The sequence below is a fragment of the Drosophila elegans genome, unplaced genomic scaffold (assembly GCF_018152505.1).
Source record: "Drosophila elegans isolate 14027-0461.03 unplaced genomic scaffold, ASM1815250v1 contig_208, whole genome shotgun sequence".
Taxonomy (NCBI): Eukaryota; Metazoa; Arthropoda; class Insecta; order Diptera; family Drosophilidae; genus Drosophila; species Drosophila elegans.
Window position 1 is genome coordinate 1,261,409 of NW_024545578.1, and position 60,377 is coordinate 1,321,785.

Below are 60,377 nucleotides of genomic sequence, written 5' to 3' on the forward strand. Positions count from 1 at the left end.
TACAAATTTGTATAAAATCTTTAAATAATTTCTATAAAAATATTGTTTTCTCTGCACCGAAACAAAGATCGCAGTTGCGAGACTTCGGACCTTTTTTCAGCGCAACTCTATTGATAAACACAAATAATTTTGTAGCAGAATGATGATGATTCTACCTCGGCGAGTCACAATCATCATCAATCGGTTAAGAAAATATTTAACAAGTGTTTGAATGATTTTGAAAAATGATGTGCAGCATGTGCAGCAACAGGAACGATTCTGAATACGGATTCTGGATACTGGATACTGGGTACTGGTTAGTGGATTGTGTGGCTAAAAAGCCTTCTCCTTGCCGGCAAAGTCGTCTACAAATTATTGCACGCGATCGCTCATTTCCAGCAGAAATAACACAAACACGGCAGCAACTGTTGGTTGGGGAAACGGAAAAGGGGTAACACTCTTAACTGGCAACCAGAAACCAGCCAACAACCACCAACAACCAACAAGAAACAAGCAGCAACAACGGCACTGGTAAAAAATTATAGTCAATCAAAATATTTCATACTCAATTTATATATTTTGTGTTTTGATTTTCATCCATTGCGATTTTTATATATATGAATAATTCATGTAATGTCCAAACTAATTTAAAAATTTAAAAACATTATTGAAATTTAAACCCCTTTGAACTTAAACATAGTGCATTTAAAAACAAATTAGCAAATTTTAATTCCACGTTAATTAATATATTTTATTATTAACGGATATATTTGGTTTAAATTATATAATATTAAACTAATTTAAATTAAACGCTTTGTACTTAATATTATGATTTTATGTTTAATTTTAATATGTATTATAAAATGTTTAATTCAGTAGCAAGATGTTTACTTTGACTGATCCACTTTTCTGTCTGTGCAGCAACTCGAGTTGCCAGTTTCCAATCTCGCAAGCGATGTAGATATAGCAAATAAGATATGGCCGGGGCATGTCATGAGCCGCGCGACTGTGAAAACATCTCAATGGCAAAAGTATCACATCATTCATAATTTCATTGCCGTGGCGGAGGATGGTGGAGGGGTAAAGGGGGAGGGGTAAAAGGGGCAAAGGGGCCTCTGGGAATTGAGTTGTTGGACCTGGCCACGAAAATCTCTCGACTCAAGTGTTGAATGTTTGCTCAAATAACAACGGCAACAACACGAGATCCGATCCGATCCCATCCAATCCGACCAACAGATCTCGAGATATATATCTCCCGGGGATCTCTTGGGGGCGCGGTGAAATTTGACAAATGAACCGGCCAGTCCGAAAAATAAACACACACAAACACTATAAAATTACACACACAAAATATATGCACACGGAAAAAATTATACCTATTATTTTAAATTTAAATGGCTCTAAGAGTAACCAGAATTTTCTGTAAGCAAGTTTTGAACTAATTAAAACTTCTGTATGCTGTATATAATCTGTTAATCTGGCAATGATATTTAGTTTCTATAAAACTTTTTATAATACATTAATATATTTAAAACAAAATATTTCCATTGTACTACATGTATTTAATTATTAATATTAATATTTTACTCCCTATTTTCGAGGACAAGGCAAGTGTGACTGAATCGTAGGGAAATATTTATTTCCGGTGTAATAGCAACCATAGCCCGAAGTGATCATTATTAATGATGACGATTTGTTGATATTTTTGTAACGTGCTATGGAAAGCCCTTTTCGTCTGCAATGCGATCGCACAATTATAAACCAACAACAGGAATTACAAACAAGTGCAGGGCTCCAGAGCCTGCCAAGTCATGCCCATTCGAAATCCCGAATCCCTCTACCTTTACCTTTACCTCTACATTTTACCCACTTTCGGTCGCAATGAGCATGATCATCGCGGCGATGATCTTCCACACAAATTGCTTCATCCGAACAGCTGGCTGGCAGGAAACCTCTGCATAATCTAGGCTTATAATTCAATTAATGCCTTCGCTGCTTTTTCGATGCACTTAGCTCGGAGAACCTGAAGTGCAACACTAGAATCCAGCCACATGACTGCCAGCTCGAGTGGCCATAAACCCCATACACCATACTGAATACCCCATACCATGTGAATATGACTTTGGCTGGGAATGGAATGGGAATCTCAACATCGATGATTGAGCTCGAAAAGTCGTCGTCACACTGTCTGCGGCAGATGCTTTAAATGATCGCTCAGGTTGGCCACAGGTTGATGATCGAGCATCGGGCTGCACCGGAAATCGATTTCGAGTGTTGCCCAAAGAGATCGTTTGGCATTGGCAAACGTTGCGATTGATAAAAATTAAGACACACGTAAAAGACTTTTTTCAACAGCAGCGGAATAAGTCTCCCAAACACAAAGTATCGCTATTGCAATTGATGGAAATAAGGACATAATTAAAAAATTTAGTTCAAGAGCAGCTGATAACATAAACCTAATTTAAGTGCAGCTAAAAAGTAACCCAAACACAATGTAACCTTAACACAAAGCTTATAGAAATTAAGACATAAATAAAATACTTAATTTAAGAGCAGCGGAATATGTAAATTAAAAACAAAGTAACATTCACAGAACATAATTTTAAAATAAGTGATTCTCGTCATAATACAAATCATCATTTGTATTGTATTTTGTTGTTGGAAATTCTTATTCTTATAAATTCCCTTGTATCTGTGTTTGGCTATAACTTTACAGAAATTTTATTTTGAACGCCTTCCCATAGTCCTTTAAAACCCAATGAATTCACCACTCCAATCCAAATTAATCAACAACACAATTCATTATTGTTTTTGAAAAAGTTTTTTTCTCTTTAATTTGTTTTTTCTTTTTTTAATTGATTTCGGTTCATCTTTAATTGTATTTTTATAATTTCTGTTAACTAAACGTTAGTTTTTAGCTGTATAATTTCATCTCATTTACTGTTTTCTGCGTTGCTTATCAATTTCGGCTATCATTACTATATACAAATTGCCTGGCCAGCTATATGTTTAGGATACATCTATAGATCTAAATATATATGTACTATATTTAAATTGGTTTTTATACATTTAAAAAACAAGAAAATAAACAATAACAACGTTTCTCATGGTAGGTATATACGACAATGATTGGTTAGGCATAGGCATACGCATAAATATATTACAGGAGCCTTGGCAAGCAGTTATCAATTTATCAAGTGAATGATGGGGAAACACTTATTGATTACTGAACATTAAACTAAAATAAATTTAAATTTTATTTAAATTAAATTAACTAAGCTGCAGCTTATTACGCTACAATGCAGGAATGTTTGTTTGTTTGTTGTTTGTTTTTGTTTGCTATGTCTTTTTCGATGAGATTTTAATGTGTGGCGATGGGTTCGCATGGGTTGCTCAAAGCTTAAAAACTGGGACTGCATTTCTCAATTCTGGATCGTTTTCTCTGGATCGTTTTCACGATTTTCTGCTTCATGGACGCTTTACATAAAATTTTGACTAGGAAAGGACGATTTTTTGTTTTTGTTTGTGGGTGGCCAGCTATCGATGGGCTCGAGCTGGCGAGGATTGCTCTAGTCACACCTCGCTGGGCATGCAATGCACACTCGAGTCCTGCGACAATTCATCCATGGAGGATTCTGCAGGAAGATACAAATTGAATCAGTTAGCCAGGTATTAATTCCTTTATAATTTTACTAAAAATACAAATTTTAGTAAATAATACTAATACTTATATAATATATATTATTTCTAGCTTTTAAATAGATAACTTAGCAAAGAAATTGGATTGTGTGTTTACCTTACAGGTAGGTACTAAAAATATAAACTTTCATTGTCTTAACTTAAACAAAATTGTTACAGAAGATCTCACAATTGTGTTTAAAATTGTTTAACAGTTTAACCTAATAAATATTTATTTTTTTTCATTTTTTGGTATGCATTACTGTCAATTGTTATTCCCAAAATGTAATCCTTACCATGAGTCGGGTATAGACCCGCTTTAGAGCCGTTCATATGCATTGGGTTCTGTGCGTTATTCTGAAATGAATACGTTAACTGCAGGTTAATATGACGCGCAAATGAGCTTCCTTCCGGTTCGCGTACTGCAATCAAAAATCGTTTGTTGAAAGTAGAAAAAAAAACAGAAGAAATTGTAAGTACTGTGTTGGCAACTTGTAAGGATGTTTTTTCGGGGGGGATACTGGATAGTCGAGTTCTACTTTGATGGATTTTCTAGGGGGAGGGGGGCTTGGTAGGGCATGCGGCACTAATCCACTACTTACTTTTATTCTTACCAGCATGTATGTGTTTTTTCTGACGCGCCCGCGAATTCTGGAACCACACTTGCGTCACACGCTTGCTGAGACCAGTTACCGAGGCGATCCGCTCCAGATCCTGACCATCCGGATTACTGTCAATCTGGAAGTTGGCCTGCAGCACTTGCAACTGCTCCTCGGTGAAGGTGGTGCGTACCCGTTTCGTCTTGCTCTTGTGATAACCATCGCCATCACAGCCCTCTGAAATTGTAGAAAAATACGAGAAAATAAGTCAGCGATCAGAAAATTAAATCGGAATATAAATCGCAGGGAAGCGACTAGACATGAAGTGCTCTTCCCAGTGGCAGGCTTTAAAATAGAATATCCCAGAACGTAGTAGATTTTTAAATTTTAAAATTTCTTAGATTATTCATATTTAACTTTAAGAATCATAAGTCAAAGAACTTTTCAAAACTTTCATTAAAAACTATTATTATATGGCAGATTATTCTTTTTCTTATTTTCCTTTAAAATAATATATATTTTTTTAAAATTCTTAAAACATTTTAAAGCAAGGAGGTGTCATAATGCTATAATTAATCATTTTATGTTTTTTGTACTTACAAACAATATTTAAAAATATATATTTTTCTAAATCAACACTTGAACTTATACCGTATTAATTTTGAATTTAATACATATTTTTAACCTATTCCAAAATGCACTTTTATAAGTTTATTATTTTTAGGATTGTGTTATAATGAAATAGAAAAGTTTTTAATATAATTACATCCAAAGAAGGGAATTCTATAAAGTCTCATCTGTTTATAAGCCTTAAAGTTCTTTCTCGGTGACTCTAGCTCTGGTCTAAAAGCATTTTGACAGTCGGCTAAATTGAAAACGTCAAAAAGTGTTTATGGTTTATAGAGCTGCTGCTGCTGCTATAATGCTTTATGAGATGTGGCCATTGTGGACCGGACATGGTGGTCTCCTCCAAAGAGGAGGAGATGGGGTCTAGAGGCTCTTCAGATTGCGTTTGGGTTATGGGTTTTGGGCTGGGGGTTAGGCTGCGACATTCACAAGCCGATCACGTCGCCTCCGAACAAAAAAACAAAAAAAAAAACAAACTGGAGAGTTGTTTTTTACGAGTGTGACACGATTTCGTCAGTGGCGACTGACTGGCGCTAAACTTTGGCCCAGCTTCACTGTACCGTTCACAGTGAAGCGTCCCGAATCGGCAACCGTTCTGCCGTTGAAGCGTGCAGCATGTTTCCAACTTGTTTTTATGCCCCCAGTTTTGTTTTCCAATGGGCAATATATGAACAGCTGCGGTCAAAATAGTAGTAGTTTTTTAGATCATAGAAATAGCAATCGAAAATAGTTTGGAAACCATTTATTTATTATTTTCAAGAAGCTAATACTATAAAGTAAAAGGGGTCAATGTATAAAACCATATTTAACATGTGTATAATATTTCAAAATTTTTATGAAATACGTTGATGTTTTAAATTTTAAGTTTTGAATTGAAAGCGCAGATGGACGGCGATTTATGCTGATCGAATTGTTATAAAATCATTTAATTACAATATTTTGAACTGTGAATTTTAAAGAATTATTAACTCTTATAATTTTCCTTGATAAGCTAAATCATTATAAAAGATTCCTTTATTTCTTGGATTTTTGGTAACAAATCAATATGACATTATCCTACTGCTATTAAGTTGACCGCAACTGTATATAAGGTATGGTGGTAAGGTACTTACCGTCGCTGGAAGTGGTGCCACCCTCGACCGTCTCCAGATAATGAGCCTTGCAGAGCACCCGGTCGTCCATGAGGGCGAACTGCTCGCCGGTGGACAACTGGCGGCCACACTGGTCGCAGGCGAAGCAGGCTAGGTGGAAGACCAGCTCCCGCGCCCGACGCACCCAATCCGAGGCGGAGATCCCCCGACAGCACTTTGAGCACTTGGCGCCAAAATTTCTGCAATTAAAAAAGAGAGGAAATCGCAATCAGTTGGGCTATTAAAATATTGTATTCAAGTTAGTATTTAATTTTTATGTTTCTTATTTGGAGTTTTGTTTTGCGCTTTAATGAAATTTTATTCTTTATTTTTGAAATAATAAAATAAAGCTATTGGGAATGCGTTGCTTGTTATGTGTATAAATATTATTTTAATTTCTGCAAATAAAATTTTTAAATGGTGAAATTTAAATTAAACGTATGACTTGTTTAATTGATACCATTTTGATAATACACAAAATCGAAAAGGGAAAACTGATGGGACTTTATCAATCCGATACGGCTAAGTATTTTCCTGTATGCCAGAGCGCTTTCCAAGCGGAAGTGGTTGCCCTGGCAAACGTTTTTCCAAGTGAGTCGGCAACTTTCGGTGGCTTATTGTTAGCTTTTAAGCTTATTTTTACAACAGCCACAACAATGTATGGCATGGAGCATGACTCGGATGTGGATATGGATGTGGATGTAGATGGGTTTTTTCGGGATGGGTTCAGATACGATGCGATGCGATGCCGAGGCTGGATGATGATGTCTCCATCGGGCAATGCACACTTAAAATTCTTAACTTGAAAAATAAATATTTTTACAGCATCTCACGGAGCGTCTGTTTGTTTATTTTCATTTCGTTCGACGTCGACACCGTTTTCCTACGCTTCCCCCTCTTCACTACTTTTTTTTTTGTATCTTCCAGATACTTTGGCTTGCAAGTTGCATTCTCCCCGCAAAGTTTTCATTTCGTTACGTTTTGGCCGCATCTTTGTCGCTGTTGACTTTATGGATTAAGTCGCAAACGCTGTCGAATTGTTACAATTACAATTAACCAGGGGACAGAAGATGTGTGGGAAACTATTCGGAAAACACTTGTGCACATACACAATCGAGTTGGAAAATCAATTGGAATTTTCGAAAGTTAAATAAGGGCCAGTTTTTGGAGCCAAACATTTGGCTAAAAGATAAACTGTAATGGAAAGAATGTAAAACAGTTTTTTACTTAATAACTTACAAATCTTTTGGCTCTTAACCAGAAAAGATATTTCCATGATTGTGTTAAATTTTTATCAAATAACTTATGTTACTTTTGTTACAAAACTCCTAAAATAAGGACTTTTAATCTTTTTTTTAATCAGTACTCACTTGCTGTAGTCGGCCTTGCAGTAGACCTGCCGCTCGCGGATGAAGCAGGACTGCTGGCGGTCCAGAGGACACATGCACATGCAGCAGCGGAGGCAGTGGGCGTGCCAGGAGCAGCCGCCGACCTCCAGGAAAAACCTATCCGAGATTGGTTCCCCACACGCTGCGCAGGAACGCAGCTCAGTCTGGAAAAAATAGAAAACAACATAATTTTAGTACACTGCAAAAAGAAAAATTAAATCCAAATTCCTTTTTTTTTAATTTTTCATTTCATTATTTTTGGAATTGATTTTAATATCTGAAAGTTTATTTTAATATAATCCACATTTAACTTAAATAAAATGCATTTAAATCAAATAGAAAATATTTTAAACTTAATATTTTCCACAGTCATGCAATTTATTATGCCTTGCAATAACTTAAATATTAAATATAAAATTTGGAATTCAATAGTGCTATATTATTATTTACTTTTCCATTTTTTTATAAGTGCAGTTTTTGAAAGTTCTTCTTTAGCCTATTTCTGAATACAAGTTGCCTATGCAAATTCTTGGGACTCTTTTTTATCACACACCTGAGAACCGGATCGGTGTTTCCTATAAGAAAGGCGATCTGATCTGATCTGATCTAAAATCGTAGCGCCCGTCGGATTTGTTTCTTCTTTTGTTGTGCCTTCAAATGAAATCGGTCAATAAATCTGGCAAATGTCCGGGCGGCTTCTGTTTTATTTCTTAGCTGCAGCATTTAACTTATGTATATTAAACAAATTTCAATAGCCCAACACAAAAGACGAGTTTCGATCTTTCGCTTTGGGCATTGTTTTGTTTTGTTTCGATTTTTTCGTTATACCGATTCGCTCTTTTCGAAAATTGAACCATAAATTTTAAAATGTTATGCTAATTGTTGTTGCTGCTGCGACGGCAACTGCTTCACTTCGACTTCGAAGTCCCCGAAATGTGAAATTTATCGACCCATCCGAAGATCGATCTAATGAATATTCAATGGATCGCCAGCATGTTACGCCGTTTTAAAAGTGTGTTTCAAACAAATTTTATTGCGTTTCATAAAGTACAAAAAAGACACCGAAACAAAAAGTAATCCGAAGAGTATTATTTAGAGTGTGGCTTTCTTAATTGATATTTTAGTGCTACCCGAAAATTGTTGATTTCAACAAATATTTTAACAGCGGCAAAATCTGCATCGCATTGCACTCGTTTCCAATTAGAAAGATATCATTAACAAATGTATATTTAAATGGGGAATTTTAGCAGGCTGTTTGAAATAATTTAAATTGAAATATGAAGCTTACATTTTGTTGGAGACAATTAATGTCATTTTTTTGCCTGAAGGTGTTAAAAAAAAATGAAAGTTGTTTTAAAAGAAAACATAAATCACTCTGCATTTACAGTAAAATATTTAAACGTATTTTTAAATCAAATAATTTATTTCAATCAAGTTAATGTAACATGATACACTTAAAGTGTCTTCAAATTTATAAAGAAATAAATAAATCACAAAAAGATAACATACAACGTAAAAATAATTTAATTATTTAATTTTGTAAATCAATAACCATTTAATAAAATCCTTTCAATAATTTTGCATTAAAATATTTAATTTGTAATCTTCTTAATATATTTAACAATTTAAAACTCCATAATTTCACCATCAAAGAACATTTCAGTCCATGTTAATGCCTTCTCATTATCTTTATTTTTGATTGAAAAACAATTTCAATTGCTGGATCTGGTTATTGTTGATTATGATGTGCAATTTCGGGCTGAAATCTGTATTCACGCATATGTATAAAAGGAATTGAGTGCAGTACTTGAAGCATTTAATTAATGGCCGGCATTTCATTAATAAAAAAAGGCGAAGTTTTTCCATTAATCAAAAATGGCAGGGAAAATACGTTCCTATTTTCGTAACTGGCGTTGACAAAACATTTGTAGGCGCAAATAATTGTCATTTAACTTATGGCAACTTGTTGTTAGCTTAGCTGACGAATTCGTTTCTTCTCTTGCCGCCGGAAAATAAATACGAATAAATACGAGATAAAACCTTGGGCCGTGACTTTAAGACGATAACTATAGTGTGTAAACCGATCAAAGGGCCCGCCATTTGCTACTAAGGCAATTAATAAGACAATAGCCCATGGGTAATAGATATCTATGAGAATAATTTATGACTGGCCGCAAAACTGTCGGATACAAATGTATCTAGTATCTTTTTTTAGGGGGGTTGAGGCCGAAATATGCAATATGGCCACCGTCAGAAAGAGCAACATGTGAGTTTGTATCTGTATCTGTACCGAGTATCTTTGTATCTGTGTATCTGTGCGTGTTCCGCGGACATCAAATAACTACATTCTAACATGGCCGTCCAAAACGCGCAGCCGCTGCCATTTAACTTTTCAACTCCGTCGTGTATGTGACACGTTTAATAGCGGTGGTCGACCCACAGATACCCGCAAATACCCCTCGTACCCCTCATACCCCTCACACTCCTCATCCAGGCCGAATTTCCCCGGACGAGCCTGCGCTCTACCATATATACTGAAATACCTCCCATATCCCAAATACCCCCTGTACCTCCTTTGACTCGCCTGTCACTTTCGTTTAACTTTTCACATTGCGCGCCCGAAAAACACAACCAACAACAAGGCCGAATATTAGGGGGCAAGGGGAAAGGGGAAAGGGGAGGGGTAGCGGTACGACGGGGTGTTTTCTGCAGCAATTTGTTTTCCCAACGCCCGTTTTAACACACCAAAACGGAGGCTGAGACAGTGCCTTGAGTGCACTCGCAGAAAAAAAGGTATTCCAGAATTTTAATTTAATGATTAGCTCAACAAAAATATCAACTGAAATTAAACTAAATTGGTTATAAGAATAATGGTAAGGAATATCAACCTTAAACAATAAAACTAAAAAAGTTTTAAGTTTTTTATGTAGTGCCTATTTGAGAAACGTTCTATCAAAGCATTTTTAGTGAGTATATTCTTGTTTCTAGTGTATGGTACCCGAAATCTCACTTGGAATTCCCTGCAGCTTGTTGGTTACACACATGCAATTGCTGTTGTTGTCATGTCTATGCCCACTTTTGAAAATATGTCAGTTGTCAGAAGGACACATAAAAGGGGAGGAAATGAGGAGAGGTGAAGGGAAGTGGAAGGGGAAGGGATTCATACAGAAGGACACATTTGAAGTGGCATTTTTGGCGAGCATGTCATTTGACTGTAATTTACTCGTGAGTGTCGTGAGCCTTTTGCTTTTGCGGTTTGTGTGTGCGATTCAATGCGAGTTGCATAAATCCAGCCATGAATTTAAAATGGGTTTCTGGCGGACTTAGGCTTAGAATTCGTGGAAACTTCACCGACTGGGTGACAGAATGAAGTGCGGAAAATGGCTTTAGTAGGCCAAAAATGGAGAACAGATTAAGATGATGGGAAGATACTTTTATCACATAGTTAATGCAGTAGAAGGAGTCATTGTCGTTGAATAAATTAACCTTGGCAAATATGGGCATTAAAACTAAATAACAAATTGCTTTCCAATTTTTAAAAATACTTAAATATAATAAATACTTAAAAACTATATTACAAAATATAGTTACAAAAATGTTTGTCATATTTTAAAATCATCAAACAGATACTCAAGTAAATCTTATACAAATTCTCAGTTTAAGTTTAACAATACGATGATGGGAAGATACATTTATCAGTTAGTGCAGTTAATGCAGTAAAAGCAGTCAAAAATTCAATACTTAACATGTAGTAAAGTAATCAAATTTAATGAGTTTATGTATAGATAAGTATTTAATTAATTGTAGCTTACTTTTTTAATTTTCAAAAGTATTTAAGTAGTAAAATAATTAAAAAATCTTGTTAAAAATATCAGTTATGTTGAAAACCATCTGACAGATACTCAGGTAATTTTTTTGAGTATACCTAGCTTGCATCCAATAATTAGGATATCAGAAACCAAATAAAAACCCTCATCTTGGCAAGCAAAAAGTGCCGAAGATTTTCAGAACTGATAGAAGATGATGAATTCGCCGGTTCTCTGCGGGTCGCAATGTGCGATAAAATATCTCCCCGGTTATCTGTGGGATCCCGGGGCTAGTTCTGTGCCTTTTATTGTTATTATTTGCTATGAATACTCAGTGTGTTATATAAGCACATTCGCCATGCCAAGCCGAAGAGGCCCTCATAAAAATTCCACAATTTAAAACTTGCACCTTGCAACTTTTGGCTGGAAATGTCGTAAATAACCCCAGGCTGGCACTGCCAGCCCTATAAAAGTGGGGAAAAACAAAAGGCCAAGACAGAACTATAAAAGACACATGAAGAGTATGCAATAAAGTTTATAATCCTGCCCATTCCAAAGGGATATATGTGCTATCTGCGAGGGCAAGGTGCTTAAAACAGTGGAGGAATAAAGAGTGTAGATACTGCAACCGGTAGCCGGGAGTTAAGAACTGTATCATCTTCGAAGGCTAAAGACTGTAGACCGAAAACTGAGAAAAGAAGATCGATTACCCCCGGAATCAGCGGCAATCTTTCACGTCATTGCGCAAATTGAGCGATCATCATAGGGACGACTACCGTACCCAAAACCAAAACCAAACCCAAAACCTATATCGATTGCCATATCAATGGATGGATCGCTGGTTTGATGACAAAAGCCCTTGGCACTCAATTGGTTTCTCCGCTTGTGACTTGTGACTTGTCATCATCTACCAGCCGTGAGAATGTTGTGCTCCCAAAAATAAAACTACGAGTAGAAATAGAAAACCAAAACCAAAACCAAAGCCAAACAAAGCAGTCAAACACAATGGACATATATCTTTCAGCCGATTTCGAAGCTGTTATAACAACAACATTTTTTTCAGGCACTTGTCACTTGAACGGATTTTGGCAAATGTTTTCCTAAGGCCTTTCGATCTCTTGATTTAAGCTGCTTTTCAACAACAAATTGCAGTGAAGGCTGCTGCTCTGCTCGGTTTATTTCCAATATTTTTATTGTGTAAACTCTTTTTTGGCTGATTTATGCGGCTTGAAAATTTTCAACGGGCGTCTGTCAAATAAAAATATACAGAGTATTTTTTCTGGTTTTTCGGTGACTTTCGAAAAAGGCGTATCGCTTTTTAATTAGAGCTACTTTTTTGTGTTTGCGTGGGCCTTTTCGTTTTGTGGCTAATATATTGAATTATGCTAAAATATGACTACCAAAAGGCTTACACGTCGGCGTTTGTTTGGCGTTAAGTTGGGATCATCGTATCTGATTGTTATTTAATGGCCACACGAACTGCTCTTTATGAATGGAAGCGGCCAGCAAACGCCCACGATATGGGACACAACACACACAAATAAAAAGGTGGAAAAAAGTGGAATAAAAGCATCCATATCCATAATACGAGCACGCTCCATAAATTGGCTAAATGTTTACAAATATTTCATCGGGAAGCGGTTAATGGTAATGTCGTCGACCAACTCTTTCACTCCTTTAGTCTATATACTCCTCCATATATCCATATATATATACATATAGTCTATAGCTGTTGCTGTTGTCGCGCCCATTGATCCAATCAAATTAATGGCCTGCTATAACTGGGCGGCCAACAAAAACGGCCAACGAAATGAAAAGGGAATGCATTTCTATGGGATTACAGGGACAACTGGCTAAAGACAACTAAACCATAGATGATGAAGTAAGAAAAAATGCATGTAATTCTAAGTACGATAGTCGGAAATTCATGCCCTATTTTAGTTAAAATGTTTTTAGGACCAACAAAACACAAAAACAATTTTTTAGATTTATGTATGCTTACCCTATTTAGTAAGAATTTTTTTAAATTGTATGTTAAGAACATGATTGAAATGTTATGAAGAACTTTTAGCTAATGATAAGATATACCTCTCAATTCTGTAATTATACATTACACATCATTATAAAAAATTATATATTTAAAAAAAATTCTATTCAAATGTTATTAAAAGGTTATCGACATTCACATATAAAATGATTTGAAATTTATACAAATTCTTATTTAATGATATTCAAGTGCGTTAAATATCATTGAAATCATCGAATAGTTTCCTTGAATTTTTCAAGACCTATATAGATATTTTTTCCCACTTATCGACTATTTACTGTACCTCTGCGATGCATCTACACTCGGCTAAACCTGTCCCACTGTGTGTGCCTTACTGTTGGTTTGTGCATCTCTCCGGCAAACTTAATTACCGCTTTATGTCAATGGTCCAGCGTGTTTTTGCTAAATTTATCAGCGTTATTAAATTTTATCACTGGCGACAAAATGTGCATATGCCATTCAATTTTCAGAACATATTCGCACATCACACGCACACACATTTCCCCCCCTTTCTTCCAGTCTAGGCAAATATTATGATGGTAGACAACTTGTCGGTGGTTCCATCCCATTCGATCCATGGAGAAAAAGGGGGACTTTCGGGGGAGACAGCAAATCGAGTTGTGGACCTAACTTTGGCGTAACATCGTAAAATATTTTACGGCCAAATGACTGCGAGCCAAAGTCGCCAACGTTTTTATGTGGCCAAAACAAAGAGCCAATATTCTCAGCTACATGAAAAATATTCGCAAAAGAAAAGCCCTCCGATTTGCAGCTGTCAGTTTTCAATTTGAGCCGCTAAGTGGCTAATTTACAATTGCCAAAAAGTAACTTAAATACAAATGAAATATCTATTAAAGATAATATACAGCCGGTCATTAAAACGCCAAGACCCGAAACGAAAAATAAAATAGGTACTGTGTTAAAAAATAAACTTTATATATGCATATATAAAAAGTTTTATTTCACTTTATACCTTTGGTTTTTATTTTTGTTTTGCTGGGGTTTCTGGCGATGACAAAGCCTTGGTTCATCTGTTCAGCGAATGATTGGGGGTACAAGGGGATACATTAGGTGTGTAAGATACACTTAAAAAAACCTGTCTATATTAAAATGCATTTTAACTTTATTTTATAATATATATTTTGGATGAAAAACATTTTTGTATATATTTAAATTTTAAGTAGTTGTATTAAGCGATGTTCTTAAATTTATGATTATATATTCTTTTCCTTTTAATATTTGTTTCCCTAGATTACTTTTTTTTTGAGATTTTTTAAGCTAAAGTGCTGTCAAACATTTTAATTCTAAGAAGTAAGTTTAAGCGAGGAGTATTTAATATTCTTCAATTGATTGCTACAAAAATTAAGGCTACTTTAAGGCTTTTTTTACTGTATTTTTCTCAGTGTTGGATACTGAGTATCCCACAATCCCAGTGTTGACAAGTTATTGCCCAAAGAGCGGCTACGACTTAAAATGTCGCACTTTATTACACTACAAAACACAAAACTGAACTCAACGCGAGATGATCTCTCCGGGTTTCAGATCAGATGGGTTGGGATTGGGATCGTTTTGGTTCTGTATTCTGGGTTCTGGGTTCTGGGCTCTTTGGGATCTGAATCTGAACTGGTTGAGTTTTTACAGCCATTTCGTTGGAGGTTGCTGTTGCTGTTGCTGTTGGCAAACACCGGCCTTTTTTTGTGTGTGAGCTCCCAGCCGCGTTTTATTATAACTGTTGACTGCTCGCATACGAGATAAATTTCATTTTAATACTTTCTTCGTTTTAGTTTTCGTATATTTTATTTTGTTCGTGGACAGGGGGGGAGCGGGGCTTTTGAGGTCGGAAAGTGATTTGCATACGGGGCATCGTTCTCACGTTCTCATACCACCGGAGATCATCCAGTCGAGAACGAGAACGCGAATGAGAATCCCCAGATTTAAAGAGCTCTGGATCGAAGTATTAATAGTTGATAGATCGCTTGACTTATGCAGCTAATACCGTTTTCGTTGGCCGGCTTCCAGCTTCTACTATATAGCTGCCATTTCCATCGGCCATAAACATAAACAGGTGGCAATGTTCATTTGCATAGACAACGTTTCGATATTAAATTTCAAAGCGAACGACCAGCGTCAACGACATTCCGAAAACTCTAAACAAAAACAAAAAAAAACACCAAAAATAAAATAAAACCAAGGAGTTGAGTTCAACAACAACAGCAAATAAACTCAATATTCAGATGGGCCAGTGGCAATCTGAAAATGGCTCTTCGATTTGCTTCTGGTCCATGGGTATTTGGGTATTATGTCTGGTATACTTTTTTGGTCAGAGTCAAACAATTTCCTGAACTTGTTTCGTGTTTTAATCATTTGCGGCTTTCGGCAGCTGTCTTCTAATCGAAACGAACTTGTAAATTATACGTGTGGCGACAGATTTTGGGGCTTTTGTCTTCTGAATTGATAAGCTCAAATTATATGGTAATGGGGGCCAGAAGTTTGAAAAAAACTCTTCTCATATCCATAGATTAATAAGCACTTTAATATATTTTATTTTAACTGGCAGTATTAAAGCGTTTAATTTTTAAAAGTAAAAAACTTATATAAGTCAGTTGTTATTAAAAACCTCTCCCCTTGCTAAACATTTATCACGCATGTAATATTTACCATCGTTTTATATTCTCTATTCAAACTTTAGAAATATATTTATTTTTTGATATACACCAATTTGTTATCACTTTAAATCTATATTTATGGCAATAAAACAGAAATTTTAGGAAGTAAACGTTATTATCAAAACTTAAACAAAAAAGTTGTAATTAGTGGTAAGTTATTTTTATTATTTTTATTCTCACAAATCGAATATTTAGCATTGTATTATAATAACAAAAAATTGTAAGTTTTTTTTTAAAACCATCCGCACATCTATTATTTATTATCGTATTATAATAACAACAAATTTCATATGCAAAGTTTAGTAATATTTTTCTCTTTTAATATCCCCAGATCTGTTATCTCTTGAAATATATATTCATGTCAATACAATAGCTTGTAACAATGTCAAATTGTTATGCTTCATCCATGTTTTCATCTTGATCTGTTCGCTAACATTTATTAACTCTTAATTAAAGATAATCTTTATTGAATTTATATCGAATGCATAGTGTACGTAATAGAGCACCCTGTGGCTATGCAATTTGATGGGCAATAAATTTTAATAAAACATTTGCATTTGGCTGGAAATTCAGTCTAAATGGGTGTAGCCACCCTCGCAATTGGAAGTACGGCAAACATTTCGTTTGCCATTTTTTTTTGTTATCATTTAACGTTATTTTGTTTTTGTGTTTATATCTTTTTTTTTTTTGTTTTTTTTTTGCATAAATTTAGCGGGCGGCAGTTGTGCAAACAGAACTCAAAACTCAAAGTCTGGGGAGAGAATATAAATGGCCATGCCAAACTTCTCTTAATAAATCGCTGATAAATCGCCCGCAAGTATCTCAAACGATTTCGACACGCGTTTTTCTTGTTCTCTTGTTTCTGCGCTTTTTTTTATTATTTTTTTTGAGTATATATCGTTTTTTATTCACATTTCTGAGGCATTCATCATAAGGTTTGGGACTCGAGCATCGAGTGAATCCGAAACCGAAAATCCCAAATGCCTTTGTCTTTTCGTCAACATGTCACAGCCACTAAACATCAATAAGTTGGGCTTTTATTGATTTCGCGTTGTCTGCCTTTTTTTACAGCTCATCTTTGTGCGGAGTTTTTAGGGGGATTTCGTGTTTGATTTCTTATTTTTTATTGAGCATTGGCCACAATTAATTAGCTAAATCTGCATTTTGCATAAATTACAAATATAATATTTTCATATTTCAGTTTCCAGCTTTTTCGGCTATTGTATTTTTGTCTCCTCTTTTTTTTGTGGGCCAATAAATCAAGTCTCAGGTTGTTTTTTTTTTTGTGGGCCACCGCCAAAGTTCTTGCCGATAATTTATTTAGGTGACTTTGAATGATTTTAGCGGTGAGTTTCAAACGGAGTTGGCATTCTAAACTAGTTTCGCTTCCCTAAACTAATCACTTTGGCTACTGTTCACAGATGCTATCGATAAGACGGGATAGAAAAGGTCTTTAAAAAACCTTTATTTGATGAGAATCAAAAAATAATGTTTAAAGTTGTACGTTTTTCCATCTCTATTAAAAGAAATAAAATGATATTTAAAAAAAAAATTGTACATACTTCAAAATAAATTTATATGAAAATTGTAAGTCATTTTGTATTTATTCTCAAAACAATGACTTAAAAATGAACTGTTTAAATTAAAAAAAATAGTAACCACTCTTCTTGCAATTTTAATACAATTTTTTTCATAAATATTCAATTTAATAAACTATTTAAAACAGCGAATAAAACATTTTTGGTTGTACGTACTTGGTTGCAAAATGATGCAGCAACATGAATGAATAGCATTTGTAAGGCATTTATTATTTAAACTCAGTGAAATAAAAATAACTGTTTAAATGTTAAAAATTAAATAATTAGAAATAATTCAAAAATTCCTTGCTAAAACGTAGAGAAATTTTTAAAGGTACGAAGCCTCGAAAAATAAGTCATACGAAAACGATTCCATTTGGCCAATTTGCAATTGTCGAGCAATTAAATAGGAATATTCTGGGGCGACAAGCTGGCAAGAGAACATTTATTTTATTTATTGGAATTTTTTGGCAGAAATCAAATCGAATGGTTTGTCGTTAGGGGATGGCTCGTAAATTCGTAAATTCGTAAATTCCAGGGGCGGGTTTGGTTCTCTATATTTCGTTTTCTATTTCTATTTTTTTGTGTGCTGCCGGCAGACAGGAGTTGCAATGATTTGTGGCATTTTACAATTTTACAGGCCCAAGGGCCATGCATCATTTGTAGGCCAACTAAGCGTCCTTTAAGGACTATTTTGTGGATGCACTCGAACGAACAATGGAAAGACACTCGGCTCGACTCGACTTGCCTTCTTTTGTGTGGTTTTTCATGAGGACCTCTTGTGCCTGCTGCCTGCTGCATTCTGCATTCGATTTCCATTTCCATTTGGAAGGGGACTGTTTTCGCATTTACCTGCTAAAAATGCTGCTGCTGGGATTTTGACACGTTTTCCGGCGATCTCTACGCTGCAGTTCGCATGCGCAACCCGAAAAACTGACCAGGATCTATTGTCTGTCTATGGTATATACACTTATTTGAGGCCCAAAACAAAGGTGTGATATTTGTTTCTCTTTTGTGTGTGATCAGGGCAATTGGCCCAAGTCAAGATGCGATTTCTGTCTGCCCATTGTTTTCCCAAGGAGATTTGAGGCGTAGACTTCTTGTCAGCGTTGACAATTAGGCATATTCGCCAGTGGTCACAGGACACTCTCGAAAATGTCCTTTGTTTGGGAATCCAATTATGAGGGGGCTTGCTGAAAAATCTGCTAACCGCTGGTCAAGCAGCTGGTTTTTGTAAGGGAAACATCTTGGCCATCGGCACGCGCTTCTTTTATTTTCTTGTGCGGTATTATGTTACAGTAGATTTAGTCCTGTAATCCACAAAAGGTGTTTTGTTAACCACTCAAAGCTAATAAGTAGATGGAGATATGGAAAGTCAACAGAATTTGTCTTCAAACTATAGATACATAAACGATGTTGTGCGGAGTGATAGCACATAATATCAAGTATAGTATGATTATATTTATTCTATGTGTTTTTACACTCCTTTGAGTAATAAACACATTTTATAATATGATATAATATATTTCTAGAAAAGGGTGTTGCTTACACAAAAAAATGTAAAAAAGATTTAAAAATTCATTAATTGTAGTGGTAACTGCATTCAGTATCGAGATATATAACAATCCTTATAGTTTAGGCACCTTCTACCAGTTTTAAATTCACGAAAATCAATGTAAATTCATATTCAAATTAAAGACCTGATTTTACTAATCCCCCCACTAAGCCCAAGTCAAACCCACTTCACTTCAACTCCAAAAACCTAAATCGCCAATTAAAGAAAACATTTCGAGCCGAAAGAAGAAGGCGTCAACGACTTTATACACAAATACCTATTGGTGTATTTATGGGAGGTTTAGTTTTTTCCAATCTTTCAATTTTCTTGTGAATTATTAATGAAAAATCTTTTATTGAAATATGTATATATGTTTTTTATAGCTGCTTCGCAGGCATAAGACATTTAAACGCTTAAATATTTATGCCTTTTTTATATCTCTTTCTCCGACTACCTAAGAGCAGGGAAAAAAAAGAAAAAAGACTCCATCTCCATATCCATACATTGTTGAATATTCATAAGGCAGCGCCTAGTGGCGTCATTTTCGGATTTGGCTCCGGAAGATATAGTGGAGGGGATATTATTAAGATGGAGAGGGGGCGGGACAAGATCGGTGATGTCAAAAAAAGGTCTCTGGCTTAGAGAATCCCCTTATGTTGGCGGCTCACAATTGTTGACATTTGATTTCTGGACTTATCTCCCACCAATTGATAGTTATCCAAATATTTTCTGGCCAGAGAAATCGAACGATTAAATGTATAACGCAGAGCAATAAGCGTCAGCACCTTGTCCAATTTGCTATGGTAATGAAAATTATACTCGACGAACAAAGCCATGGCAAATCGATCATCGATCGGCGAGCATAAATCATGATCGATTCTCTGCAGACTCATGGCAAATATTTTTCAAAAATCCTGTGGGTGGTTCAAACATACAACGAAAAAAAATATAAAAAAAAAAAACAAAGCAAAAAGCCCTCGCACAGCGGGTGCAAAAATCGATTAAACGTTTTTCAGGGGGGATCAAATAAAATCAAAATGTGTTGTTGAATGAACATGGAATTGAGCAACATCATCTAGGCGACACGATCAATGCAACATCTTGAAGGAAAAATATGTTTTTTGGGGTTTGGTTGCATAGCCTTCATTTCACAGCCAATATTTGAGTATTCGTAGTCCCCAAAAAAGTGTGGGTTTATTTTTCGAGTGTTTTCGAAGGGAACCCCACTGTGCGATTTGTGTGCTTTTCATATTCACCGCTCTGTGTCGTCTCCGTTTTGGAAACTCATCGTTTTCCAGCGGTTATTAGTGTGCTGGCTTTTTTCGAATTGAATTGGAACTGTTTTGCTCTGGTTTTTGTCTTAGCTGCGGCTCACTCTTTATTCCTAATGGTCGCCTGTTGCGTTTTCTGGCCCAAAATGCTCGCAGCGGGCCAAGAAACTCTACACAAAAAGCTGTTTTTGTGGGTCACTCGGGGTCGCAGTCTTACATGTCCAGCAATTAAAAAGGAAAGCAAGTAGGTAATTTCGAGTGGGTGTGCAAACAGGGCTGGCAAACACCTAGAATACGGGTACAGAATGTAGTTCATATACCATCTTAAGTTACTTAAAAAATAAATGTTGCTTTAAAAACAAATTTTTGTATGATTAAAGACTAATGCCTTGTTTACATTCTACAATGTATTTTATGCTTTATGATATTTCAATTATAATTTAATACTATTGAAGAGGCTCTCAAAGATACACTTATTTTTCGTTATGTTTATTTTCTCAAGAGAAATAATGTTTATTTGGATAAAAACGTTCTTGTTAATTTAAATTTACAAATGCTAAAATTTCTTTTATGCAATATTTTTGTAGCATTTTAGTATTACTTAAGAAGATCCCAAAGACACAAATATTGTTTTTACTATATATATAACAATTGTGGAGGTATTTACAGCAGTAAACCTCCCAAATATTTTTTTATGAACCCGTGGGAACTTGACCTCTCATTATATGGCCCTTCCACTTGCTTACAAAAACCTATTATATATTTACTTAAATAAAAAAAGTCCAACTCACCTTCATTTTAATTGCCTCCACAATTTTGGCGGTTTTTAATCCAAGTCTTTTGCACGAAATTCTGTCGCCAGCTTTAGCCTGGGAATCGAACCCGATCGCAGCCAGGTTATATAGATGATATATAATAGAAAACAACGAAGACAGCGACGACGACGACTTGATCAGTTTGTCAAGCGTCCCACAAAAGCCGCCGTCTGCATGCGATATATTATTTGTATTATGTAATATAATTCTTCACCAGCTATTAATAAGCAGTATAAATTCGTATATCCGAGATCGAGATGTTTGATCAATTTGCAAGCGTTTGCAACATTTTTCGCTTTTCAATTAGCACATTCGATGTGCACAGTACACTTTTGGCCGACGGCGAATGTTTCGGTGTAGTATATATCGTAGAACCTTATCAATAAACACGCGATAACACGTTTTCAGTATCGCGATTCTCGGGAGAGTTTCAATATCAGCTTTAGTGGCGGAGCGGACGCGAGATGTTGTTACAGCTTCGAGGCCACTGCGTTGACTGCCGGCTCAGGGATCTGGTGGCTGAAACTGCCTCGGTTCCATATGCTAGTATAGCTTATAGCCTATGGCACCACCACCACCACGCTCTCAGGTAAAGTAAGTAAGCCACAACCACCACCAGTCTCAGCTGAAACTCGACTCGGGAACCCGCTCAACTGGTTTTCTTGTTTGAGCGCAACCAGCTGTCGCCGGCGCAACGGGAATGGTGGTGATTGGCCCGCCTGGCCACGCCCCCTTTGACTGGGAGAACGAGTTCTCGACTGGCGTCCCCCATTTTGAGTGGTTTTTGCGGCCCCTGGTCTTACTTTGCACCAATTGAGTGCGCCGGCGCGTGCCAAGTTGGCCACTTGAAGTGAGTGCGATTTGGAGTGGAATCGCCAGTGGAAATGGGTGGGTGTTGCTCTGGTGACGAAGTGTTGCTGTTGTCGCAGGGAGTTTGTCTCTAGTTGCTGCTACTTTTGGGGCCCGTGTTGCTGTTGTCACCAATGCTCTTGCTTTTTCCACTGATATTGATGTTGTTGCTGCTGTTTTTGGGGCTGGTGTTGTCTTTGCTTTTTCTTTTAATATTGCTGTTGCTGCTGTGTATTTGTTATTGCTGCTGGTGTCACTACTTTTGTAGCTTTTTCTAATTGGTGTTGCTGTTGTTTCCGTGACTTTTTCCCATGTTGCTGGCGTTTTTGAAACTAGTGTTGCTGTTGTCACTGCTTATTCTACTGATATTGCTGTTGTTGCAAAGATTATTTTCCATGTTGCTGCTATTTTGCTGTTGCTGTTGTTTCCGTGAATATTTTCATTGCTGCTGTTTTAGAGGAAAGTGTTGCTGTTGTCACAGATTTCATAGCTTTTTCTATCATTTGACTGCTGTATTATACTGATATTGCTCTTGATGTTGCTGCTGTATTTAAGGCTGTTATTGGTATTGTCACTATATTTCCAGCTTTTGCTGCTGCAAAGTCACTGGTAGTCACTGATATTCACTGATTTCCTTACTGATATTGATGCTGTAGCTGATTCTTTTTATTTATGTTGATGTTGTTGCTGATGTTGCTGCTTTTACGTTTGTTGTTGCTGTCTGTGTGGATGAAATGCAGGAAAAAAAGGGGCAAACAGGAAAACGGAACTCGAACTCTGCCGCACTTGACTTTTTTGGGGTCAAACCGCTTGATGGAGGGGAAGTGAGTTGCCAGTTAATTTTGGCCTTGCTCTCTTTTTGGTTAAATGTTTTTTAACCCATTTGCCTGTTTCTGATGGCATGCCAAACATAAAAGGCAAACGTCTGCCCAAAAAAAAAAAACATTTTAAAATACCAAAAAAAAATTGGATTTAAAATTAGAAGTATGCATTTACGCTTTATAAAAACACCCAAAAAAAACTGTTGTTACATGAATTTTGGAACTATTGGTTATGGAAAATTTCTCATAAGATGCGTATTAAAATAGTACCTCGTTAGTTGCTGCTAAATTACTGCTTAAGTTACAGCAGCAGCAACTATAGTAACCATTTTGATCTCGTCTATATCCTTTGATTTAAGCCAGAGTTTAAGCATTGTGCTTAGCCTACCCCTTTCCTCGCTGGATTTTCTTTGACTTTTCAAGCTGCGACTACTTTTCCCATTACTTTGTGCCATTTTTCATTCACTGTCTCTTTGGTCGTGGGCTGTCTTTTAAAGCCGCTTGGCATTCAATTGGCATTTGGCTGTCGCCATCACCCGCCGCCTCCCCCTCCGGTTTCGGCCCCCCTCATTTTTTTGCCACTTTTTCTGCGCTTTTTGCCTTGCTCACGTTATTTAAGGATTAACATCATTTTATGCTGCCTCGCAATGCCTTTTTTGCAGGATTAAATGCTGCCGACTGCTGCACTTATAAAATCATGTTGCATAAATTCTTTTATTCTTAAAAAAAAATATAATTATCATACTGTATAGCGAATAAAATATATCCGGAAAATTCGAAACAAAAGATTTAGAAGTAAGATGCATAAAAAGCAATAGATTTCTTCATATATTCTAAAGTGGAGCTTTTAACAACACATTAAATATCTTACAAATTTTAAAATAAAACATACATATTTAAAAGATTTGGTTTTTTAATAAGTTTTCCCTGGTTTGGCTAATAGCTCTTACATAAAGTTATAGATCTCAAATAATTTAAATAAATTTGTATGTGATAAAAAGAAAAAAATTGCTTAACATCTAACACTAAATAGTTAATACTATAACCATTTTTAGATTTAAATAAATAATGATGATCTCAAGCACTTTAAATATAACTATATAACAAATTTAAAACATCTAAATATATATATATATATATATATATATATATATATATATATATATATATAATATAATACAAATATCGATATAGTTTCACTCATTTATTATGAATTTAAAATATTAAATTTTAATCACTTTTCTTTGAGTGTAAAGGGGCCACTCCCCCCGCCTACCGGGTGTTCAGCTCTCTTTTCTCCCCTTTGAATTGATTGCATTGCACTTTTTCCCCGCTGTTGTTGTTGCATAGTTTGCACTGATGCGCCGCCTCCATTCCTACAAAGTGATTTTTATGGCTTTCAGTCAGTGTGTGTGTGTGCTTTGGTGTGTGTGTGAATGCAAATGTTTGCATTCGAGTGCGTGTGTGAGTGCACTTTGATGTTTCCGCGTTACAAAGGCGGCACTTTAATAGCGATGCATTTATCAAAAGGCAGCCAAAAGTCCGACAGCAGCTGGTAGCTTTAACACGCATACGCCCCGTGGGGTGCCGCAAGTAAAACGGCTTACAAGAGACTATAATATCAAAACCACCTTAAAACACCTATAAATGTTAGGAGAAAGACTTACTTCCGGTTCTGCAAATAAAGAATAGCTTAGTTAGCATGAACTTAAAGTGCAAACAACAATATGTTTAGGTAATACCAGTAAAAATAGAGATGTTGATTACCTTTTTGTTGATGTATAAATTTATTAATATTGGATATCAACAGCTTAGTTATCAGGAGTCCGAAAAGGTTATTGTTTTGGTTGTGTGTTGTATATTGGCCGAAATATTTGTCATTCTGCTAAAGTCTTTAGCACGGAACTCCGAAAAATACGCACTTTGTTTTGGCCAAAACGCAAGGATAACGTGGCCCAAACATAGAATGCCATTCCTGATTGAACTCGTAAAAAGATCCTCCATCGATTGGCAATCCAAACTAAAACTTTTTTTTCAGCAAAAAATCGAAAAATGTAATGTTGGTTTGATCGATTTTCGGAGTAAAAGTTGATTGATCGGGATCGGAAAAAAAAGGTATGGGGATCGTTAGCTTAGCCCGTTAGCATTCAAAAATGGCAAAAGTTAATGACTCAATCTGTGACCTAGTCTACCATAAATAATATTGAATATATAAAATATATATTACATCCTTAATCCTTGTGACCGATACAAAGATTAAATATTTGTACCCATATCCCTATGAGACAAGTAAAAGTTTTTGAAATACAATATTACAACCTCTTTAGGGTTTATATTTTTTCCTAATATCTTTGACTATCGTCTATTAATCAGCACATTGATGCGCACCCTTTTGCTTATCCTGGGCTCCATCTGGCTTTGAAAAAATAAATAACTCGACCCTAGAGGCTCTAAATTGATTAACAGTAGCCTCGACCAAAAGCAATCGGGTTGGGGATGTGAAAGAGATGCTGTCAACGCTTCGGCGTTCCCGGAATGCCTTCCATTTACATGCCATAATTCTTAAATGTCACCCGTTTACAAAAGCCTTGACCATTTGATTTCGGCCGCCTTCGGTTTGGCCCTCTCGGTCTTGGTCGAACAGGTTGAATCCCCAGGTAGATTTCCATCCGCGAACCCTAAATGAACTCATCCTTTTCATCTCTCCCTTTGTTCGAGTCATAGACCAGCGATATTATATTTATTTGGATCTTTATTGAGCTGTGCAACCTGTCGCGGTTGTTTTTGGGTTTCGGGTTTGGTTTCTATGCCCCGTCCCTCTGGATCTGCCCATTTTGCTGGCAGATTTATGTTCTGGCCTCCAAGCAGATACAGATCGACGAGATACGATCGAAGGGATGGCCAAGAGCAACTCTCTCTATAAGAACAAATACACTGAGATAATAATCAATCAGTTAATCTTTAATTTGTCAAAAAAAATATAGTTATAGTTTTAATAGTTTTAATTCATAAAACTAAAGAAGTTTAATTGTACACTTAAGATTTGTTTTTTTAAGGAAACAATTTTAACTGATTTAACTAAAAAGTCTAAGAATTGGGTTATACTTTTTTTGATTGATTTCACAACTGTTTTCTCTCTGTGTACGTTTTCTTCGATCGTTGAAAATTTCAGGGTAATTTGTTGGGCCCGTTTTCAGATGTTTTTGTTGGTCGTCGGTAGGTTTTCAGGCTGGTTCTTTCCAAAACTGTTGGTGGCATGTTCGATTTTCGGCGGCTACCTTTTTTGACTTTGTGTCGCAGTCGCGCGTGTTATGAAGATGTTAAGATCCCCTGGTCAACCCCTAAAATATGTCTTAATTGTGTGGGGGATATAACCATTTCATAGATAGGTGTATGTACATTCACCTACATTTTATTCCTGACTGTTTGCATAATTCCGGGTCAGTGTCTGTTTGCTCAAGTTATTGGTTTATGGCTGCCGTTTGTGGTAACATGTGCCAAAGGACATCATTTTGTGGTGGTAAACGACTGTCCAATGCGTTCTCATAGCCCATAAATCATTGGCCAAGTTGAGGGAAAATTTATGTTTAACGTCCGGAGGGAAAGATAAAACCATAGGAAAAACATTGTCATATTTTCCTTAATATTTCACTTAAATAAATAATTTTTGGGTTAGGTTAGGAATTTAAGGGCTTTTTACACTGGTAAAATAAACGAAGTAAGTCCAAATATTGGAATTGTAATATTTTTCACTTTGGTTTTTAGTTATTTTAAACAAAAAAATATTAACAATTCTTTAAAATGTTTAATATTATTATTTTCGGAATTGATTTTAATATCTGAAAATTTAAACCATATTTAACTAAGAACTATTTGAAATCTAATATGAAATAATGCATTATAGTACGCATTGTATTTAAAAATATGATTTAAAATTTTATTTAAGTTTTAAATATAATATTTTGAACTCAGTAGTCAGATTTTTATTTTTAGTAATTCCTTGTTTTTAAAAATGTTGAAATTATTTGGGGTAGCAAATTGTTAAAGTGATTATTTTGTAGTCTTTAATATTAAAAAAAAGAATTTACTTAATTCATTTAAATTAAACCTTTTCCCCCATTTAAAAGTCATATTTTTGTTCTTTCTCCTTATACATTATGTATATAATATATTTGTAATAACTCTCTAGTGTATATATAAATTAAAATAAATAAATACATTTTTTTGGTTTGTGGATTTTGTTTGTTTTTTTTTTTTTTTTTATAATAATTATCATTACCATCATCATCATTATCATTAGAGTTATCCTCGTCGGTAAAAACGCCACCCTCTTCCCATTATTTTTGTGTCTTTATCTCATTTGCATGCTTGGTTGTTCGAGTTGCTGGTTTTGCTTTTGCTGTGGATTTCTGGTTGTCGCGGTTTTGGAGCTACAGTGTTTCGTTTACCAATTGTTATAACCGAATTATCATGATGCAGTAATAATAATAATAGTATATTGTATAACATATTCCGCGTGTGTCCTGCCATTTCTTGCACATCTATCCCAACTATCTCCCTCTAACCCATCCCCTCAACATTCTTTAGTCGTTAACGATTTTTGTGGTTTTAATTAACAAACAGAGCAACAAACAAAGAAATACTTCAGGATACATTGTTGTATTACATTTTTCCCCGGCCATCAAGCTACTCATCCTGCATTTCTCGTTCGGGACTAGCCAACAAAGCGCATTCTGTGTGGTTCTCTGGTACAATACGGTTCGGTGCTTATAGTAATAAGTATCATTCGGTCTTTAGATTCGAATCTTGAGCAGTTTTGTTCACTAACTTAGTTGGTACTGTTTGTGTGTTATCGGCTATAATGCTATATATATGAGTTATCCAAGTTTTAAGCTGAGTTCCTAGCGCACCTTATCTCGAAAGCTATTTATACTTATCGTTTAGTGTCGAATGGTTCGGGATTGGAAAATGAAAAACGACCGACAGACTGAGTGAAGTCTTGACTTTTTTGGCAGATCCCAAAAATTCCAGACTGGTCAGCACTAACCTACTTACAAGCTATATGTATATCATATACTCGTAGTCGCGTCTCAGATTTTTGTGTAAATTATTGTTATATACATTTAGACATGCAGTTCTAGAAGGAAGTTCCGAGCGTAGAAATCCTGCCATTGCTTGTAAAGAGTTCGTTGTACAAAAGCGGAAATCAGGAGGAAAATCATAACCATTTGCTGTGGAAAGGAAAGGAAAGTCAAGCCAAGTCAGTAAATAAGTAACACAAAAGAATAAGAATAAGAAGGCAACACAAGTTTTAACTTTAACTAATCATGTGGTTTCTCTTTTATTATACTTTTCGATTTTCGCATTTTGTTTGTTTTTCTTTCTTTTCACTTGCCTATATATTATTAGATGGTACATATACATATGTAGTTTATACGCTAAGCTAATTATTTTGTTTAACAATAAATGTATAGCTGCTTGACTCCGTCTTCTCATCGTCTACTTATTATCCATCATAATCCACTGTCTGTTTTTTTTATTTTGCTTACGAATAACAACGAAATTTAGCTGCAGCTTTTCATTTGCATTAAGGAACAGAAAATTATAAGGAAATTCTATTTCGAAAGAACATAAACGTAATAGGGAAACATTATTCAAATCAAAAATCATATTTAACAAATTTTCATTAATTAAAATTACAAAATAATAATAATTGACTCTCTAAATCATAGATGTAGATGTATTTTATGTGTAGATTTCATGGGTCTTAAATAAACAGATTTAGTGGCTTGTTTTTCGAGATATTGTGTCGAAGAGCTTTACACGAAATTTTGCTGGACAAAATTAGATATAAGACTCGCCCCAAATTCTGGCGGCAGATTTTCAAAAATCTTCAATGTTGTCCAGTCGGTCGATAGTTTCTGTATCTGTATCTGATTCTGTGTCTGTTCTAGCTTCTGCTTTCGGTTGAGATTTCTAACATAATTAAAACGCATTCAATTAAGCACACCAAAGCAAGGCGATATTTGAAATTTTGAAAAGACTTTTTGGTAGCAGCTTTCATCGGTTGAAATAGTATTGGAGAGAGATTCTCTTGCTTTAGCGTGCAAATAGTTGATTTCTTTTTTGATTCAGTCTATTTGCGGTCCTTTCGAGAGCTCTCTCGGAACTAAAGTCTACCTGAATATCCTATATATTTGTGTTTTTTGCTTGAGAAAGGGAGTGGAAGTTACGTATCGGTCGATTGTTCAGTTCGAAAGTCCGTTTTTGGGGAGCCGTCGTTGTGTGTGTGTGGTTCTTTGTATTGCTTCTTCGGGTACTCGATTTTCATTTTCATTTCCTTTTACTTTCGTTTTGTTTTGTTTATTAAAGACTATTTGTAATGGCACAAAATATACAGCATTGAATTCTTTCCTTCTGTCGCGGTCCAGTTATTGTAGCTATATCCGTACAATACTCCTTAACTTTATAGAGGCTATATGCTATGCTTTGTCGGTTGGTTTCCCCCTTTCCCTTCGCTTTTGCTGCGGAAGATAACAATGATGGCTTCGCTCTGTTTCTGGATAGTTTGGTTTCGGCTCCTCTTCGGCTGACTCCTCAGAAGGCGTCTGAGTCCATGCCACGCCCCCTTCCTCTCCAGCTGCTACCAATGATCAATCTGCGGCCAGCACTCGACGAGTTCTATGCTCTTCCTGCGCTGCGCTCCTCCTCCGTTTCCATCCGTCTATCCGGTCCACTTCATCTGGCTTTATGGTTTTTATGGTTGTCAACTACTTTATGTTCCACTAGATTAGGTTGCTATTTATATTTATCTTAGGTATGCCGTTATGTGTAAGTAGTTTTTGTTTTGCTTGGGTTTTCTATATTGATTTCCGTTTCCGGCTGGCTTTACCGCGGCCGCGAACCTTTGTAGTTCGGGTTCGGATGGCGACTGGGATGACGCGCTGAAAGCAAAGCGAGCAAATCATTAGACTTCTTTATTTCAATTTAAATAAAATAATTTGCTTAATTAGAATATAATTGAAAGACGTCGGCTAAACAATTGCTCGGATTCTCCAATTACTAATTTTTAGTTAAGATTAGATGGTGTTGGGAACTTGGTTAGTACAAAAACCCGCATACTGGGTAGTTCTTTATTATTTCCTTTTCATCTAATTTATTATTATATTTAATAATAAAAAACTGTTGATTTATTTTTAGAAACCATGGTATTTATGTCCTACCCACGTTTCTATCACCATAATATCTGAACTAAAGATTAATAACTGAAAAAAGAATCTTTTTAAATATTTTATCTTTTTTGTTTCAAATAATAAATCTTTACTTCACATAAGAAGTTATATAAAATATAATATTATATATAAATGGTTAATTAATTCCTTTTTTTATTTTCCTCTATGTTGAGAACCTATTCCCACTATTTGTTTGTTTATTAAGTAAGTAAATCCAATTATTCGACTTACCTTGTATCATCATTGTGGGGTACATGCCGGCCACCTGCGCCATTTGCGGCCGGATATCGTTCGACGGCGATCGTCGACTGTTGGGCAAGGCCACCGAGGGCTAAAGGATATCGAAAAAAAACACATGTTATAATATTTAAACAACTAGGTAATATATACTGTTGCGGTCAAAACCGTAGTGATTGTTAGGCTTATGGAAATAACAATCAAAAAAAATTTTGGAAACATTTTTTTAACCCCTATTTTATATTTAAAGCTGATATTCTAAGCCAAATGGGGAAAATAGAAAAGTCCACAATTTATTATAATTATTGTAGGTAAATAATTTTTAAACAATAAAAAAAAAATGTGTGAATTTTTTAATTTAAAAATATATCTGGTATTAATAATGTGATTGTGATTTTTAAGTTGTTATTGTTATTTGTAGTTTAAAGAATGGGATTTAAAGGTATGTTTTTAAGCACTACTATTATTGTCCCCCTACTATTATTTTGACCGCAGCTGTGTGTATATTGATTGCACTCACATGGGCGAAGTACGTCTGGCCGTACTTGAAGTACACGCCGGACGCCGCATTTGGATTGTAGCCGCCGAGGGCGGCCGCAGCGGCCACGCCGCTCAGCACCGCCGCCGTGGCCTGTTGGCTGCCAGCGGCTGCGGCGGCGGCAGCGGCGGCACTGTGGTGCAGCTGGGCAGTGGGAATGTGCGAGCGGGCGTTGCCACCGGCGGCTCCACTAGCTCCTCCTGCTCCTCCTACTCCTCCTACACCGCCTCCTCCTCCTCCGCCACCTCCTCCGTACAGCGAGGGCGGCGAGGCATTCTGATCCAGCATCACAAATCCTCCAGGGTGACTGACCAAAGTGGGTGGCTGTGGCTGCTGGGGCTGCTGTGGCTGCTGAACTCCCGCCGCTCCTGCATTGGGCGTGTTGGCAGCACTGTTACTCTGGCTGCCCACAATACTGTTGGGCGAATTGTTGCTGCTCTCGTGGCTGCCACTGCCCCCGGCTCCGTTCGCACTGGGCGAGTTCCGCTGCGAGACACTGCGTCGGTAGTCCTGGTTCATGGACTTCTGGCTGCGAAAGCTGGCCGCTCCAGCATTCAGACGCACCGGCGGCTTGCTGGTCTCGTAGCTGGGACTCGAGTTGGTGGCCCCATAGCTGGGCGGTGGTCCACTGATCAGCGGCAGCTGGTTGGGCTTATTGTCCCGCTTCACACCCATTGTGTGCGGTGGCGGCGGACCACGATGTTGGTACGAGGATGAGGACGAGGCTCCACCGAGGCTCACGCTACTTGGCGAGGCACGCGGCGTGGGCTCATTGTTGGAGTTCAGCAAGGGCGTTTTGGCACCCGAGGGTGGGCCACCACCACCGCCACCGCCGCCGCTGCCCAGGGGCACCGAATGCCTGGGATTGTAGCCACCACCGCCCGGGTGATATGGCTTGCGTACGCCCACCGAGGCACCGCCTCCTCCATGGTTTCTCTTTTCATATGGCGAAGTGTAACCACCACCCTCGTTGCTGTTCTGACTTTGATAGTAGTGCGGCGTGGAGCTGTTGCTGTGATAGCCACCACCACCACCACCACCTCCTCCTCCTCCTCCTCCGCCTCCGCCGCCGGCACTGCTGCTCCCGGAGCTGCCGTTATTGGGAGCTGGCGGAGTACTGAACAGCGGAGCCTGTCTTCCCGGATTGGCCGGCGTACTGGGAGCCGACTGCGAGGCATCCGCTGGCTGGCTGGCCGGGTAAAAGGGTGCCGCTGTGATCAGAGCATGACTCTGTGGCTGCTGTGGCGGCGGCGCCACCGCCTGCTGCACCACCTGCTGGGGCGGAGCCGTCGGCGGACCTCCTCCGCCGCCTGGTCCACCAGCAGCGCCGCCGCCTGCTGCTGCTGCCGCCGCCGCTGCCGCCGCATAGGGAAAGATATTCGTTGGGATCAGTGCGGTGGCATGTTGAGCGGGCAGCGCGTAGACATGCGCACCACCAGCACCACTGAGATCCGTGCCCGCTGGCGCACCACCGTGGGCCAGCGTCAGCGTGGGCAGAGCATGATATGTGGTTGTGCTGGCCGCCGGCGCAGCTATGATCTGGGCGGAACCCGCCGACGGATGATGATGGGCATGGGCGTGGGCGTGGGCATGGGCATGGGCACCACCCACCCCGGCATGCACCACCGATCCACTGGGTGTGTAGCTGGGATTGTAGTGGATGGAGCCGCCGCCGGGCGTGCGCTTCACCCGAGTGCCGTAGCCACTGGAGTGGCTGGTTACCACCGAGCCGTTGCTCGAGTGCTGCTGCTGCTGCTGATGGTGGTGCTGCTGGTGCGGCTGGTGGTGCTGTTGGCCTGAAACTGGGGGGTACAGTGGTTAATATCAGGGTTTATTGAGATTATACTTATAATGATTAAATGTTTTGCTTACTATTGTAAAATTTCAAATTTACAAGTGCGAGTAAATTGTAATTTCAAACTTGTACCAACTATATTTTGTCATATTTTTATACCCTTGCAGAGGGTATTATAATTTCAGTCAGAAGTTTGCAACGCAGTGAAGGAGACGTTTCCGACCCTATAAAGTATATATATTCTTGATCAGCATCACTAGTAGAGTCGATCTAGCCATGTCCGTCTGTCCGTCCGTCTGTCCGTCTGTCCGTCTGTCCGTCCGTTTATATGCAAACTAGTCTCTCAGTTTTAAAGCTATCTGCATGAAACTTTTCCAAAAGTTGTCTTTCTATTGCAGGTAGTATATAAGTCGGAACGAGCCGGATCGGACGACTATAGCATATAGCTCCCATAGGAACAATCGGAAAAATAAATGAAAAAAATTATAACTTTGCTGTTTTTTAATTTTTTGTTTAGTTCTTCGACATATAATAATGGTTAAATATTTCCGATTTACGGTTTAAATTTCATTAAAATCGGTCGACTATAGCATATAGCTCCCATAGGAACAATCGGAAAAATAATTGAAAAAAAATTATAACTTTGCTGTTTTTTAATTTTTTGTTTTGTTCTTCGACATAAAGCAATGGTTAAATATTTCAGAGTTATGGTTAAAATTTCATCAAAATCGGACGACTATAGCATATAGCTCCCATAGGAACAATCGGAAAAATAATTGAAAAAAAATTATAACTTTGCTGCTTTTTAATTTTTTGTTTAGTTCTTCGACATATAGCAATGGTTAAATATTTCAGAATTATGATTAAAATTTCATCAAAATCGGACGACTATAGCATATAGCTCCCATAGGAACAATCGGAAAAATAATTGAAAAAAATTATAACTTTGCTGTTTTTTAATTTGTTTTTTAGTTCTTCGACATATAGCAATGGTTAAATATTTCAGAATTATGGTTTAAATTTCATCAAAATCGGACGACTATATCATATAGCTCCTATACAAATATGAAAATATATAAAAGAACAATCAAATAATTAAGCTGCAAATCTTCATAGCTTCAATGTTTTTAAACATATACGCAAGTAAATCATAATTTTAATGTTTTCAAAAATATTTAATTCTTGCGATAGCTGCAAGGGTATATGAACTTCGGCTTGCCGAAGTTTGCTTTCTTTCTTGTTTTTAAAACGATTTGATTTTCAATTTTTAAAAATATATTAGCCATGAAATTAGGGAATCCACGATTGTCTAGTGTGCTAACTTATAACTTGACATTATAAATCGGCTAACCAAAATAGCTACAAAACCACGAACCTAATCTTTCTATTCAATACATACAAAAAATAAATCTATAATCGTTTTTTTTTCAATTAAAATAGATTTTTCATAAACAAAATAAGGACATTTTTTTGTAAATGAAAATCTCCGTAAATCTCCTTTTATTTAAAAGGGCATATTTTTATAAGTCCCATTTAACCAAAACAATAAACATTTTTGGTTTAAAAAGATCCAGTATCCATAAACAAAATAAGAAAAGGACATTTACATAGCAGAACTTTTAAAGACATTATTATTATACAAAAACAATATATCCTTTAAAAGTATTTAATATAAATATGTATGTATGTATATGTGCGCCATAATATATTTTCAGTCAGAGAGTTAAATTTATATATTATAAAGGATGAAGTTACAGTTTTCACTGCATAGTTTTAGACTCCTTTATAATAGATTTAAAAACCCTAGTGATTTCTTTGCAAATGATTTTTTTACTAAGTAGTGTTATTCCTACCTGACACCACCGTGGGTGGACCAGCGGGTGTCCCGGCTGCCGTGTGCGCCGCCTGCTGCTGCATGGGGGCCACCTGACCCACCTGCGGCTGGGTGGCCACCATGGGCGCGGCGGCCACCGCCTGCTGGGGCACGTAGTACGAGATGGGGTGGTAGTACGGCGAGTAGGAGTATTGAATCGGATAGGGGGCCATCGGCAGCTGCTGCAGCTGGGCGCCGCCGCCCGGTTCGCTGGAGTAGATGAGCGGCGCCTGGTAGATGGGTGCCCCGTTGGGAGCCGCTGCCGCCGCGAACTGGGCCGTGGGGTAGGCGGAGGCCATGGGCATGGCCACTGTGGCCGCACCCGGTCCGCCCGGACCCGCCGTCTGGTAGATGGCCTGCGCCGGGATGAGGCCTTCGCGCGGCTGCTGGGCCGGATCGAAGACAGGTATCATGTAGGTGCCGCCGGGTATCTCTCCGCCAGCTTCCGGCGAGGCGAAGAGTGTCTGCGCGGGCGGATGGCTGCTGGTGGTCAGCTGGAAGAGCGGCTGCGAGGCGCCACCGGCACTGGCCACTCCAGGCTGCGGATAGGCGGCATACACCATGCCCTGCGGCACCGCATAGATGCTGCCGTCGGGCTGGAGGGAGAAATCAAAGATTAGTCTTCAGTTTTTGGGCAGAGAGTTGTAATGATTATAGGTTTTTTAAATAAAAAAACTAATAGTATTCAGTTTTAGACAGAAAGTCACAACAATTAATAGTTTTTATAATAAAAATGGGAAATAAAACTAATAGTATTCAGTTTTAGACAGAAAGTCACAACAATTAATAGTTTTTATAATAAAAATGGGAAATAAAACTTATTTTATATAATTAAAATTAAGTTTTTTATCATTTTGTATGATAAATAATGTAAATGAGAGCTATTTAATACGAGTTTTTCTTTAATTATTCAGTTGAAAACTTCTCCTTTTTTCGAAAAAATTTTCTTTTTTTAATAAACTTCATGGTTTAAAAAAATAAAATAAAAGTTAATGAATAGGTTTTACTATTAAATTGTTATAATAAAAGTTGATAAATAAGTATTATTATTTAATTGTTACAATAATAGTTAAAAAATAAATAGCTCTTATTTTCTTCTGAAAAGCTTTTTAAGCTTCAATATTTGAACTCATAACTCTTATTTATGGTCCCTGATTTTGGAAGATTCCTTAGATCCTGTAGACTTGGACTTACCCCCTGCTGATATGTGGTGGCGCAGTAGGGCGCCGCCCCGTTGGGCGTGGTGGTGGTGTGAAAGACGGTGGATCCGTCCGGCGCCTGGTAGCTCTGCGTGTACGTCCAGGTGGTGGCCTTGGGCTCCTCGACGACGATGCTGGCACTGGCACTGGCACTGGCATTGTGGCTCTGTCCGTGGCCCTGGATGGGTGTCTTGACCTCGCACTGGCTGTAGGGCGTGCTGCTGGGCGAGACGGACTGGAGGTCACAGTTGACCTGCGGCAGCGGGGTGACCATCAGGGGCAGCGGGGTCTGGCTGGATGGCAGTTCGCTGCTGATGCCCACGGAGGAGCTGGCCGAGCCGGATGAGGATGAGGGCCCCGCGTTGGCCAGTTGCTCCTGCTCCTGCTCCAGCTGTTCCTGCTCCAGCTGCTGTTGCTGCTGCTGCTGCTGTTGCTGTCCAACTACTGCCTCCAGTTCCAACTTATCGACGGCCACGGCACAGCAGGCGGGTATGTTTGGACTGGTGGCCTGGTTCTTGTACTTCTGCACCTCGATGCGATCGTAGTTCTTCGTGGACGTGGAGGTGGTGATGCTCAGGCAGGCGGTGGCACTGGTCAGGCTATCACAATCGTCGCCTTTGACACTGCCAGAGTCGCCATTGTTGCCCGATGATAGTTGCTGATGCTGCTGCAGGGGCAACACTTGCTGCTGCTGCTGCTGCTGCTGCTCGTAGCTCTCGTAGCCCTCGGAACACTCCATTCCCGGCGACTGGGCCTCCTCCTCCGCATAGCTCTCGGTGGAGCTGCAGGACAGCTCAGCGGTGGCATATTGCTGCTGCGGTGGTGCCTGTTGTTGCTGCTGCTGCTGCTGCTGTTGATGATGTTGCTGCTGCTGTGGCTGCTGCAACTGTTGCTGGTGATGCTGTTGCTGCTGCTGTTGCTGATGCGGCGACGTCTTGCGATAGTTGCTGTAGCCACCGGAGGAGGAGTTGCCCTGGTTCTGGTTCTGCGACTGGTACTGATTGCCCGTGTGCTGGAGCGCCTGGTTGGGCGGCAGATTGGACGGGTCGTAGTGGTAGATGGAACTGCAAAAATCGTACAAACTGCATTAGCTTTTGTTGCATGTGTTTATTCACATTTTCACTGATAGGATTCGAGTGTGTTATTCGGGTATTTTTTCTCGCTCGGCAGCATGCAACCTTCGAATATGATAATTAAGTATAAAAGAGTATACAACTGTGATTAAAATAATAGTAGGCTGCAAAGCAATTACCTGAATATATTAAAGGTTTATAGGGTTTTAAGAAACCGGTTTTTCAAAAACAATTTAGAAAGCTTTATCTATTTGATAAGTTTGTTTTGAATTAACAAATTCTCAGAATGTAGAGATACAAACAATTTCTTTCATTTAAATTTAAAATACTTAAATAAAAAAAATAATTTAAAAATGGTAGAATACAATTTTTCATTTAAAAAAAACCCCACTTTTATTTTAATCGCAGCTGTATAAAGTATATAAAAAGGAAAGTACAGTCGACACAAGCGGCTGCTGACAGAGTTGCCACAGTATTGCGGGTATTTATATATTCTTGTATGTTTTTGATTTTTTGCTGTGTGTTAACGACGCGACGGCAGCGACAGACATTTAGTATTATATAAAAGTAATTGAAAAAACAACAACAACAAATGGCTTGACTGATTGGATTGACACAATGCGAAATGTAAAAATTTAACAAACAACAATTAGGATATGACGACAACACTGGCAGACGAAAAACGATAACGATAACACACAACTCATTCATTCGATGGCTAAAAATCTTAAAATTTCGATCAACGCTGGAGAGGCAAGCTTGGTGATTTTTTGTGTTTTTTGAGAATGGAAAGTGGATTGGATTGGGATTATATAGTGGAATAACGCCCATTTGTGTGGTGTTTATAGTGTCGATGAGCGTGAGAGATTAAGGCAGAGATCGAGAGAGATATATAGAGAAGGTGGTGAGAGGCGAATATACGATATTCGGTAGCAGTTGGTGTTGCATTTGGTGTTGGTTAATTTAGTTCCAGTTTAGGCAGATAATTTACAAAAACAACATCAACAAGTCTTCACGAAAAATTAAAAGCTAATAATATTGCATATTTCACATATATAATAAAGTATTAATATTTATGGTAAATAATAGGAATAACATGGCTAAAGTTATATAAAGGATATTCGAAATATGGCTAAATATTTGGTTAAGCTTCAAGCAAGTAACTTTTGCATATTGAACACAGTTAATTATGTAATTTTTTAACTAAGATATATAAAATAAAACTAATCTTGATATTGTTTAAATAAGCGTAAATTTTTCTGAATTTATATTAATATTTTTGATGAGTTATACAAACAAATATTTTTTCATTTAATTTATGTTACTTTAAATATTTGGAGAAGTTTACTCAAAAGTTTAATAAGATATGCTACAAGTAATTATTTAATATTAATTAGATAACTTTAATAGGTACAGTTTAACAAAAGTTTAATTATATTTTTTTTTAAATATATATATAAAACTGTGCCCAAAGCCGCACTTGTCGCTATATTATTTTGTTTGAGTTAAAATATGTGTAAAACGACGGAAAAAATGAAATAAACGGATATACGAAAAGCAATTGCAGTAAACAATGCGATAATTTTGCAGCGATTTCTGTATTATATTATTTTTTTTAGTTGTTTGTGTGGTTTAATTTTTTTTTGGTTTAGTTTTTGTAAATTACCCGTCTGCATTGACAATTGGTTGGAGGGTTTGCGGATCAATGAGGAGGCTGCCAATAGGCACATTCGAAATGTCTGTGACGGCCCAGACGAGTCCCGACGATCCCGACGAGGATGCGGATGCGGATGCAGATGAGCCATTAGCCCCGGTGGCTTCTGTTCCCGAATCCATCACAGGGGATATGCCGGCAGCAATGGCGGCTCCTGATCCTGCACAACCACCGCCCATTGACACCATTGACATGGGCGGTGGAGCCACCACCCGGCCGTGATGATTATGGGTCACCATGGAAGGTGGCGGAGGTGGGTGGTTCAATTCCGGCGTCTGCCTGTCGCTGCCGTAGCCCGTGGGCGATGGAGTCACGGAATCGGAGCGCACGGACTGGGTGCGCGTCTTGTAGCTGGACGGGATTTCAGTTGGAGTTCGGTTTATATGGTGGTTGTTGGTTGGTTGGTTGGTTCATTTGTTGTTGTTATTGTTGTTGTTGTCGGGGGATTGCAAACAAAAATGTTTTTTTTTGTTTTTGGATTTTTTTGGGTATTTGTTTAAGGTTGTCAATTTAAAATTATTCATAATTTAAGAAATGGAGCGAGAGCGGTTTGGAGTTTGGGTACATGGAGACATGGATTTAACAAAAAGTTTATTTTTATTACCGGCTTCACTGGGCTTACGATACCCTTAATAAGTCGTTTTTACGCAAATAAAATAAAATGCAATTTTAAGATCTTAACATTTGAAATTATACTTTTTCCTGTCACCTGAAATATTTCTCTTACAAAAAAATAGTAACATTAAGAATTTACTAAAAAAAAATTGTTTTAAGATTACTTTAAAAGTAAAAGTTGTTAAGAAATGAAAAAAAAAGGTTGTACTTTCTTAAAACATTATGAGTTTAAGAGATGTTAGTATATAAAAAAATTTAAAATTATTAAAAAAATGTTGAATATTCCTTGAAAAGTCGCAAGAAAAAAGGCAATAAAATAAAATGAAACTACGTATCTATACCTGAACCTAGTGAAACCGGTTTTAAATGATGTTAAAGAGACAGACTTTTGAAGTACTCACCCACTGCTGGAAGGAGACAGCCGCCATGGAGTGCTGCCAGTGGAGTCCTGCTTCACGAAGCCTCCACGTCCGCTTTTGATCGAATTTGTGGAGTCGCCACGCGGCAGGGAATTGTTGCCAGGTCCTCCGGAACTTGGCGGTCCGCCGTAGTTGCCAAAGTTGTGCGACTTGGGCACAGCTCCGCCCGATCGCATACCATCGCGTGATTCCGTGGACTGCAAAAATAATATTTTAAGTAATGTGGAAGCGTAATTTTATAAATTTTATAAGAGGAGATATAATCGACTTCAGGCATCTGACATATCTTCTCTAACATTTATAGACATTAAAAGGGTTCTCCTTATTTCCCAAAAATATCTAAGTTTCACTACAACTGCGACTTTAATAAAATAATCCTAGTTTACTCATATAAAAGTATCTAGCTAAAAACTATTACGTGAAATTCAGTAGTATATGCGATTAAAGCATTCATAAGACATTTATGTTTTGTTTATACAAAACATTCAATGAAATTAATGCTTAGCTTTTTGAAATTACTAATTTAACTGGCCTAAAGTAAATGACACTGGTGCTTTATAAGGTCTTTAAACTTAAAAAACTTCGAATAAGGATATTTAAACCAAGGTCATGTCTGCACTGCTCTATAACAAATTGAGATTATCGATTGTACACTCTGAATATACAGCATCCTTCACTGCAGCTTTATGCAGTTTAAATCAACAAACTCCTGATTAAAAATTACTATTTAACTGTCATTTAGAATACCTAAAGTAAACCTACTGCTTTATACGTTTTTTGAATTAAATAACTCCCAGTTAGGTATGCAAATTTCAATCTTTAGCCCATGTCTGCACTGCCCTCTAACAAATTGACGTTATCAATCGTACATTCTGCATCTGGAGCATCTTTCCATTGGGCCTCTTGGGCCTGGGTGGCTGGTTCTGCTTCTGCTGCTGTTGCTGCTGCTGTTCCCAGCCGCCGTAGCACTCCTCATCGCCACCAGCAGAGTAACCGCCCTCGTGGTTCCCCCCCGTTCGACTGAAGATGCGGCTTCGCGCCCTATCGTAATCCTCCTCACGCTCCTCGAAGCTCTTGGCCTTGCGATCCATGGAAAGAGGGCACAAATACGGCGATTGACGCACCTCGTCGAAGCTGTGCGTGTCCCGCTTCAGAATTGACTTGCGTGCATCGTCGCGCACCAGCGACTGGAAGCGGATCTAAAATACAGTATTGATTAAGCAATTAGTAAATGTTGTATATGGTCTGGATGTGTGTCCAAGCAAGTACCTCTGGAATACGCGTGTTCTTGGCCACGGCCACAATCACACACTGCTGCGTCTCCGTGTCCACGTTGTGCTCCATTCCGAAGAAGGCCGCCGTGCGATGGATCAGCATGCGATTGTACGATGAAGCTGGCGGAAATCGATACTCACAGCCGCGACTGCAGGGGAAAAACTCCATTAGATTTGTATAAGATCAACATTTTATGTTGAATGACTTTTAAAAAACTATAAATATAATCGGGGATACCTCTGAAATCATCAGGGTTTTATAATCATTTATAAAGGTGTCTAAAATCAATCCCACTTTCTGACTTATAATATATTGTTGCATACTTTTGTACACTTTTATAAATAATCCCCTGGATTTCGCGGGAAATAAATCAGAAGGATTTGTTTTTTTCATTTTAAAGGACATTCTAAAAGTATGCAGGCAAATATGTTGAGTCATTTTTTGAATGGAATCCATTAGACTTCCGAACCTAAAATATATTGTTGCATACTTTTAGACACGTTTATAGGTAAACTTATATAATGGATTCTGTGTTCTGTTCCTTTTTCAAGTTGCAAAGTAATATTCACCTATTTTCCTGGACGAACTCCATTAGATCCTTCTCAATCTTCAATAGGATATTGCGATCCTTGGGATTCTTGTTGAGCGTGTCCCGGAAGAAGACCAGCAGATCGGTGCCGCCGTAGTCCGTGTACTGTTCGCTCGAGTTCTCTGATTGATGAAAGACTAGAATCAGTGAGTGATGATGAGCCGGGGTATTTGGCCACAGACGAAAAGTCGCCACTTACCGCGCGATATGAAGCCCGAGGTGTTGTTGCTCGAGTTATTGGACATGGGTCCATTGTTGGACATGTTGTTGTTGTTATTGTTGTTGTTGTTGTTGCCACCATTTCCACCGCCATTTCCAGCGCCGTTGCCGCCTCCTAAATCGATACTCCCAGATGAGCTGCCACCGAGATTCTTCAATCGTGGTTTGTTACCTTTGGCATTGGTGTTGGCACGATGCTTCTTGCCACCGCCGCCTCCACCTCTGGGCTCGTAATGGTACTGCTCCTCGTCGTGGTTGTTGCTGTTGCTCAGATTGCTGTTCTGGCTGGACATCTCGTGGCGTTCGTGGCGATCGTGTCGCTCCGCCGCCTTGTAGTTCATCCCCGAGTTGTAGATCACTCCCGCGGATGAGGAGCTATTGTTGTTGTGTGACTGCTTGTTGTTACTGTCCAAACCATTGGCCTTCAGGTCCACCACGAACTTCTTGTTGTTGTTATACTCCATGCCGCTGCCATTGCTGTTGGTGCGATTGTGCTGACCTCCGGATTTCTTTGGAGGCGATAGCTTCGGGAACTCTGCCTCATTGCTAAGTGGCACATTCTGTTGCTGCTGCAGCTTTGGCGGCACAGCATTAAGTTGTTGCTGCTGTTGCTGCTGCTGTTGTTGTTGGGATTGCTGACTAGTGACAATCACGGCTGGCGTCTCCATCAATGGCGAGTTGCCTCTTCCAGTTGATTGTGCTTTGCTGTTGATATTGTTATTGTTATTATTGTTGTTGCCGTGCTCGTGGGATTCCCCCTGGAGCTGCTGGTCGGAGGAGGCAGCCCGCGGAGTGGGCGTGCGAGGTGGCGAAGTGGACTCACGCATCGCATGGCTGCGCGTGAGATGTTTGCCCTTCATGTTGCCCTGGAAAAAAAAATAGTAATTAGTTTCGAATTAGTAGCAAACGAATGCCAAAGTTGAGTAGGGGTGAGTTTGGAGCTCAAGGTTTTCACAGGATAAAGGTAGCTATCTAAACAGATTTTACTAATGAAGTCAAGACTTTTGACGTCAATGTTTATAAAGGATAATAATTAAATTGAATGAGTTCCAAATGAAATCCATAAATTTATTTTAAAGTGGTTCACTTTACTAACAACAGGCAGGCGTTCAAATTCAATCCATGATGCAATTGCTGGCTCATTGAAATGTGAAAAAACAAACGGTCCACTCACACAGGAAAAACCGAAAAGGTTACCGGGGAGTTGACTCCGCCTGGTTGCCGTGTACCAAGCTTATAATATACGAAAAGACCCTTTACATATAGACATAGTATGGTATACTATACTCCAACCTACGAACGGGATTGCCTTTTGACATTTTTCGCGCGTTGAAGGACGGGACAGGACAGAAATCGGAGGATAAACGCAGCCAGGCGTTTAGTCTGTTGGCCAATCGTTCAAGTTTAGTCATCAGCACATTAATTTCGTGCCTTTGTTATTTGTTATTTGCTCGCCCCCCAATTGATTTTCTGCTTGATTTTCTTCAAGTCACTCAAGACGTGGCCAACAGGCTAAATTAACACTTGACGCTTCAATAAGTAGGTAAGGATTAGGAGTGTTTGGTATTAACAGCTTTGCTCTGAGTAATAGCAAAATACAAACCACCCTTATGTTGTTAAATTCATTTTGATTTTCTAGGTAATTTGGCATACTTAGTTAATAATAATTTGTTATATTTCTTATTTAATTAAACTAAATAACATAAATACAAACATACCAATTGTTGCTAGAAACTGACAACTACATTCATTTTATTACAGCCTTTTTATTAACTTTGAAAGTAAGCTAAGAATTTAATATTTATTTTAAATTTATTATATAAAATTATTTTATTTTAAAAACACATATTATAGTTTAAAATCTCTAAACGTTTAACAGCACTGAACATTTTTTTTAAACACATCCGATGGCCTTAAATCTTTAATAAATCAACTTAGTTACTAGTAACTTTTCGAATTTTTTGAATTTAAACTGTTAATAAGCTGCTTATGTTTTGAATACCCAGAAAACCCCTAATTCTCAAATTTTACACTTAAAAGAACGACTTTACTGGCCAGTAAATTTATAGCAACTGAAAAAAGAGAAAAACGTGTCCCCCAACCTTAGCAAATTTTCCAATTCTTCGAACTGGGCTTTCAAAGTGATTTCCAGGAATCTGGTACGCTCATTTAACTTTCAATGTGGGAAAAATCAATAAATCGACCTTGGAGCCACGCAGCAGCACCAAAATCACCAGCAGCTGGGTGTTGGGCTGTTTGGAGTGCGGGTGGGTAGTCAACCACTTCTATCGCCTGCCACATAAACAATGATTGACGATAAATCCTGCATGAGCAGTTAACCAAGGCAACCAAGGCAACCGAGCGAACGCGAACGACCCAATCCAATCCAAACCAAACCAAACCACCCACTCGACAACTCACACATAAACCTTGAACTCTGTTGGCAAAAAGCGTTTAGAACTGTCTGGGATTGTGGGGCAGCAAGAGAACTGCAGCAGGAGCAATCAGAAACACGTTTACCAATTGCAACACTTTGGCCATTCTGGGGTCGATTGGGGAATTTCCAGCAAATGTGATTCGCAGAACCCTAATCCCCCCTCAACTCCCCTATGTTTATATGCAACCTCCTTGGACTGCCAGTGACCTGACCCAGTTTATTAGACGTTTTTTGGGCGTGTATCCTTTGCTCGAGTTCAGTTCATGGCTGCACACGGCTGCACTTATGTGTGTGCATCCTGTGAGAGGAATTCGAGAGATGAGCTAGATTGCAACTATACTGGATGAGAGAGAGCTACAAACATCGAGAGCAAGGACGAAAAGAGAACCCACCTGACAGGACCTGACCTATTTAGGTCACCTCTATAACATCAGCATTTTATAATAACCTATTTTACTATCAAATATGTACAGCTTCTGGACATGCCTTCTATATACCACATTCTTTGAGAAGAATGTATAAAATACAAAGTATGTGGATACATAAAAAGATACATATAATAGCTTTCTATCAACAATGTAAATTTTTACAATCAAATTTCATGATCCTACGATTTTACGATAACTAAAACTATAAGCTATGAGACCTTTCTTGATCAGTTTAATAATTTAGATTCTTTTATATTTTATTAATTTAAGCTACGTGATTTATGACACCCATTTTCCAGCTTTTTTTAGGATAACTATTTGTTTTGGATAATGGATAATACTTACTCGTCTGTTGCCGAAGCTGTTCTGGCGTCCCAAGTTGGCAGATCCTGCCGTCTGGCACTCTTCGCCGCAGTTGTTGTTGATGCTGCTGCTGCTGCAGTTGCTCGAGATTGTTGCTACGGAAGTGGAGGATGTTGCTGATGCTGCTGCTGCTGCGACTGTTGATCCTGCTGCTGCGGAAGTGAGTGCTCCTGATCCTGCGACTACAGTGGATCCTGATCCACCTGATCCAGATCCCGTTCCCGATCCGGTTACTCCCACTCCGGATGAGTTAGTATTTGAGGCAACGGCGGCGTTGGCACTGGCACTGGCAACAACAACAACGGCAGCCGCAGCGGCCGCTGTTGAGGCAGAAGCGGCAGAGGATAAATTGGTTGGAATATTCGTAGCTAGGGCTACTTGAGATTTTGTGGAACTCATAATCACAGTTTATGTCAAGTGTACTGAAACAGAACAAGAAATCGCAAAACAAGTTAGTTGTTTAATTAATTACACTTGAAAGAAGCCTTTATTTAAATGTAGAAATTCAAAAAGTTTTCTATTATTTACGAAAACAAAACACTTTATATGAAATTGAAAAACTTTTCAATTGATATAGAACATACAACAGACATTGAATATTTAAAACAAGCCCGTCACTCAGAATATTATTAAAAAATAAAAATTCTTTGATAAAATATTAAAGGAAACATTAACAACTCTTTTGCACTTTTTAAGGAGAATAAATTATTTTAAAATCCATTGAAAATCAAATTCATTTTGTTTAGGTTTAAAAATAAGCTGTATTAGTATGTTAAAATAAATAAAATGTTTGTAAGCCCATGATGATTACCTCAATATGTGAGTTAGACTATTGCATTTTGTTTACACGGTTTTATGTAGCTCCAAAAATTTGTTAACAAATTTTCGTTTATGGTTAGTTTTGTCTTTTATTTTCTTGTTGTTGTCTGCGGCTCATAAGAATGTTTGCTTAGTTTTCTTTAATATATTTGTACGAATATTTAATGTTTTTTTTTGTATTGTTCTTTCAGAAATAAAAAATCATAGTTGTCGAAAAGTTTGCGGCAGTGCAGTTGAGAGAATTTTTCTTTCTATTAAAAAAGGTTGAACCAAAAAATCTCTGACGCTGTTGTTGTTTTCACTCGATTTGCTTTGGTTTTGTGCGACTAAGATTAGTTTACTTTTAGTTTAGTTTTTTTTATAAGATGCAAGGCTTAGTATTTGTAGATAAATAGTTATTGTATTGGATTTTCGTGGCAAAAAACTTTGCGAAGGGAGGAAAAATAAAACACTATTTTTGAGTATTTTTTTTCTCTTTTGTTATTGTGGTAATTGAGTTTTAAAACGTTTTGGTTGTTTGTTTGTTGTTTGTTTTTTTTAGAACGTTGTTTATCACATTTACACCATATCACCGAAAATCAGATGCTGCCTTTGCTTTTGCTTGGTCTATACACTTGCTCGATTTTCCCAGTTATTTTATTTAAAAATTAGTTCATTTATGCACTAAACACTTAAGTTGCTATTTCTATAATTAATTTATATATATATATATATGTATTGTATATTGTATAGTTAAAAATATTTTAGTTAAAGCTTTCTTTCTTTCTGGTTGTTTTGTGATTATTTCTCTCGCTGGTTTTTCCTTGTTTCTATTTGTTTATTGAGATATTTCCTTCTGGTTGTCTATATAGTTCAGGTTCTTTGAGGATTTCTTTGATTTCCTGTTGTTTCCTGTGGCACACATTTTACTATCTGCAAAAGTTGGAGCAAATTAAGTCCGATGGCTTTTCCCCAAGAGAAAACGCGCAGCCCAGAGAGAGAGAAGCCGAGAAGAGTAGAGAAATTGAGAAATCGAGAAATCGAGAGAATCCCTTCGCAAAACTGTGTATCCGTATCCGTGTGTATCACACACTCGTAGACAATATGACCTTGTTTACGATTTATTTTGATATTCAAAACTGCACGAACCAACAGCCAACCGAGAAAATGTCATGATGCGAATATTGCCCTCGGCACGATTAGAAGGGTGGTTACTTATTCGCCAGCCAGCTCTCTTTATCTCCTGGCGAATATCCTTATAAGGACACCCGACTGGTTCCCTTTTTCAGCGTAATTATCTGAAGTTTTTGATTGCCACAATTTATGGCAGTAGGTAGCTAATTTCGTTCACTTTTTTGTTCACGTATGAAAAGGGTTGTGAGTGTTGTACATATGTTCAAAAAAATGTCTAAAAATTTGATGTTTATCTGTCCAAGTTGAATGGACTTTGCATAAATTGCAGAAGTAAGTCGGTGTTTGCAATGGCAAGTAAAGGAATCTTGGGAAAGGGAACCCAATTTAGGTACCCATAGTTAAAAATTTCGATATAGAGTAAGGGCAACAGAAAGTTCCCAAGTAACAATAAAATAGACAAGCTGAAATTACAGCAACGTCTGTATATTAGAGAATTTTTAAAAATCTTTACGATAAACCTAAGTTCTTATAACTTATTGTTGTACAATTAAGTTAAAAACGAAAATTTTAAAAACTTTACGTGTTTGTAAACAATTTGTTTTATATAAACCAAAGAAATAAAAAAAGAGAAAAATTACAATAATAAGAACAAGAATAAGAATAAAGATAAGATTTCTTTCAAATACGTTTTATTTAAAATGGTTATCTAATTTGATTTAATAATATTTCTTTATATAAACTATGATTTCTTCGTTAAAAAATGTAGTTATAAATATAAATATACAATTTAAAAAAGTAAATTAAAAACTGGTTAATGGTAAGAGGAGAATTTAATGATTGACCATAAAGGCATTTTCAAAAAACCTTTGCCTTGTTGTAAATAGAAAATATGATCGATTTAAATATGCCTTTTGTTTTCCCCAGCACTTTCTTTGGCAAATACTTGTACGAAAAGCCCCAGAAAAGCAAGAAATGCTAATGCAAACAAGGCAAACGAGAGAATAGATGAATGAAGGTTTCAATGAAAGGCAACCCATCCCCTCTTCCGGCCAAAAACACCTGGCCAAATGCAAATGCCATGACAGTCGCAGTGAATCTTTTATTCTGGGAAATACCCGCGAAAAAGGCGAACCGAGTGGAAGCGAGAAAAAGCAAGAATTGCGAGATTTGGAGAATCGCAGATGGGGAAAGCAGGGGAAAAGCTGCAAAGTGGGCAGGTGACAGGAGATGACGTAGCCGCCTTAAAAAGAAACACGCATACGACGTGTGGCACACGACCAAAACGAATGTGAGGTGACGACGACGACATCGTCTTCGTTTCTGCACCGCCTTTTCCTTTGCCCTTTATTAATGCCTTTTTGGGTGGAAACGAGGCAAAGTTCGCCAACGAAATTTGGAACAAGAGTCGGAAAATTGCATTCGGGAGAGGAGTGTGGAGGTGGGGAATTGTGGGATGCATGTGGCACGGTATTACGACTTGGCCTTCCTGCTGTTTAGCTGTTTACAGCTGCTCACTTACTTACTCACTTACTCACCCACTCCCCCGCCCTATGACCCCGCCACCGCTCTCTTTCTTCGCCTATCGGCTTCTCCTTTTCATCGGCCATTCGCTCAAAGCGACAAACAAAAAAGCTTCCTCGTTGTTCGAGTACTAGGAAATGTGTTGCGGTTGTCTAGTCTGCGGAGAACCAAAATTCAAAGCGCCTGCGTGGGAGAATCCGAGGAAGAGAGCTAAAGAGCCTTTTGGAGAGTACACTCGAAAAAATCATAGCTACCAAAGTCAGCTTAAATTTTCTGAAGGTGGTCTATATCAATAAAAATTAGCTAATTTAATACAGGTTACCTACAACAATAAATAAATCCTATAATTTTATAAACAACGATTACTATAGGTATATTACAAATATTATGTCCCAAAACTTATTTTTAAAACAAAAGAAACATTTTTTTTCTAATCGCAGAACCCAAAAATAAAATTATTTTCCTTGTTTACAAATATTAATCACACATGACACCAACTTTTCTTGTAGATATTATGTTCCAAAACTTGTTTAAAAAATATAGAACAAATATTTTTTGTACGGAAGCACAAATGGGGCTTAAGAAACCACAATTTTTCGAAGTGTACCCATTAGAGAGAGCGTGGCGTGCCTGCACTTTAGAAGCTCTCGAGCAGGAAGTTGGCTGCGATGCACTCGCAAAGGCGTCGGAAAAAAGGAAATGGGAAATGGAAAATGAGGCAGCGAAAAAACCCCAAAAGCGCAAAGAAGAAGAGGACGAAATGGGGCGTGCATTTCCACCTAGAGCCCAACGTTTATATTTTTGTTGACAAGTCGATGATACATGGCAAACATGCATTTTTCAGCCTCTCTCACACGGAAAACTCTTACTAATTTGTACGCCAAAACGTCACCGAATTCAAAAAAGAATGAAAATTAAACGTACGAAATGAAAAACGAACCCGAGGAAAAGACCCGAAGTGTATTTGTATGTGTATGTGTGTGGGGAAAACGTGTACGACTGTGTATGTATAATACACCAAAAAGGCCACACAAAAAAATTGTCTTTAAACCAAATGAAAATTCTTCGCAACTCGAAAACATTTCTTTTTCGCTCACACATTTCTTTGCACTTTTTCTGCACATATATATTTTTAAACACTTTCGGCCCGGCAAAAAGGGGCTTCCTTTTCAGCTTTACATATATCCATGTACCACTCGCGATGTCTATAGTTTCACTAAGCAGATTTTTTATTTTATCTACGCGCGTGCCATTTGTATTTTTTTGTTGTTTTTTCCACTAGCGATTTCTTGCATGTTGTATTGAGAATCGAAGAAGAACCCCTACCAAAAAATAATCCATTCTCTCGCTCGATTTTTCCCTTCCTCTCGCTCACTTCCTCTCTCTTTTTGTTATTTTTGTATTTTTTCTTGAAAAACTAATTTTTCTCGGCACCAAAATTTTGCTTGCCTCCGCTCGTTTGCTTCATTGTGAAAAATGTATTTTTAAGCTGCTGCTGCTGCTCCTTCGCTTTTTCTATATAGATGTTGCTGCTGCTGCTGTGAATGTTGCTGCTAGTGTTGCTGCTGTGGATGTTGCTGCTGCTGCTGCTGCTGCTTTTTGTACGGATGACAATGACAACTTTGGCAACGGCTGCGACAAAAGCGACGACCGCTGGCGGACATTATGGGAACACGGCCGAATGGATACTGGGCCAATTCGCTTGCGAAAAGACTCTTTTTCTCTAAAATTTTCTCTCTATAGAATCTCTCGGCTAAAAAAAATCTCCTTGGTGCTTTTCCCCAGAAGGGTGGCAAAAACACAAGAAAAAAAAAACAGCGAGAAAAGAGAGCCCTGCGAGTGCGTAAAAGCTTCGTGGAAAACAGGTTAAAGCGTATGGGTCTCTCGCCCCCTCTCTTTTACTCTCTCTAGCCCCCTCTCTCTCACACTCTGGTAGCCCCCTCTCTCTCTATAGCTTCCCTACTATATAGTTCGCCCGGTGTCCCATGGCCCAGAGGCAAAATGCTTATTGGGGTGGCATTTGCCAGAGTCTCTCCTCTCGCGATTCACTCAAAGAAATGGTGGTTTTAATGGGAATAATAGATTGCACACAAAGTTTATAATTTAATAATTTAAAAATATGTATTTAACCCTTAAACAATTGTAAAAACTCTATTTTAGGTATATTCTTTTTGTAAATTTTTAAAGTTTTTGATTTTGTAAATAAAGTTTACCTATGATACCAAGAATTCTCTCAATAGTTCGCGTTTTACTTAAATACATTACTTTTTTGGTGGACTATCCATTAATTGCGCACCATTATTTTTTTTAATATCTACTTTACCTTTAAAACCCGTGGTAAAAACTTTAATTTGTTTTACTTATTTTATGATAAATAATAAAAGTCCAGTTTTTGACATGAAAAATTGGGACCTTTGTAATTATCGATACATGCTGCAAAATATGAATTGGAAATATTATTTAGATTTAATATATATATTATATTTTAGTTGCTCTCATATCATTATAGCCCATAATATTTCAATCAAGATGACAACTCATGAAGACAACTTTCAAATGATATCTTGAATTTTTTATGATAATGAATTGTGGCACATTTTTTTCTCAGTGCTCTCATCTACTCCTTCTTGCTGCTGCTCCTGGTAGCTATTGTTGTTGTTTTTATTGTCCTTCCTAACAGTGCGTTTGTATGCGTGTGTGCTGCGTACCGAGTGCAGTTGTTGTAGTCCTTCTGGTTACTGGGCATCCCAACCTTTATGCTTTTTTTCTGTGTGTTTTCCTATATATCCCTATATCCATGAGCTTGGTTCTGTGGCTTCACTTCCTAGCAGGCCACAAAAGGACCTTGGACATGTGAACATAAGTGCGTGAGAGGGAAAGGGAAGGGGAGAGAGAGAAAGAGTCCTGGAGAAAGAGGGAGAGCGAACCAAACAGGAATGTTTATGGCACAAAAACAACAAAACTTCACAGAAGTCGATGATGTTTTTTATGCTCTACCTGGAAATCGAATTCAATTTTAATTGAATGTAAATCTAAATCCGGAATTCGAACACAATTTTAATCAAATTGTTTATGCAAACGCCAGCAGATAGACGAATGGAAATAGTTTTAATATAGCAATAACATATCAGAAAGAGGCCCTTTGGACTAAAGAATATCCTTTTCAGCTTACACAAATAGTAACCAAATAGTTTTGAATAAGAAATTTCTACAAATTGTACATTTCTAGGAAGAGTATTGTTTCCAAGTCCATCAATTTTTTTATTTAGGTAACCATATATAGTAGATTTGTAGCCAAGTATAAGCACATATCTACCACTTAAAAAATATTCACATAAATCATCATATACGCTATATCCGAACGTAAAACTTTTCCAATTCAATTACCCTCGCAAATCACTGGCAAATTGACCAAAAAAGTGTCCATCAATTGAAGCTTCCTCCGTCTCCATTTTATTGCCTTTATCCTTCTCTTTTTCGCTTGCAAATCTGTCAATTTAGAGACTGAAATTGCATTTGATTCCTGACGGGATACGCCAGTTATTTTATTTGCCTCCGACCCATCTCTTTTCTACCCCGATGATGAGTGCATTCATCATTTGAGTGGGCAATAAAAAAGCTTTTAGAATCTCGTTGCTTAAGGGGGCAACAAAGAATAAATTGGAGGGAGAAATGTTGGGATAAGGAGGCGAACAGGACAGTTTTTGCATTGTTCCTCACAATAATGATGACCAGAGGTATAATATTCATTTCTCTTCCGTCAAAGTACATAGGTTTAAATATTGGTGGGAGATCGTATCAATTTAAGACGTTAATGAGTAAACAATTCATTTTTTAAATATTTATAGCACAATTCTATAAAGAGTTATATGATAAAACAAAAAATCATTGAATACATTATGGAATCACTTAATTTAATTTCAAATTTTTTAAAATCATATTTTTTTAGATTTAAAGAAGTTTAAAATCGATCAACCATTATAGAAATAGAGGGAAATAAAATAAAATCATTTATTTAAGTTTCAAACATTTACAATTATTTAATATATTTTAAATGATTTATGTTCAAGTAGTTTTACAACACATTTTGACATTTATTAATAGCAAGGCAATTTTCTAAGGCCATTTAGTTTAAATGTGTTTTTGTAAGAACATAAAAATAGCTAATGTGCATTTAATTCAAGACATGTTGAGATATTATATAAAATTACTTTTATGATACACAATAAAACACAATTTTGTACAAACTTTTGTATAGTGAACTATTTAAACAATTAAGTATGTCGTTTTAAGTTAGGTATTTTAATTTGAAATAAATGCCATTTTAAACTATTTGAATTATATAAATTATACAAACTGTTAACAAAAGGCCAACTAAATAAACCATATATTTTTTGCAATTAATTAAAGCTCTTTCTTGTGCATTGTGGTGTGCATCCCGCAACTTTCGGGATGAAAGTCAGGTGAAGCGTGTCCTAGATTCCACTACAACCACAAAAGCAAACTAACCCATACAAACACAAACACTCATAGGGATTCCAACCCCGAAGTATGCAACATAATTTTAGTGCAAACAACGCAATAAGCTCGACTTTTTCTCTGGCGTGGGACCTTGAAATCAATTTAAGTTTTTATCTCGTTCTGGCTGCATATGCGCCCTATGCACCCTCTTGCTCTGGCAAATTGCAAAATAATTTCCATCGATTAGCCAATTGAGTCCTGAGAATTCCATCATCTCTCTCTTTCCCGGTTTAATAGTCTCAAAGGAATTTTTTGTCGCCTTTTTTTTATCATCTGGGGGATGTCAAATGCGCTTCCCCAAATGCGTCGTAATAAGTAATTTATGCAAAATGCTGGGAATACCGGAAATGAAATTGAAATCGAACGAGGAACGGGTGGCAAAGGAACAGATAGAAAGAGAGGGAGAGAGAAAAGAGGACGAGACTGTTGCTTCTGTCTCTCTTTCTCCCCCTTCGCATAATGTAATTGCATATTCGTGAATGTCGCGCCTTTCGCCTGTAATTACGAAATCTTATTTGGGTCAAACACCGAGAGATAGCTTTCTAGAGAAAGAGAGGGGGCTACAAGAAACGAAAGAGAGGGCTATATGGTTAGAAAAAGAGAGGTTTATACCGCTCAGAAAGAGAGAGGGTCCGCGAGCTTAAGCTCGTTGCACGTGTGAGCTTAAAAGCGCATCCCATTTCGAGGCCAAGTGCCGAGTGCGAGGATACGAGAATACGAGACTGCGAGGATTCGAGGACTCGAGGATACTGCCAGCATCCGTCTGTCACTTCCGCAGCCTGCTGCAGTACCCAAAAGGGCTGGGTGCTTTTTTTTTGGGGGAGGAGAGGTCACCGGGACAGCGGGCGGTGTCCAGTGGGTGTGGTCTGCGTTGGCCCAGTTTAGATGGCCCACAGGGCAGAGTTATGCAGATGCAGCTGCACTGATTTCCTGCTGGAAATTCAATCTAAATGAGAAGATCCCTGTTAACTTAAGTGCACAGCTTTTTAGCAATAATGCTAATAGAAAACTTAATAGCAGGAAATTCAACTTTTTAATTCTTGTTTCAATGGAGTCACATATTGTATAATGTAGATTTTTATTGGGTTATGAATACCAGACCACTTGTTTAATTATTTAGTTACTTAAAACTTTTATACAGACAAGAAGGCCGAAAGGCCAAATACAAAAGTAAATAACAGGAAATAAAATTTCTTAGTTTTTATCTTAATAAAGTTATGAATTTAAGACAACATGTTATACTTTAAAAACAAACCTACAGATATATCAAAATAAAGGCCTAAACATTAAACTAAATAACCGGAATTAAACTTCTCACTTTTCTTATTCTTAAAAAAATAAACTATCTGGTCCTTAAAACCTTTATAAAAAAAAGTACGTATAAGGTTAGTACAATATAAATTTATCAAAACCAATTGCTAATTTATGAATCACAATTGAAAAACGTACATTATTTCTTATTGAATGAGTATTTACCTAAAATGGTCAAAGTAAACTCAATCTAAGCTTTTTAAAAGCAACCCAGAGAATTCAATAATAGCACCCAGATTACTCTTTAGTTTCTCAGAGATTTTCGCACTAAAGGATGTCAGGGCAGAGCAGAGATGGCCATTAAAGCCTTTTGTGACGATCCTGGTGGGGATATTAAGCAAGCAAATCTAATCTAATTAGCCGGCAAATGTCAAAGCAGAGTTAACTCTTGCCCGGGTATCCATCCGTCCACTTTGGACCCCCTTAACCCTCTGTCACTGTAGTCACCTGTTTAACACCTCGACAACTGACTGCTGTACACCCCCGCCGATTCGTTTTATGTCGCAATTAAAATGCTAAATGCTTTACGACATCGCCCATGGGGGTCCTTTAATTAATTTGCCTGCGACAATGACTGTCTCGTGTCCTGACGACCATGAAAGGTGTTAACAACGAAGCGCCTGGCCAAGAAAGGAGGTGAAAGCAGGCTGGCAAGGACACCACCTCACCATCGCCTCCTTTCACTTGACCCAGACGGAAAAAAGTCAAGACAAACGGATGGAATGATGGCGCCCAGAGAAGTCTTCATTTAGGAGCCTCCTCCGACCTTCTAAACCCGCCAAAACCTAAGCCCCTCCCCTTCTCAAGCCTGATTATGCCACACTGATAAAAAATAATGGAAAAATGGAATAATAAGAACAAAACTCTGGCTACTGAATTAAAAATATTTAATTTATAATTAAACCAAAAATAAAACCATAATATTAATTATTTAAGTTGTATCTAGTTTACCCTTAGATTCAGTTTTAAGATTTTAAAATCCATTCTGAAATATTGAAATGATTAAATAAAAAAATATTTCATTTTCCGAATTTAAAATAACAAAAAACCAGCTTGAAATGAAAATTAAAGTAATAAATATTTAAATTAAGTTTAAACTCTTCATTTACATAATTTTTGTTTTCAGTGTATTTAGTAAGATTTTATGGGTGATTTATCATACTAACAAAAAAAAATTTCCACCGGGTGCACAAATACACAAGTAATAACTTACCTAAATAAAAAATAGTAAATGACTTTACAATAGCTAAACAAAAAATTTTATTTCTCTTATCTTACAAATAAGTTGCTGTAAAATTCAAAAGAATTCTTTCTATAACTACACAATTGTATCTTAATTTTAAATGAATTAGGAATGACACACATAAATTCATTTTACTCCTTCTGTTATTAAGCAAACAATCCTGAGCATTTAAAATTTCAAAATCATCTGAAACTTTCCCAGCATTTCTCTGCTCTTTTTTAGCTGACACACGGCCAAAACTTTTAAGGCCACGTTAAGCAACCTTTTGAGTTCTGCGACACATAGCGCAATAAGCCGAGCTAAGCAGAAAAAGCAAACCAAAAGGCTTCAGACTAGCACATGTCCTACAGCATTCTTTTCGATCAGAAAAATATTAAAAGGAATAGCAGGAAGGCTAGACTTCAAGTCTCTTTAATCATTCATTTGGCGTATGAAACATGCCAGTTGCATAGAGAAAAGGGCACTTGGGAGCCAACATTTGGGGCCACTTGATTGTTGTCTCCAGGTTTTCCCCGGCTTCACTGCCACCTGCGGGAATTATGAAATATGCAAAAAGCATATGCACGGGCCTAGGGGCACCACCCGTCCAACCCATCATCCAAACACCACCCATCCACCTCCTAGGATCCGCTTTTGCGGGACTAGAATTCGCTTGGCATCGCAAATTTGTCTGTAAAGTCTAAAGAGGAAGGCGGGAGGGAAAATGTGGGTTGAAAAGATGGGCTGTGTTGGGCTTAAATTAAAATCAAAAACAAAACTGGCGTAACCGATGTGATGTGATGTGATGTGTCTGCTCTTATCACAGGCGATTATTCATAAGGTGCAGCAAAAGGAAATACAGACGAGCTTCGTTAGCAATAACTAACTTAAAAAATAGTAGTAAATTATTTTAAAGTTATTTTAAAAAAAATTACTTTAATTACTTTTAAAAATTTCTTATACCAAAGCCAGCCACACTACAAAATTTTTACACTGATAAAAAACTAAATATTTATTGTCTAAAATAGCTTTTTAAAAAACTACTATTTTAATAAAGACATGGTATAAATCCATTCTTATGGCTATTTATTATATAAGGGAGTAGACAATAAAGTATATTTATTTTATTAAAAAAAAAATACAGAATAAACTTAACATATACATAAGTTTCTGTGTTTTCTTTGTCAAATAAATATTAAAAAATATGTATTTAAATTATATTAAAAACTAAATCATATACAAAATGTAATATTATTTATAAAAAGCATTTAAAATTTATTAAAAATTTTGACGTTGTCAAGTTAATCATTAATTATTATGGAAACTTTAAACAAGCTTTCATATTAAGGAATAAAAACAAATTGTCTAGCTTGTAAAAATATTTAACTTTTTTTATAACAGTGAAAATTGAAACTCTAGTAACTAAATTATCATTTAATTTTTTCCCAAATATTTTATATTCAACTGGCAGGAGTTGGCCTATCTAAGAAGCGAAATGTCAAATCAAAAGATTTGCGGCTGCCAGAATGTGTTAGAAAATTTAAATAAAATAGCATCCGATAGCAAGTGGCATGAGCAAAGGCAATAAATTAATTTACACAAATTCTCAAGATTCTCGGATGAAAAATGCTTCGGTTTCGCGAGTTTATATGCAGTAAGATTTTCCTTCAATCTTTGCTTTTGTTTTTTTCCTTGTGTAATGACTGCGAATCGGACGGGCGAAGCGAATCGGAGCGCAACAACAATCGACTAACTAAGTAGCAGCAGCAACTGCACGAACAACAACTAATACATTGTGTTTCGACGACGACATTTCGTTTATAGCATCAGCCAAGATATATCATCATCATCCAAAGGCATCGTCACCCAACAAAAACCTCATCATCGAATGCAAACAAACAAATAAAATAATAAACAGAGAAGAACACAAAACAGCGACGTTTAAGTATCAAATCGATGCAAATAAATATACAGTTAACACTAGCATTGAAGAACTATTAAATGCAGTCATGACATGTGTGGAATATATCAATCATAATAAATTTAAATATTGAGCTTATGGAAAGATGCAACGAAAGTTTGGTAAAACGAACTCCTTTTTATACAAACAATATGTTAGCTATAACTTTTAATCGAATATCCAAATATAATAACAAACAGAGAAAAACACAAAATTCAATTATCAAATTAATGCATGTGTATACATAGTTAACACACACATTGAAGAAATACTAAATGCAGCCAAGTGTGGAATTTATCAGTCTTCACTTAAAACTATAATTAAATTTAAAATTGAGTATGAAAATTGCAATGTTCTGAAATCTCTAAGCCTTGAACAGCTTCACAAATATGTTGTTCCTAAAGATGTAAAACGGACAAGCTCTTATTTGTATCCAAAACTTTAAAGTTTAGAAGTCATTTATTTAGAATTTATTTTCTTTTAATTTCTAAAGCGGCACTGTGTGCTGAATTTATAAAGATTACAACAACAAAAATTCTTAAGTAAAGTACAAAGTAAAGTAGTCATTCTTTTTGCCCGGGTCCGTGGTTTTCGGGAGAGGGAACAAACAAGCCATACGATGTAAGAGAATTGGAGACAAATGAGAGATATACCAAGATGATATAGCCAGTCTGGTCGGATGATTCGCAAAATAGATTTTCAATAAAACCCACTCGAAAACGCCGACAATGGCGGACGCAGGCCAAAGAGCCATTTCGAATCTATTTTAAACACAAACAAAAGCATTCTCTATAAATCGAGCAAATGCAAAGAGGAAGAAACTTACAGAAACTGTAGGCTAGAATGCGATATATGTCACCAGAAGTTTTGCGCTCTAATCGAACTGGAAGTAGTTAAATGTATAGAAAATTCGGTAGTTGTTAGAGATTGCTGGTCTTTTATCCAGATGTACCCGTGGTTGGTGAAGTTTAGGAGACTATTTAAAATACCAATGATTAAACTCCATACAATCCCTAAGCCCATCTACATTTTTTTTTTTAATATCTATTTTGCTATTGCACTAAAATATAACATTCCATTCTTTAAAATATTCTGTAAGTCTAATCCTTAGCAAGTGGTTCAAGTTTAGGTGTACCATTACTAGAGGATAGAAAAATACAATTTTTGTACGAGTTTTCTATTTTTTTTTTTTTAAATAGTAATACGCAATCCTTTGCTATAAGTCGGGTATTATAAAAGTTAAGTTTTTAAGTTTTTACTACTCGAGGAGACAGTTTCATGTTTTTCAGATATATAAATTCGATAATATTGGTACAAACCGGGCTTCGCTTAGTTTTAAACAGATAAAGTTCAAAAATGCTTTCTGGTATAGTGATATGAAATTCTTAGCTATAAATTCGATTGTTCCCAGTTTTATAAAGACCAAGTCCATAAAATCCTGGTATTAGCTATGGTATAGCATTTTGAATGCCCGGGAAACACCCCTACTTAATATAGGACTACAAAATCTGCTAGCTGTCCTCTTCCTCATAGTATGTTAATACCAGGCCCATGGAATCTTAGTATTACCTATCCTAGTATTAACTATAGCTTTTTTGAAACCCGGGAAATATCTGGTATAGTGAAACAATATTCCAACTCGGATTTTCCTCACTTTGACAAAGAAGACCAAGTTCACGAAATTCTTGTATTAGCGATGCTCAAAATGCACCAAAGAGTGTATTCCGCGTAACAAAGATCGCCAAGAATCCCAACCAAACAGCTCCAATTAGACACACACAGCTCGGAATCAGATAACGGGGCCTTCCCGGCTGCACCACTATATAGATATAGAGTATATAATTTATAGAGTGGGTGATACACATACATCTGCATGTGCATGCCCATGTGTTTGTGTGTATATACTGCAATCCAAAATGCAACCGCAGCCGGCGCTCCAGAATCCGATAATATTGCAATTGCGAATTGCAGCGAAATCAATTGTTTGCATTAACCTTTGATTTTTCCCCGGCGATTATCGAAAATTCATAATTTGTACGAGTTTCCTGGAAATTTCCCTTATAAAACTCACCATTTTCAGTTCTGCTGGCCATTTCAAGACGTCGTTGTTGTTTTTGCTTTTTCTTTGCTTTGCTCTCCGTTTGTCTTTTGCTCCGCTTTTCCGGGTTTCCCGAGGGGGCGAGGCAATCTGCGGGGGCGGCACTGCAATTTTTTGGATGTTTTTCGCGGTGTTTCAGTTTGTTTAGGTTGTTTAGGCCTTTGTGGCACGCATTTTCTCGCGGCCCTATAACATATATAACAAAGAGGTGGGGGAAAATCGATAACAACATCGTTGTCATCGATGTTTTCTATAGGTCGGGGATATCGGTGTTAGGCAGTTCATCGCCGATATTAATTTCCAACGAAGTTCCATTTCTAAGAAATATTAAACTTCACATTAAAAATAACGAAATGAACTGCCGAGAAATATAAAAACACAATTGATGATTATTTCAAACAAAAAAGGTATTTAGTATCTGTATACAAGCAAATACAACCGAAATCTTGAAATTAATTAAATGGCAGCCTTTAGTTTTATTTTTAATTTTGAATCTCTCGGAGGTAAAGATGTTTGGAAAAAAACATTTTATTTTAAACATCGATGACATTCGCCAAAATGTTCGATACTAGCAACCATCGATGCTTATTAGACATGGAACTAGCAAAGATTTTGTTTAATACTATCGGTGTTGCCAGAAAGGTGCACGCAAATATCGAAAGGTTTAATCATAATAAAAACAAGGGTCAAACATTCAAAAATTATATCAGGATTATTGAAGATTTTTTGTGAATAACATTAAAATTATTAAATTATCTCCTATTTTAGTTTAAACATTGAACATTTTTTGGCACCAAGCGAATTCCCTAAAGTTAAACGGGTTAACGGTTAGTTAAAATCCCCAATATAAATTAAAAAGTATAATTCAAACTCTTTTGAAAAATTGAAAAAAAAATCTTAAAAAATGGAAAATAATTTAAAATAGAAAAAGCCATGAGTAATTGAAAACCTCGTCACTTCCCGCATTTCTCTCCACTTTTTATGCATATTTATTACAC

General features: G+C 37.2%; 2 protein-coding genes across 10 annotated transcripts; both read right to left on the reverse strand.

Annotated features, from left to right (window-relative positions):
- Positions 1-2,810: 2,810 nt before the first annotated feature.
- LOC108146353 (LIM/homeobox protein Awh) lies at positions 2,811-21,687 on the reverse strand. Of its 3 annotated transcripts, none has more exons than XM_017272327.2 (6): positions 21,115-21,682; positions 7,384-7,565; positions 5,996-6,213; positions 4,272-4,493; positions 3,954-4,079; positions 2,811-3,614 (listed from the first exon to the last, which is right to left on the reverse strand). In XM_017272327.2, exons 1-6 carry the CDS (start codon positions 21,118-21,120, stop codon positions 3,553-3,555), a joined length of 816 nt encoding a protein of 271 aa, XP_017127816.1. In that variant the 5' UTR covers positions 21,121-21,682; the 3' UTR covers positions 2,811-3,552. The 3 variants fall into 3 exon arrangements, with proteins under 3 accessions (XP_017127816.1, XP_017127815.1, XP_017127818.1); XM_017272326.2 differs by having other exon boundaries at positions 4,260-4,493; positions 21,115-21,681; XM_017272329.2 differs by lacking the exon at positions 2,811-3,614 and having other exon boundaries at positions 3,954-4,014; positions 21,115-21,687.
- A 7,462-nt stretch (positions 21,688-29,149) lies between these two features.
- LOC108145995 (protein encore) lies at positions 29,150-59,589 on the reverse strand. Of its 7 annotated transcripts, XM_041708456.1 has the most exons (14): positions 59,353-59,589; positions 44,797-45,236; positions 41,759-42,452; positions 41,567-41,701; positions 41,348-41,504; positions 40,773-40,926; positions 40,373-40,702; positions 39,486-39,700; positions 38,422-38,820; positions 35,678-36,746; positions 34,464-35,079; positions 30,798-32,617; positions 30,272-30,371; positions 29,150-29,752 (listed from the first exon to the last, which is right to left on the reverse strand). In XM_041708456.1, the coding sequence occupies exons 2-14, from the start codon at positions 45,211-45,213 to the stop codon at positions 29,697-29,699; spliced, it is 6,162 nt and encodes a 2,053-aa protein (XP_041564390.1). In that variant the 5' UTR covers positions 45,214-45,236; positions 59,353-59,589; the 3' UTR covers positions 29,150-29,696. The 7 variants fall into 7 exon arrangements, with proteins under 7 accessions (XP_041564390.1, XP_041564389.1, XP_041564391.1 ...); XM_041708455.1 differs by having other exon boundaries at positions 41,348-41,489; positions 41,567-42,452; XM_041708457.1 differs by having other exon boundaries at positions 40,628-40,702; positions 41,567-42,452.
- Positions 59,590-60,377: the final 788 nt, after the last annotated feature.

Excerpts from the sequence above, each read along its gene's own strand:
- LOC108145995 (XM_017271743.2), bottom strand. The coding sequence starts at position 45,213 with ATGAGTTCCACAAAATCTCAAGTAGCCCTAGCTACGAATATTCCAACC. Across the intron at positions 40,927-41,347 it reads GAGTTCGTCCAGGAAAATAG|TCGCGGCTGTGAGTATCGAT; the intron begins GTGAATATTACT and ends TTTCCCCTGCAG. Across the intron at positions 40,703-40,772 it reads AGAACACGCGTATTCCAGAG|ATCCGCTTCCAGTCGCTGGT; the intron begins GTACTTGCTTGG and ends ACTGTATTTTAG.
- LOC108146353 (XM_017272326.2), bottom strand. Across the intron at positions 6,214-7,383 it reads TGCAAGGCCGACTACAGCAA|AAATTTTGGCGCCAAGTGCT; the intron begins GTGAGTACTGAT and ends TTTTAATTGCAG. Across the intron at positions 3,615-3,953 it reads GGGTCTATACCCGACTCATG|AATCCTCCATGGATGAATTG; the intron begins GTAAGGATTACA and ends ATCTTCCTGCAG.